Source organism: Elaeis guineensis, chromosome 15 (assembly GCF_000442705.2).
Source record: "Elaeis guineensis isolate ETL-2024a chromosome 15, EG11, whole genome shotgun sequence".
In the NCBI taxonomy this organism is placed as follows: Eukaryota; Viridiplantae; Streptophyta; class Magnoliopsida; order Arecales; family Arecaceae; genus Elaeis; species Elaeis guineensis.
In genome coordinates this window covers 40,907,255-40,979,343 of record NC_026007.2, presented here as the reverse complement: position 1 = coordinate 40,979,343, position 72,089 = coordinate 40,907,255, and positions in this window count along the sequence as shown.

The following is a 72,089-nucleotide window of genomic DNA, read 5'->3' as shown; positions in this document are numbered from 1 at the left end:
CGGGAGCCGAGCTCCGCCTCCGACATCAACTGCAGTACGGCTCCGCCCGGACTCCTACGGGAGTCGGGCTCCGCCTCCGACATCAACTGCAGCACGGCTCCGCCCGGACTCCTACGGGAGCCGGGCTCCGCCTCCGACATCAACTGCAGCACAGCTCCGCCCGGACTCCTACGGGAGCCGAGCTCCGCCTCCGACATCAGCTGCGGCACAGCTCCGCCCGGACTCCTACGGTAGCCAGGCTCCGCTCTCAGTATCAACTGCTGGTAAGCTCCGTCCGGACTCTTACGAGAGCCGGACTTCACCTTTAACTTTGATTGCAGAGGACTCCGCCCAGACTCCTACGGGAGCCGGGCTCCGCCTCCGACATCAACTGCAGCACGGCTCCGCCCGGACTCCTACGGGAGCCGGGCTCCGTCTCCGACATCAACTGCAGCACAGCTCCGCCCGGACTCCTACGGGAGCCGGGCTCCGCCTCCGACATCAGCTGCGGCACAGCTCTGCCCGGACTCCTACGGGAGCCAGGCTCCGCTCTCAGTATCAACTGCTGGTAAGCTCCGTCCGGACTCTTACGAGAGTCAGACTTCACCTTTAACTTTGATTGCAGAGGACTCCGCCCGGACTCCTACGGGAGCCGGGCTCCGCCTCCGACATCAACTGCAGCACGGCTCCGCCCGGACTCCTACGGGAGTCGGGCTCCGTCTCCGACATCAACTGCAGCACGGCTCCGCCCGTACTCCTACGAGAGCCAGACTCTGCCTCCGACATCTACTGCAGCACAGCTCCGCCCGGACTCCTACGAGAGCCGGGTTCCGCCCGCAACTTCAGCTCCGAGAGGGTTCCGCCCGGACTCCCACGGAAGTCAGACTCCACCCACGACCCCAGCCGCCAGGAGGACCTCTCCCGGACCTCTATAGTGGTCAGGCTCCGACCACTGCCGAGCTTCAATCAACAGATCCGCGCCCCCTGGCAGGCCACCAAAACGGCCACGACCCTGCTCCACTTCCTGTGGCAGATTCCGCGCAGCTCCATCATTCCCTGACAGGCCGCAGTAACCATCGCCGCCCTGCTCCACTTCCTGTGGCGGATTTCGCACAGCTCCACTACCCCCTGGCAGGCCACGGTAACGGCCACGAACCTGCTCCACCTCCTGCGACGGATACCGGGCGATTCTCCCATCTGCTGGCAAGTCACGACAACGGGCGCTGCTCCACTCCCTGCAACAGATTCCACGTGGCGAGCTGCGATGATGGCCACGATTCCGCTCCACTACCTCTCACAATAAATTTCCCTGACCACGGGCGGCCCACTACCAGACGGTTACAGGTGTCGCCATCAATCCGTTACCTCCCCCGCCTATAAAATGAGGGATCCAGATACGTTATTCTCTAAGCTCATTTCTTATCTCCAAACTCTGCTAAATTCTCCGTTCGAGCACTCCATTCTTGTTGAGGCAGAGAACTGACTTGAGCGTCGGAGGGTCTTGCCGGAGCAACCCCACCTCCGATTTAGACTTCCCTTGCAGGTCCCGACGGCGACCGCGGCTTCCCCGACTCCAGCTTCTCCGGTGCAAGCAGATTTTTGCACCAACAGGATTGGCGCTAGAGGAAGGGGGTGTGTCTTCGCAGCACCCTTGTTCTTAAAGGAGTGTTCAGCGGAGCCGTCCCTGACCGTCTCTCCGTCACCCGCTCCTAACCTCCCTTCACGAGATCGACACTCGATGCCTCCGTGCAAGGCATCCACCCGGCGGTCTACGGCCTCCGCGGCCAGATCTCAGGCTCCGGCCTCCCCTCCAGTTTCTCAGCCTCCTCCTCCTCCCCCTCCGGCGGCGGCGGTCGGCGCGAAACAATTTGACTTGCTGGCACAGCAGGTCAGAGGCCTCGTCGAAGCCGTACAAGCAATGCAGCAGCAGCAACCGCAAGCGTCGGCGCATCCGAAAAGGGCATCTCCAGAATGCCAGAACCCGACGGCAAGGCGGGCCACCTGGGCCAGCCGCCCCGTTCTTCTCGGGAAAACAAATCCGAGGGTAGAGAGCCCTCAATCGGATCACGACTCCACCCCTGAAAGATCCCTGCCCCCGTTCTGCCAAAGGACCCTCGAGACTCGAAGTCGAGAGGATTTTTTGGACCGAAAGCTCCAGGAGATGAACCGACGGATTGAAGAACTCCGCCACGCGCCCCCCGCTTACGGTGAGGATATTTGCACTGACCCTCCCTTCTCCCAAATGATTATGCAGGAACCGATCCCGCCGAACTTCAAGCTTCCCCAGTTCGAAAGCTACGACGGGACGTCGGACCCGGTTGATCATCTGGAGGCCTTCCGAACGATGATGCTGCTTCACGGCGCTCCTGACGCCATCTTGTGCCGGGCTTTCCCGTCTTCTTTGAAGGGAGCAGCGAGGAACTGGTACTCGGCTCTGAAGTCGGGTACCATATTTTCCTTCGATCAAATGAGCCATCAATTTATGGCCCATTTTGTCAGCAGCCGGCATCCCCGAAAGGGTTCGGAGTTTCTCATCAACATCAAGCAGAGGGAAGGGGAGTCCATACGGGCCTACGTCAACCGCTTCAACATAGCGGCGTTGGAGGTCCGGAACTTGGACCAGTCAGTTGCCATGGCCGCCCTGAAAGGTGGCCTTCAGAAGAATGATCTCTTGTACTCCCTGAAGAAGAAGTATCCTAGGGATTTCGCTGATTTACTGGCTCGGGCTGAAGGATACGCCCGAGCGGAAGAGGCCTTCAAAATGAAGGACGAAGAGACAGCAAGGGAGCGTCAAGAGGGAGATTCGAGTAAACCCGCAGTTGAGAAAAGGCCCAAGGAAGCCCGGTCGTGTTCCCGATCCCCTCCTGGACATAAGCGCGCCCATACTCCACCCCGGGCACGCAGGCAGAGAAGCCCGGACCGCAGGGTTCGGCGGGGCTCCCCACCAGGGAGATTTCGCAACTACGCCCCCCTCAACGCCTCGAAGGCCCAGGTACTGATGGAGGTCAGGGAGCAGCTCCCTAGGCCGGAGAGGATGCGCACACATCTCAGGAAGCGCAACCCCAACAAGTTCTGCCTCTACCACCGCGACCACGGCCACGACACCGAAGAATGCATCCAGCTCCAGGACGAGATCGAGGAGCTCATTCGGCGAGGTCGACTCGACAGATTCATCCACCGTCGGCCTGAGGGTAGAGGAGACCGGCCAAGAGCCCTCCCACTGCCTGAACCGCAGAAAAGGGAGGAGCAACCCAGGGACCGACCTCCCATCGGGACCATCGACTCCATCACCGGAGGGCCTCAAGGAGGAGCGAGAAAACTGTAAATGTATCACTTACTATTTTGCCTTGAATCTACTTTTCTTTCTGCCTAACGTGCCCCTCCCACCTAGCGTGGATGTATTATGACTGGATATGATCCCTCCAAAAACACAGCCATGTCAGGAACAGGAGGAAAACCTCATCCTGACATGAGCAAAGTCAAAGGCCCGATTCTTTTAGACCAGATGGGGGGAGAGGCCTTACAACGCCCTAATGTGCCCCCACAGCCTTGTTAGGGACAGGAGGAAAACCTCGCCCTAACTTGAGCAAAGTCAAAGGCCCGGTTCTTTTAGACCGGATGGGGGGTGAGGCCTTACAATGCCCTAATGTACCCCCACAGTCCTGTTAGGGACCGGAGGAAAACCTCGCCCTAACTTGAGCAAAGTCAAAGGCCCGGTTCTTTTAGACCGGATGGGGGGAGAGGCCTTGCAACACCCTAATGTGCCCCCACGGCCATGTCAGGAACAGGAGGAGAACCTCATCCTGACATGAGCAAAGTTGAAGGCCCGGTTCTTTTAGATCGGAGGGGGGAGAGGCCTTACAGCGCCCTAACGCACCCCCACAAGCCAGGCTGGTAACGAGAGGAGAACCTCACACCGGCTCGAGCAAAATGGAAGGCTCGGACTCCTACGGGAGCCGGGTTCCTACGCCAAGGAAGACTTCGCCCGGACTCCTACGGGAGTCAGGTTCCTACGCCAAGGATGACTTCGCCCGGACTCCTACGGGAGTCGGGTTCCTACGCCAAGGAAGACTCCACCCGGACTCCTACGGAAGCCGGGTTCCGCCGCCAAGGAAGACTTCACCCGGACCCCTACGGGAGCCGGGTTCCTACGTCAAGGAAGACTCCACCCGGACTCCTACGGGAGCCGGGTTCCGCCGCCAAGGAAGACTTCACCCGGACTCCTACGGGAGTCGGGTTCCTACGCCAAGGAATACTCCACCCAGACTCCTACGGGAGCCGGGTTCCGCCGCCAAGGAAGACTTCACCCGGACTCCTACGGGAGCCGGGTTCCTACACCAAGGAAGACTTCGCCCGGACTCCTACGGGAGCCGGGTTCCTACGCCAAGAAAGACTCCACCCGGACTCCTACGGGAGCCGGGTTCCATCGCCAAGGAAGACTTCACCCGAACTCCTACGGGAGTCGGGTTCCGCCGCCAAGGAAGACTTCACTCGGACTCCTACGGGAGCCGGGTTCCTACGCCAAGGAAGACTTCACCCGGACTCCTACGGAAGCCGGGCTCCATCCGCCACTTCTGCAGTGAGGGTTAATAATGGTGGCGAAACTCGGCCTCGTAACAAGGTCGGATGAAAGGAAAAAGCCCCCCCCCCCACGACGACATCTACGTCAAGCAAGCCAAACGACAAGAAAGGTTCAACAGACGACAATATCAGTGCTACGCGTGGATAAGGTAACGCAAAATGCTCTTTTTTCCATTTCCGATATACATACTGCAAGGCCAGGACAGCCAAGGAAAGAAGGACAAAACGACAAAAAGAAAGTAACTACATGATGAGACACAAAGACAAAAGAGCTCTAAGGAGGCCCTGCTCCCTCCGACCTAGGGTTATCTACTCCATCCCTCAACCAGGACTGCTTCAGGTTCTCCATTGCTTCTTCTAGTTCTTCCCTCTTCCGCAGCGTGTCCTGGAGCACCCGACGAAGTTGCTGGCTCTCAGCCTTCGCTTCTCGATGCCACTTCCGCAAAACTTCGGACTCCGCCTCCGCGTCTACAACGGCCTTCCGCTCAAGTGCCAGCTGAATCTTCACTTGTTGCAGCTCGGCTGTCTTCTCCCCAAGGGAGACAGAAATCCCTTCGACAGTGCCTCTCAGGGCTTGGAGCTCTTCGGTATCTTGGGCGGAAGTAAGCTGCGCCCTATTAACCAGCTGCCTCTGGAGATGAATGACCTTGTCAGCTGCCTTCCAGAATCTCCCTTTGTACTCTTCCACTTGCCGGTGCCAGCTGGCCCGCTGCATGTCATGACTCATCTCAGCATCTTGAAGCTGCTTCTGGAGGTCGGAGACCTTCTGCGACCACTTCTGTTCATCATCAACCCGGGCCAAGAGCCGGGATGAGCTTCCTTCCAGATGGTCGATCTTCCTCTTCGCAGTTGATAGTTCCACCTTAAGGGTGCTGATCCTGGCTTCTTGAGCCCAAATTCGGTCGCTGGTGCTCTTCTTGCATTCCTCGAGCTCCTTTGTGAAGTTCGCCTTCCTCCGGCTGTAATCCATGATTGCCTTCACTTGGAGACTCCTAAAGTGGGCGACCTCAGTGGCGTTTTTGGAATGGCATTCTCTCGACTTGCAGAGCTCGCCTTCCGACTTCTTCAACTTCTTCGTCAGGTGGAGGACCTCCTTTTTCAACCGTTGGATTGTCGATTTCAGCGGGACCCCCAGGGGCAAGGGGAGTGCTTCGGTAGGGCACTGCCATCGGAAGGTGCAAGCATTAAAGATCGACTCATTGCAAGAAAAAAAGCAGAAAGAGGGAGGAGGGGGAAGAAGAAGCCATCCACAACAAGAAATTCGACTTTATTGGTTGAATAATTTTGAAGACAAGCAAAAAGGAAATATGGCGACAAAACAAGGGCGCAAGATCAGAGGTCTCAGACCTCAGGGGCAGGAGGTGGAGAACTCGGCGCGGGGGGTGCGACTGCGGTGGCGGCGGACGAGGGGCCGGCCTCGTCTTCAGACTCCTTAAGAAAGCCGAGATCGAGGTTGGGGTATCTGCTGGCCACTTTTTCTTGGCAGAGCTCGAACCCCTTAGTGAACGCCTCCTGGCCGAACTGGACGTTCAGTTTCCTCATCTCCGCAGAAGCCTTGAACTCCTCCACCGCAAGGGCCCTGGCCTCCGAAACCAGAACCAGAGTTTGCTCGACCAAATGGGCGACCTCGGCTTCCGCCTTCCTCGCCGACTCCTCCAAGATCCGTCTCTCCTCTTCCCGGGCTTGTCTCTCCTCTTCCCGGGCTTGCCTCTCTCTTTCCAGGGCCTCCTGGAGGGCGGCTACTTCGGCCGTCTTCGCTTGGAGGCGAGCCACCTCGGCCTGGCAGCGTTCCTCCGCCTGAAGGAGGTCCCTTCTCATGCGGCTCGTCGCCTCGACATAGGCGAAGAGCTGGTGCCCAATCTGCAAGGATGGTTAGAGAATTACAACAAAAGCCGAGTGACCGTGTAAATAAATATCCGCTTACCTTAAGGAAGGACCCCAAAGAGTCCCAAGCCCGCTGCTCAGGATCGGCACAGTCGATCCTCTCCACAACGTCGGACAGGATGCAGCCATCGAGCAGCCGCCTGATCAGGTCCTTGTCGTTGAAGGGGTTCTCCGATCTCCCCTCGGAGCAGACAGACTCGTCTGCAGCAGATCGGTGGCTACTCGCCCTGCGAGCCACCGATTTCCTCCTCCTCCCTGCGACAGGCACCTCCATGGGGCGAACCCCCGGAGCGGGGGCCCCAGTCGGCGGGCTCCTCGAGGAAGCCCGGGGGGCCACTGGCTCGGCATCTGAAGGAATGTCGATGGCCGGAGCCGTCTGGATAGGCGCGGCCAAGATCGTCTCCTCCGCCCTGGCCCTCTTCGCCGATCCGGAGGCCACCGCGCCCTTTCTCTTCTGAGCTCTCATGCCCCTGGCGAGCATCCGCGTTGCTTCGGCGTCCATTGCTAAAAAAAAAAAAATGATGAGAAAAGAAAAAGAGAAAAAGAAGCAACACTGGTCAATCAAAAAAAAAAAAAAAAAAAAAAAGAAGAAAAGAAAGAAAGAAAAAGAAGAGAGTGGGAAGGAAAAAGAAATAAAGAGAAGGAGAAGAGGAAGGCAAGAAAGGATAAGAAAAGATGAATACTCGCTGGATCCTGAGGGCTCAGGCCGATGTTGAAAAGAAGCTGCTCCCTCAGAAGATTAGGAAGGGAAGGAGCGGGATAGCTTAGAAGCTTCTGGGCGGTCTGGAGGTCGTCCTCTCCCAGGCTGGGAGCCCGACGGACAGAATCCCTCAGAGACCCCCAAGGGGGCAGGCCCAGTTCCAGGGTCGGGCAGTGGACGAAGAGAAATTTCCCCTTCCAATTGTGAATCGAAGAAGGGGCGCCCTTCAGCAACCCCTTCTTACCAAACTGGGGGAAGAAGTACCACCAGTCCTTCGCCGAAGGATGGCATTTGAAGGTATAAAAATGTCTGAACAAGGAGAGGGACGGCTGGACTTCGGCTATGTGGCAGAGGGAGAGAAATCCTATCAAAAACCTAAAGGAATTCGGGGCCACGGAGGTGAGAGAAATGTCCAAGAAGCGGAAGAAGGCAGCAACAAAGACAGGAAGCGGAAGTCGAAGTCCGGCACGGAACGCTTCCTGATACAAACAGAAGCGACCGGGAGGAGGAGCGCTGGCCCGGTCAGAGGGGCCAGGTAGCTCCAGGTCATATTCCGGAGGAACCCCATACCGAACCCTTATCAGAAGGAGTTCATCCGAAGTCGACAATCAGGGAATAGCGCCCGGTGCAAAAACCGGGCGAGGCCCTGCCCCTGACGCAGGTTCGTCCGCAGAGACAGCGACCTGGGGGTTTGAAGCGGAAGAACTCTCAGAACTGCCGGGAGCAGAAGAGTCGGAAGACATTTTGAGTAGTTTCGAAGGGAGGATCTGAAGGACCCTAAAAAGACAGACCGAAAGGGGAACGAGACGCCGAAGGCTAACTCGAAGGGAGGCACAAAAGTAATGAAGAGAGGAGAAGCCCCTAGGCGGTGAGAGGAAGGTTGGCACTAACCTATGTTGCTCTGAGGGACCTGGGGGATGAGAAACGGGAGGTGCCTACGGCTCGAGAAGACGTTCACTAGAGCAAGGCTCTCGAAGAGAAGACGGACACCAGCAAAAACTCAGGAATGGAGTAGGATGCCTGAAGGGGGGAGGACGGGTTTAAATAGACCCTGGGATCCGGCGCCATAATGATCGCGAATCTCCCAGGCCAGTCCGCATCCGACACGTGTCCCACTCCCCCTGGCAGACGGCTAAAAGTGGCTGGCGGTTGGCAGGATCATAATTGCGCCGTACCTAGGCCAGTGTACCTGCAGGATTTTCGAAGCATCCTCTCGTACCGCCCCAATTCGAAAAGACTCCGACACGCGCTCATTTAATGCCAAAATATCTGGAGGCGGCAGAGCACAGGATTCGAAGGGACGGTTCCGGCTGTATCCATCTCTCTCTCTGTGTACTTCCTTCGCTTGAAATTCAAACTCGAAAGTAGGGGGACTGGTGTTGGGTATAAAATACCCATAGCCGAAACCTTCGACGGAATTGACAACGGCACAGCTCCGCCCGGACTCCTACGGGAGCCGGGCTCCGCCGCCGACTTCAGAACAGCTCCACCCGGACTCCTACGAGAAGCCGGGCTCCGCCTCCGACATCAACTGCAGCACGGCTCCGCCCGGACTCCTACGGGAGCCGGGCTCCGCCTCCGACATCAACTGCAGCACGGCTCCGCCCGGACTCCTACGGGAGCCAGGCTCCGCTCTCAGTATCAACTGCTGGTAAGCTCCGTCCGGACTCCTACGAGAGCCGGACTTCACCTTTAACTTTGATTGCAGAGGACTCCGCCCGGACTCCTACGGGAGCCGGGCTTCGCCTCCGACATCAACTGCAGCACGGCTCCGCCCGAACTCCTACGGGATCCGGGCTCCGCCTCCGACATCAACTGCAGCATGGCTCCGCCCGTACTCCTACGGGAGCCGGGCTCCGCCTCCGACATCAACTGCAGCACGGCTCCGCCCGGACTCCTATGGGAGCCGGGCTCCGCCTCCGACATCAACTGCAGCACAGCTCCGCCCGAACTCCTACGGGAGTCGGGCTCCACCTCCGACATCAGCTGCGGCACAGCTCCGCCCGGACTCCTACGGGAGCCAGGCTCCGCTCTCAGTATCAACTGCTGGTAAGCTCCATCCGGACTCTTACGAGAGCCGGACTTCACCTTTAACTTTGATTGCAGAGGACTCCGCCCGGACTCCTACGGGAGCCGGGCTCTGCCTCTGACATCAACTGCAGCACGGCTCCGCCCGGACTCCTACGGGAGCCGGGCTCCATCTCCGACATCAACTACAGCACAGCTCCGCCCGGACTCCTACGGGAGCCGGGCTCCGCCTCTGACATCAGCTGCGGCACAGCTCCGCCCAGACTCCTACGGGAGCCAGGCTTCGCTCTCAGTATCAACTGCTGGTAAGCTCCGTCTGGACTCTTACGAGAGCCGGACTTCACCTTTAACTTTGATTGCAGAGGACTCCGCCCGGACTCCTACGGGAGCCGGGCTCCGCCTCCGACATCAACTGCAGCACGGCTCCACCCGGACTCCTACAGGAGCCGGGCTCTGTCTCCGACATCAACTGCAGCACGGCTCCGCTCGTACTCCTACGGGAGCCAGACTCTGCCTCTGACATCTACTGCAGCACAGCTCCGCCCGGACTCCTACGAGAGCCGGGTTCCACCCGCAACTTCAGCTCCGAGAGGGTTCCGCCCGGACTCCCACGGAAGTCAGACTCCACCCACGACCCCAGCCACCAGGAGGACCTCTCCCGGACCTTTACAGAGGCCAGGCTCCGACCACTGCCGAGCTTCAATCAACAGATCCGCACCCCCTGGCAGGCCACCAAAACGGCCACGACCCTGCTCCACTTCCTGTGGCGGATTCCGCGCAGCTCCATCATTCCCTGACAGGCCGCAGTAACCATCGCCGCCCTGCTCCACTTCCTGTGGTGGATTCCGCACAGTTCCACTACCCCCTGGCAGGCCACGGTAACGGCCACGAACCTGCTCCACCTCCTGCGACGGATACCGGGCGATTCTCCCATCCGCTGGCAAGTCACGACAACGGGCGCTGCTCCACTCCCTGCAACAGATTCCACGTGGCGAGCTGCGGTGATGGCCACGATTCCGCTCCACTACCTCTCGCAATAAATTCCCTTGACCACGGGCGGCCCACTACCAGACGGTTACAGGTGTCGCCATCAATCCGTTACCTCCCCCGCCTATAAAAAGGGGGATCCAGATATGTTATTCTCTAAGCTCATTTCTTATCTCCAAACTCTGCTAAATTCTCCGTTCGAGCACTCCATTCTTGTTGAGACAGAGATCTGACTTGAGCGTCGAAGGGTCTTGCCGGAGCAACCCCACCTCCGGTTTAGACTTCCCTTGCAGGTCCCGGCGGCGACCGCGGCTTCCCCGACTCCAGCTTCTCCGGCGCAAGCAGATTTTTGCACCAACATTTTTCATGATTAAAATAATTTTAATCACAAAGATTAGATGTTTTATTTTTCATACAATTTGTATCACATACAATAAAATCTAAGATTTTGAGATCTAGGGTTTGTAGAAAAATAAGTTTTTTCTTTCGCATTCTTCATCATGGATGTAATAACATGGCACCCCTACATACCATAAAAGCACCCCATCGATTGGGAAGAGAGGGCCTTTAAACTCTTCTTGCTCCTATGATCGGACAGCCTGGTGATAAACCGAATCGGAGTACTTGCTACTAGGATCATCTAATCTAATCATATCACATATGAGACAGATCAAAATCAGATCTGATCATAAAAATTATTTAGATCTAATATAAATAATAAAAATTAGATCTATACATGCACATGTATCATGTCATAATGAACTTAGGCTCTGATACTACTGTAGGAAACCGACAGGCATTTCAAGCATGCTTTTCAAAAATTTTAAAGCGAAAGACAGATCAGATTAAATTATTTAATCTAATAAATATACTTTAGATCTAATCTTAAATGCCTATCCTAGGATCTATAACATGTCATATTGCATATATGAGATTTAAAAATAAAAATCTGTATGCATGATCATATCAAACATGTAATAATAGTATATCACATCTACACCATAGATCATATCTATAATAAATATGAGTTCAAAACTTATCACCTGAGTATGGGTAGTAGATCATCGCATCTGAATATCATAGTCTTGCTGGTTGCTCGCGCTACATAGGGTGTCCGATCTCTATGGATCATCCACTCGAAGTCCTATGTTGATCAATCTCCCCGGGAGTGCTAGCTTGCGTGAAGTTCCTGTTGATGGCTGATTTGTATCTCTCTTCAGATCTTTTAGACTCTTTTGAAACTAAAGATAGATAAGGAGGAGGATGTGGTGGTGGAAAAGAAGAAGGAGAACTATTTTCTCTCTTAATTTTTTTCTCACCCAAAACCCTAGATTTGATCTAGGTATCTCACCCTAGAGGAGTCGGCTCTTCTCTATGCACACATGCCAAAACAAAGCAGCACCCACCCCAAACCTCATGCCCAAGAGAAACCCAAACTCACAGTGAATGATCATCCAAATTTTGTCACACAAAACTCAAGGGTTTTTAAAGTTGGCATGGAGATGAGGATAAGACCTAGTTCAAATCAAATTTGAACTAAGATAAAGATCAAGTTTCAAGTTGAATTCAAATCCAATTTGAATTCAAATTGAACCAAATTTTATCCTCATCCATTAGGGCATGGAGAAGGAATGAAAGCTTTGAATTAGCTTAGAGAAACTTCACACAAATTCTGAATTTGTGTGGAGTGGACATGGGTGGTCGGTGCTAGGAAGAGTCCAATGAAATTTGGACTCTAGGGTTTTATCCATTTAACTTTCCATCCTAATCAAACTAGATTAGATCTAATTAGATAACAGAACCTAATCTAATTAGGTACTATATGAACTAGATTAAATCTTAATCAAATCAAAATTTAATCGAGTCTAAGTTATGATCAAATCAGGAATCAATCACCCTTAGTGATTAGGTTATCTCATAATCTAATCGGGTCAAACCTAATTGAATCTAATTCAATTAGACTTGAACCAAACTATATTGCTCAATCAAATTGAGCTAATTAGTAATTTAATTACTAATCAATCCTTCTATAATTCACTAATCCTTAACGAATTATAATTAGTAATTTAATTACTAATCAATCCTTCTATAATTCACTAATCCTTAACGAATTAATTTATCACAACTTTTGCGTAAGGCTAACTGTCAATCATATTGACGAATATATCCTTGAATGATTCTCAATCATTGATCAACCACTTGATCAGACAATAACTTCTTTTGAGTATGATCCCATAGGTTCGAACTTAAGTTGATAGCATAAAAATAAATTTTTATACTAATGGATGTAACCATCTAGCAATGGTACCCAACATCCAGCTAGGCCAAATATTTGTAAAGCAGCATTCAAGAACCCTAGACTATAGTTACCGTATAATTTATCCCCTTGACCCTCAGCACTTAGGATGACTCTCAACCTTATAAATTTTATGACTCTCACAAGGACTACCCTGGCCAAGATTTTGTTGAATTAAAATATAATGTAGCACTAACTCCTAAAATCAGGAGCAGTTAATCCCATCTTGACTCACACACCGACTTAACAAGTACTTGATTGTGCTCAGAAATCTTTCATCACTAAATTAAAAATTTAGATAGTTCGTCACCAAAGCACAGTGAGTTGCTTGCAAGTCACCATGGTGATCTCAAATCGGGGGGACACTTATACTCATATCTTTTGTGAGCTACTCTTGACAACAGAGTGCTCTGTAGTTAGATCACATTTAGTGAGATATACTCCTACATCTCACCTACATGCCATATCAGTATCTTCACACACCTTGGTTAAGAGGACAATCAATCCTCATGGCACACAATGACCTACATTGGATATAGCTATCACCTTAGTAATAACATATCATTTTGTCGTGAACACGTTTAAGGACTAAATAATTTTTTTTTTTATCAATCAAAATAGTCCAAAAAACTTCATCACAACACAAGAGTTCAAAAAGAAGATGTACATTTTGTGATAAAAAAGTTAAATAATTTTTATTAATGAACAATTCATATATAATTACATACAATGAGCATAACCATCAATAGGCTAACGATTGGCTTTCGGACATAATTTTTAATAGAAACTACATCACATCTATTCATTACCTGCTCATATATTTCAATTATTTGGTAGAGGATCACTTCCAAGCTTCAGATATTGGCTATACCCTCATCGATAGAAGACCTCTGGGATAACTGGCATGAACAACTGCCTCCAAGAATTTCTAAGAAAGCATGGGATGTCATCGATGCTACTACCTGCTAGCTGATTTGGAAAGAAAGAAATAGATGGCTCTTCCAATTTGAAGCTCTAATGGCAACTACCCATTATCAGAGAATCTACCAAATGTTACAAAGCTGGATCATAGTTATTGAGGATAAGTCTAAGCCAAGCATCCAAAAAACTATCCAATAACTTATGTAAGTTCAAACTCAAAGGATCTTCATATCCTGTAAACACTCTTCAGCTCTTTGCTAGGAACACCTTCTCTTTCTCCTATTGTTGGTTGACTTAGGTCAACCAATCTCCTCAATCATGCCTTGTAACCTCTATTTTCTGAATAAATACCTTGGGTGGTTACTGTTAGATAAATATCTTAGAGGCCAATATGGCTGACATATTGTAATAATTCTAGAGCATAATTTTATACTTAAAATATTGATTTGATCAATAAAAAGGCAAGTTTAATTTTCATTCAAGAGTGATGCATTCTTGAATCATCCATAGAATTAATACTTCGATACATATTCTTAAAGTATTGAGAATTAGAGGTATGTATATAATTTTTAAATACTTTCGATCATAGTATCATCATGAGGATGGTGATTGATCCGGATAAAATGATTCACATATCGCTTCCTTCAAGATAGATGAATCTCTAGTCTACAGTATAGAGATACTGAGCGATGAGTGTAGATAGTTATTAGAGAATAATAATACTGAGCGTGACCATATGAGAAATCACTTGGATTTCTGCTCGATCATCAGTGATCGTCTCGATGTTGTAGTTGTATAAATGATCCTTTGATCAATGATGGCACGATTGCTCGTAGTAAGACTGCTAGAGTTTAACTGATACATAAACATGGCTTTGTTGAGACCTTGTAGTGGATGTTGGCAACAATTATCCATTATAGGAGTAGGGTGCGAATCTAGATGAAATCTATCGACCTTGATAGAGAGTAGTCCTATAGGATTTAAGAGGTTAAGTCTGAGAGTCTGTGGCCACAGCAGTATGATTGATAGAAAAAAGTTTTCATGAGGATCACAAATTAGACTTGAGATAATCGAATCTATCATATGACTGATGATGAGATTTGATGATTTATCCATGACCTACCATCTAATCGAAACTCACGATAAAGGGACTGAATCACATGTGAACTACACTTTAAGGTTCTTTTTTGATTCTACTAGATTGCCACTACATACTATTGGATATCACTGATAGATTGTGAGATCTCATTAGGGTTGCTCGGGATCGACAATCATTGATGAGTTATAGTGGAATTATTTTGATCCATTAAAAAAAATTTCAATGATACTATGATAGAGATCATGGTATATCTCACTATCAGATAGAATTGAATCTATGAGGTTACACAATAAAAAAATTAGATCTGAAATAAGCAATTGGACTTATGATATCTCAATTAGGTTTAGAGAAATCTTATTGGATTCAGGATAACCTTACTAGCAGATGGTTGAACCTAATTTTCTCTTTGCACTTGAATTATTTATTTTAATAAGATTAATTTGAGTTAATTAACTACTAATAATCTTAATGAATTAGATTCATTGAGCTCTAATCGTTGGATGCCTAGGGTTTTGGATCATATGTATTAAGGGTTCAAATTCTTAAATATTTTTTTAATTATTTAAATTAGGATGCCACTTGATTTGATTAAATTGGGCATGCCCACACAAAAGAGGACATGAAGGACCAACATGGGACATCCCCTAAGCCCCATGTGGTATGTAAAAAAGTGGGTGAAAAGTCTCCATTAGTTGGTGCCTTATAGATCTTCTAAAGGGGGTCAAATATCTAAGGCTACAAGGATTCCTAATGTAAGTAGGACTTGTATTAAGAGGCTATTTGATTTTGAGTAGGATTTAAACCTTTTGCATATTTAAAAAGACCTTCTCTAAGACTCTAAGCATTAGATTTTTAGCAACTCCCGTGCCTCCTAAGGTCTCCCCATGCCTCCCTCTCTTCTCCCTTTGGTTTCAATGCCCAAAGGAGCTTGGGCATCCTACATCTCTATGCCCAAAAGGTGTTTGGGCATCCCTTCTTACTTGCTGATTTTCAGACCTTGGTTACTTCATAATCAAGGGAATAAGAATAAGAGAAGAAGAGAAGAAAAAGATTAAAGAGTTTATCACGATCCAAACTTTGTTCAGATTTACAGGGTGATCGTTCTTAGAGAAGAAAGATCAATACCAAAGAGGACTGTTTCAGGCTGATCCTAAATAGATACTCATAGAGGTCGGATACTTGTGTAGTTAAAAAAGAACCTATTCTCTTTTAATCTAAATTTGAAGAAAAAAATTATGAAACAGATATGTGATTTGATCAGATATTTAATTTTAGCATAAAATTCAGTATGTGTTCAATTTCAGCATATAAAGTAGATCTTTGTATTCCATATTTTATGCATGCATAATTTAGATTAAAAAATATTTTAATCTTCTATTTCACTATATTATTTAGAAAAAAAAATTTGAAACACACATGCATGCCCCGACATGAAATTCTAACAGTAGTATTAGAGCCACAGATTTTATAAGCATGAAATTGACGTACATATTTTGAAAAGAGTTTCAAAATCTAATTTTTCTTGATATATGAGATGTATAGATGATTGCTTTGAATCTAAAATTTATTTTAAATTTATTTTTTAGTTCATATATTTGATATATGAAAGCATGTATAGATCTGAAATTTACTCTAGATAGAATTCTAATTCATGTATATATGATATATAGATGCTTGCATAAGTCTAAAAATTATTTTGATCTAATTTATAATTCATATATGAGATATATGATTATATATTTAGATCTAAAAATTAGTTTCAATATGATTTATTTTTTATATATGAGATATATGATATCATGTTATGATCTGAATTTTTATTTAGATCTGAATTTTACATACATATATGAGATATATACTTGCATGTTAAATCTAAAAATTAGTTTTATAATTTAAAATCTATATTTCATGCAAAGCATTTAGATCTAAAATTTAGTTTTAGAAGCTAAAATTTATGTTAGTGCATGAGGATTTTGGTCATAAAAAAATAAAAAAAATTAGGTCATATAATTAGATTACATCTAGGGTTTTCGATTTGAATATAATGGATCTAATTTGATTAAGTAATTGATCAAATCAAGTCAAGTATTGATTAGAATTAGGTCAATTAAGTTTGAAATCATACAATTATTATTGATCAAATCAATTAAATCCCATACATAGAAATGATTAACCTAAAGACCTAATTTGACTCAATGGCTTGAGCCTAATTCGCTTAAGCTAATCTATTTAGATCGATTAATCTATTGGTGTCTAAGGCATGTAATTGAGAGATAGTTATTTAATTGGTTTCGTTCACTGATCTGATCAATTTATTGATGTCTAAGAAAAGCAATGGGGGGATCCCCCCGATCTCCACTTTTCTGACTAATTTGGAAGATTGAGTCTTGAATAAGGTTACTTGACAGTTTGGTTTAGCTCATACCAATTAGATCGATCATATAATAATCAATTAGATGAGACCTAAACATAAACCTCTCCGTAAATATTAAGTCCATAGATCTTCCACCATTATAGATGACGGGCGTGGTATTGATGTTGATTATTCTTAACTAGTTGCAGTGGTTCAGTTGTACCAAGAATATGCAACCACTCTATTAGCAAAGAATTACTCTAGGGTGAGGATGGGGTTGAGCCCAATTATTGTTAGGTGAGGGATCCAATGACGGCATTACACCTGTTTGGGAATAGTGGATCGAACTTAACTAAGGAGTGTGGTCAATAACTATTAGGTGAGCTTATATAACTTATAGACCAAGTTGCTGCAATATGCTTAGAGAAGCATCTGGACAAAAAGTTATCCACGCATCAGTGTGCACGTTACCAATAACTGTTAAGTGAGGTACATGACATCGGTGGGATCGCAGCACCCACTAAAAATTCAGTTATCACATTATGATTTTTATTTTCTACCCGGAGAGTGGAGGGATCCAAAAATATAGTGAAAGTCATTATTTGCTTCTTAAAGTTCCTAGAAGAAATATAAATTTAGAGTATAAAAGTCTAACTTAAATCTCTACTCTCGTAGTAAAACTATGTCAGTTTCAAACCCTCTAGCCCACATCCTTAAGCCCAATCGTTTGACCAGAATCAATTTTAAAGACTAGCTTAGAAACCTCAGGATTATCCTGACTTCTAAAAAATTAGGCCACATACTTGATCAAGAATTTCTAGTGTTACCAAACCATCCTACTACTAAGCAAAGAATAGTATATGAAAAGTGGATGGAAGAAGACAATCGGGTTAAGTACTATGTGCTGGATTTCATGTCAAACGAGTTGTAGAGCCAGCATAAGCATATGCCCACTATCAGGACTACGATCACTCACCTACAAGAGTTATATGGTGAGCAGAGCTACACAACATGCTTTGAAGTATCCAAAAGACTCTTTAATTTGAAGATGCATGAAGCAGTCAGTCCATGAGCACTGTATGATAGTGATCAAGGATATTGAGGAGCTTGGAAAGCTCGAGCTTGATATGTAGAAGGAATTGCAGATGAATTTAATCCTTCAATCTCTTATGAGTTCATATAGTCAATTTATTATAAATTTTCATATGAACAAACTGGATTGCACTATATCCGAACTGGTCAATATGTTGGTCGCTGTTGAGAGAATCTTGAAGATTTCAAAGGGTACTATTCTCACTGTGGAGCGGACTTTTTTATTCAAGTGAAAGTCTAGTTAGAAGAAAAAGAATAAATCCATGAAGAAGTAGAAGAAAGAGAGCAAGCTAAAGAAAGATATTTCAAAGAATGCTGAAGCAAAGAGAAAGTGTTTCCACTATGATGCTGAAAGTCATTGAAGGAGGAATTATCCACTCTACCTAAAGAGTTTGAAAATGAAAAAAGATGATAAACCTTCAGAAGATATACTTGTAATTGAATCTAACTTTACGATTTCTTCTACTTCTAGTTGAATATTGGACTCTGATTCGAGTGCTCATATATGTATTTCAATACAGGGTCTAATAGAAAGTAGGAGGTTGAGAAAAGATGACATGATCCTTCGGATCAGCAATGGAGCAAAAGTTATTGTAGAAGTCATTGACACTTATCCTCTTTGATTATCGTTAGGATTTAGATTAGATTTGAAAGACTGTTATTATATTTCTATAGCTAGTCGAAATTTAATTTTCGTGTTTATGCTAGCATAGGATGGTTTATTTTTTAATTTTAATAAAAAAATTTTTCTATTTATTTATGAAATAAATTGATTGCACGTGGTCTTTTAATTGACAGTCATTATCACTTGTATATTGATGTGAATGTGAATTTAAACAAGCAAATAGTGAGTGTCATAGGTTAAAAGAGATCTCGATATGAAATTAAGTAAAAGTACTTGTGGCATCATAGACTGGGCCATATTGGAGAGGTTAGGATAAACAAATTGAAAAAGAATGAGATCCTTAGCTCTTTTGATTTAGAGTTGTACCTAGCTTGTGAATCTTGCCTTCGAGAAAAAATGATCAAGTTATTCTTTTTAAGACTTGAGAAAAGGGCCACCGAGTTACTTATCCTAGTACACACCGATGTATGTGGGCTATTTGATGTACTGGTCAGAAATGGTTATAGCTACTTCATCATCTTTATCGATGATCTGTCATGGTATGGATATATATATCTGATGAAACACAAGACTGAAATCTTTGAAAAGTTCAAAAAATTTAGAAAAATAAACAGACAAATAAGGTTCTTCGATCTAATCAAGGAGGTGAATATTTTAGTTAAAAATTTTTGAGATATCACAAAGATAGCAATATAATCTTTTAATGGACTCCTCCTGAAATATCTTAGCTCAACGGGATATCCAAAAGAAGGAATGTGACCCTATTAGATATGGTCAGGTCCATGATGAGCTTCACTGATTTACCCTTATATCTTTGGAGACATGTCTTATTAACTACAATTCATTTATTGAATGGGATTCCATTAAAATCTATTCTTGCCATACCATATGAGATATGGCATGGTAAGAAGTCGAGTCTAAGTTATCTTAAGATTTGGAGATGTTTGACCTATATCAAGAGATAGATGGTTGCTAAATTAGAGAATAGATCTGTAATAGCTCATTTTATTGAGTATCCAAAAGAATCAATGGGATACTACTTCTACTTTTCATAAGATTATAATGTGATTGTGAGTCAAAACACCATATTTCTAAAAAAATAGTTTATCCAGAATGGTGGTAGTGGAAGGTTAGTTGAGCTTGAAGAGAAGGTTTCTGAAGAGCAAAGGCTACAGATCCTTAAGAACCCATTATTCATAAGCCAGTAGTTGATATTTTTTCATCACTTTATAGATCTAGCAGGATCTCCCGACCTCTTGAAAGGTACATGGGTATACTTATGGAGGAAGTAAAGAAAATATTTCTTATGAAAAATAAGGGTCATAGTGATGATCCAAATACCTTTGATGAGATGATGTCTGACATCAATTTTGAAAAATAGTTAGATGCAATGAAGTCAGAAATTGACTCAATGCACTTCAACCAAATATAGACCTTAGTGGATCCACCAAAGGGTATAATATCTATTAGGTGTAAATGGATCTACAAAAGAAAAATAGGTGCAGATGGTAAGGTAGAGACCTATAAAACTAGGCTTATGGTAAAAAGTTATAGTCAGCACGAAGGCATTGACTATCAGAAAATTTTTTTGTCCGTAGCCATGCTGGAATCCATCCACACTCTGCTTACTGTTGTAGCTTATTATGACTATGATATCTGACAGATGGATATGAAAACTATCTTCCTGAATGGATATCTTGAGAAAGATATCTATATGGAGCAACATTTGGATTTCACATCTGATGATGGTGATCACCAAGTTTGCAAACTGCAAAGGCCCATATACAGATTAAAGCAAGCTTTTCAAAGTTGGAACCTTCATTTTGATGAAGCGATCAAATTATTTGATTTCATCAAAAATGAAGAGGAACCTTGTGTATACAAGAGGGTCAGTGGGAGCATAATAATATTTCTCATATTGTACATGAATGATATTCTCCTCATTGAAAATGATATTCTCATGCTGGCCTTGGTCAAAAGATGGTTGTCTAAGAAATTCTCCGTTAGTAGGATTTCTTATGCCTCGACTATAAGGAGCCTCATGTATACTGTTGAGATTTGATACCTTAAGATTCAATCTATATTGAGCCCACAACGAGGTCCAAGATGACGAACGGAGTCCAACGAGCCCAAGAACAGCCTAAACAGAGTCCAGACGGTGAAGATACGTGCGAAAGAAGATCGAAAAAGGTGGCACGGTGCATGAGGTGATGGTGGGCCAATGGTGGCCGGCGATGGCATGGTCGAGCCCGATAGAGATGCATGCATGCAGGCGCATGCAGCCCAGTGCATGGGTGGGTCCAGCGAGGGTGTGCGCATGGGCCGACCCAGTGCACATGGGTGCCTAGGCCCAATGCCTGCGTGGTCCACTATGGACCGCAGGGCATTGCACGGTCCATGGAGACCGCATGAACTGATCATGTGATCCATGCACAGTCTACGATGTTTTTTGCATGATCTAATGGCTCTAGAAAGAGCCGTTCATGATCGGATGACTGAGGATGATTTCAAATTTGATCAGATGATCGATGGCCCTGATGTGTGCGATCAGATAGCTCTGGTAGGAGCCGATCATGATCGGACAACCACAGATAGTTTTAGGGTTGATTGGGACTTTGTATTCCTATTGGAATAGTATTTTTGAGATTTTGGAGCCTATATAACTCAGATTGACAAGCCATTTATTGTATTGGAGAGCTGGTGATATCTTGGAGGTGCAGAAAGGCTTCAAGAGAAGTTTCAGAGTACTTTTGTAAGGGTTTTGGAGTTTCTTATTGAGAGACTCTTGTACAAGGGTGGAGTAGTGAGTTTCTCTTGTATGAATTTTATTTTATTCTCTCATAGTGAAGCTTGCACATCCCGTGGAGGTAGGCTTGAGGTCGATCCATGTATTTGTATTATATTTTTTATTTTATTTCTTCTTTCTTTCTACTGCACCGTATGGTACTGGATCCTGCATAACAATTGGTATCAAAGCAAGGTGGTGCCAGAAGGTAGGTTGCAGTAGTGGTGGTCGAGATAGAACTGGAGAAGACAAGCACAATCAAGGTGGAGATCAACATATTTGATGGAAAGAATAATTTTTTCTTATGGCAGACAAGGGTGAAGGACGTGCTCATCCAACAAGGATTGATAGATGTTCTTTTATGCAAGGAGAAGCCGACTACCATGGAGGTATAAGATTGGAGGCGGCTCCAGATGCAAGTGATGAGTACGATCTGCTTGTACCTAGCAGATGAGGTGGTGATCCATATGCTTGGCGAGACTTCTCCGATGATGCTATAGTCGAAGCTCGAGAAGTTGTACATCGTGAAGTCTCTCACCAACATCCTCTTCCTCTGGAGGCAGTTTTACCAACTACGGATGACCGAGGGATAAAATGTGCAGGAGCATCTCAGTTACTTTCAAAAGATCCTCACCGACCTCCTCAGTATTGGCGAGAAAGTTGAGGAGAAGACCAGGGCGCTGGTCTTGCTAGCGTTGCTTCTCTCTTCATATGAGTCCTTGGTGACTACTGTTCTAATGGAAAAGAACACCATCAAGATGGATGAGGTCACCTCGATGATTCTTCAAAATAAGATTCTCAGGAGGGAGAACCCAGCTTCGAGCTTAGGTGGCAGCAGCTCTACTTTAGTGGATTTTGGAGGAGCAAGAGGTGGTAGACGGAGTGATAGGAGATCATGATGAGGGCAGTCCAAGTCTAGGATGAGAAACATGAGCAAGATCAGATATTATCAATATGATGAGTTGGGGCATCTAGCCAGAGATTGCCCTCAACTCTGGGATAGAACAAGGGCTAGTACAACGACGGCCAGTAGCGACTCAGAGGATGATGTCCTAGAGATATCTGAAAGGTATCTACTTCTCTCAATAGTGGATTTTGGATTCTACATGCACCTATCATGTATGTTGCAGAGGGAAGTAATTTGACTCTCTGAAGAGCAGTGAGGGTACTATTTTCTATCGAATGGATCGAGCTATGCAATCAGAGGCATCGGGATGGTCAGCTGGAGGACACATGATGGTGTAGTGAGGAGATTGGGAGAGGTCTGATACATACCCGATTTCAGATGAAATCTTATCTCACTGAGCAAACTGGATTCGAGAGATTATAAGACTGTAGTTTGTAGAGAAATTTTGAAGGTGTTGCATGATAATAAGATTATTCTGGAGGAAAAAAAGAGGATGAGAGGATATTACTATCTGATGGGGAGTCCAATGTGAGGTGGAGCTTCAGGAGCTAGAAGGAGCTCAGAGTGAGGTGGAGCTCTAGATGGAGGTGGATCGGGCACTAGACGGGAGACTCGGGAGGATGAGAGGCGACGTCGCAGAGTGAGATTTCTATTGCCATAGGATGATATCCCGAGCAGGTCTTTGGTCAGAGTTGACACAGCCCATGATGGAGGTGGGATCGAGTGGCCTGGCTCAACCCCCACATTTGCCCATCCATGAGATAGCTGGCATGCCCCAGGGTGAGGGTGAGACGGATCAAAGACTCTTAGAGATAGATGGAGACCAAATATCAAGTCAAAATAGCAACTGTTGAGATTTGATGTCTCAAGATTCAATCTACATTGAGCCCACAGGGAGGTCTAAGATGACGAACGGAGTCCAACGAGCCCAAGAACAATCCAAACGGAGTCCAGATGGTGAAGATATGTATGAAAAAAGATTAGAGAACGTGGCATGGTGCACGAGGTGGCAGTGGGCCGACGACAATCGATGGTGGTGCGGTCAGGCCCGAAGGAGTCGCACGCATGCACAGGCCGCATGGCCTAGTGCGCAGGCGGGCCCAGTGTGGGCTTGCACGTGGGCCGGCCCAGTGTGCATGGGCGCCCAGGCCCAGCACCTGAGCGGTCCACCGTGGACCGTAGGATGCTGCATGGTCCATGGAGACCACATGGACTGATCACATGGTCCACGCATGGTCTACGATATTTTTTGCATGATTTGATGGCTCTAGAGCGAGCCGTTCGTGATCGGATGGCTGAGGATGATTTCGAATTTGAGCAGATGATCGATGGCCCTGATGTGCGCGATCGGACGGTTTTGGTTCGAGCCGATCATGATCGGATGGCCACAGATAGTTCTAGGGTTGATTGAGATTCTGTATTCCTATTAAAATAATATTTTTGAGATTTTAGAGACTATATAGCTTCGATTGATGAGTTGTTCATTGCGTTGGAGAGCTGATGATGTTTTAGAAGTGCAGAAAAATTTCAAGAGAGATTTCATAGAGCTTTTGTGAGAGTTTTGAGACTTCTTGTTGAGAGACTCTTGTACAAGGGTTGAGTGGTGAGTTTCTCTTGTATTGATTTTATTTTATTTTCTCATAGTGAAGCTCACTCGCCCCGTGGGGGTAGGCTTGAGGCTGATCCATGTATTTGTGTTGTATTTCTTATTTTGTTTCTTCTTTCTTCCTGCTACACTGTATGGTATTGATTCTACACAACATATGCCATGCTGTGTACTCGATTTGATATTATTCTTACTGTGACTATAACGATCAGGATCAATCGAATCCAAATGAGGAGCATTAGATAGCTGTGAAGAACATCCTTAAGTACTTGAAAAGAACTAAGGATTTGTTCTTGATCTTTAGAGGAGGTTCTGAGTTGCAAGTCGAGGGGTATAGTGTTTTAGACTTTATGTCTAATCCTGATGATAGAAAATCTACATTAGGATATGTATTCATATGTAATGATGGCACAGTCAGCTGAAAGAGTTCCAAGCAATCCATCATAGCGGATTCGACCATAGAAGCTGAATATAACACTGCTTTAGATGCTACAAAAGAAGGTTTCTGGTTTAAGAAGTTCATCGCAGAGCTTAGGATTATGACATCGAATGTCATACTACTTTATTGTGATAACAATGGGGCCATAGCAATTGCTAAGGAGCCAAGATCAAGGAGCCAAGATCTCATTAAAAATCAAAGCACATCAAGTGATAGTTCCATATCATATGTGACTACTTTAAAAAAAAATATGTCAAGATATGAAGAATAAACTTCACGAATAATGTGGCAGACTATTGATAAAGTAATTAAGCCAGCCAAAGATGGAAGTCTACCTTGAAAAGATGGGACTTAGATTAGTGGCTAATTAGCTTTAGTCTATGTCAGAGATTGTTAGATATATGTCCTAGAAATCAATATGGCTAACATGTTGTAATAATTTTAGGATATAATTTTATATTTAAAATATTGATTTGATCAATAAAAAGATAAATTTAATTTTTATTCAAGAGTAATGTGTCCTTGAATCATCCATAGAATTAATACTTCGATATATATTCTTAAAGTATTGAGAATTAGAGGCATGTATATAATTCCTAAATGCTCCCGATCATAGTATCATTATGAGGACGGTGATCGATCCAGATCGATCGACACATAAATCATTTTCTTCGAGATAGATGAGTCTCTGATCTACAGTATAGAGACACTGAGCGATGAGTGTGGATAGTTGTTAGAGAATAACTAGTACTGAGCATGACCATGTGAGAGATCACTTAGACTTCTACTCGATCGTCAGTGATCGTCTCGATGCTGTAGTTATGTGAATGATCTTTTGATCTATGATAGTACGATTGTTCGTAGTGAGACTGCTAAAGTTTGACCGACACATAAATACAGTCTCATTGAGATCTTATAGTGGATGTTGGAGATAGTTGGTCCACTATAGGAGTAGAATGCACATCTAGATAAAATTTATCAATTTTGATAAAAAAGAGTAGTCCTATGAGATTTAAGAGGCTAAGTCTGAGGGTTTATGGCCACAACAATGTGATTGATAGAAAATAATTTTCATGAGGATCACAAATTAGATTTGAGCTAATTGAATCTGTCATATGACTGATGATGAGATTTGACAATTTATCTTTGACCTGCCATCTAGTTGGGACTCACGATAGAGAGACTGAATCATATGTGAACTACACTTTGAGGTTTCTTTTTAGTTCTACCGGATTGCCACTACATACTGCTAGGTGTCACTGATGGATTGTGAGAGCTCACTTGGATTGCTCAGGATCGATAATCCTCGATGAGTTTTAGTGGAATCGTTCCAACCTATTGAAAAGAGTTTCAATGATACTATGATAGAGATCATGGTATATCTCACTACCAGATAGAATTGAATCCATAGGGTCATACAACAAAAAAATTAGATCTGAAATAAGTAATTGGGCTTATAAAATCTTAATTGGGTTTAGAGAAATCTTATTGGGTTCAGGACAACATTGCTAGCACATGGTTGAACCTAATTTTTTCTTTGCACTTGAATTACTTATTTTGATAAGATTAATTTAACTTAATTATCTACTAATAATCTTAATGAATTAGATTCATTGGGTTCCAATCATTGGATGCCTAGGGTTTTGGATCATATGTATTAAGGATTCAAACCATTAAACATTTCCTTGATTGTTTAAATTGGGGAGCCACTTGATTTGATCAAATTGGGCGTGCCCACACAAAAGAGGGCATGAAGAACCAGCATGGTGTTGGATTCTGGCCATGTAGTAAAAAGTAATTTTTAAAAATTTTAAAATCAAATAAGTTAATAGCCTTAACGATTAAAACTATCAAGCCAAAATCCAAACCCTAGAATCACCTTATCGATGTTGATCAAAACAAAACAAGCATGCAAAAGGGATAGAATTTTTACTTTCATTAAAAAGATAATATGGCATGTTGATGATCTCTATGAGACTCCAAAGTAGAAGCCCTCCAACAGTGATCCATATGAAAGTTGGCCAAGGTCCTTCCTAACCGGTGCACTGCCGCAGCCTTGTCTTCTCAAGAATACTGTCGGTTTTGAACTCAAAGAACGATCATGTCAAAGCCCAGTTGCCTCCAAACTTGCCACTAAATCATACCAAGAGGACACTCTTCATATGTCTCACAACTTGGGATTTGATTTTTAGTTCTAACACACAGAAAAACCAAATTCTAAGGCACTCTAGCAGCACTTGCTAATTTTCTTACCACCCTTACAATTTTTGCCACTCAATTTCTCCTTGCCTTTTTCTTAGATTTTTTTCAAAATTTTTCTTCTAATTTACATGCTACTTATCTCTGGTTGAAACCCAGCACCTGGGCCATATGGGACATCCCATATATATAAGGGACCAGAGACGTGAGAAGGGACCAAGGGGCGCCAACCTTTGGTGCTCCACTTTCTCACATGGTGAATAAATTCACTGTATAGAATTTTTGGTACAAGAGAGCCTTCACATAGAAGGGCTCTTCCTCTTCTATGTTTCATAAAAACTTCATTAAAAATTGATGACAAATCAAAAGAATTCTAGTTGAGTAATTAAGGCAATGCGTTAAGATAAGAGTCTTCTTTAAGAAGGACTTTCCATCTTGACATGCTAAAAAAAGTGGGGCGGCATTTATTTTTTGTCATGGAATCTATTGGGCATAGAGGAGTTCTTCTCCACTTGAAACTATTTTAAGTTGGATAAGAATCCAATCAAAATAGACCCAATCCTATTAGGTCAAAGATAACTGGTCTAGGTTAGCTCAAACACTTTGATCTAAACTAATTTAGGAACTTGAGTTAATACAATATGCTAGCATATCAAATTAACCCTTAAAATTGATATTAAATCTTAATTAAGTCAGACCAGTCAAATTTTAAAGTGTATGACCCATTGGGTTCCAAATCTAACCAGTAGTGGATCAAGACTTTCAACATAACCCTAATCCGATCAGATTAGGTCACCTGAAGAGTCCCAATCAACTAGGACTCTTCCTAATTGATTTCTGAATTAAACTCTTTTAATTTTGATAGATCCACAAATCAAGATTGATGTCTAGCAATATGTCATGATGATCCAAAAAATTTAAAATTTTACTAAAAAATTATCAAAATATCCTTCAGTGTCAAGTTACCGTGTAATTCAGTCCTTCAATCAAACAACATTTCAGATGAGCTGTGGGTATGAAAAAATATCAAACTCAATCACTTATCTCTATGCATCTCGATCAAAAGGTAATGATTCAGTTGATGATATATTAATTTTTTTTTTCTAATTATCATCTTGCTTTGGCCAAAACTTTCAGAATCATCGACCTATAAGATCACATAGGATGTTCGCTCCCCTTATTAGGAGTGACTGATCTGTTATTGATCACTCACAACCTCCATGCACACTTCATCATATCTAGAACACCCCATACAAAGATCAAAAAACTAAGTTAGAAAGTGAACCAAAATATGGATTCATATACATAAGGTACCATGGCGATCTTAAGTCAAAGGATCACTTACACAACTTTCATTAGAGAACCATCAGCTGACATGTAAATAAGACTCCATCTGGTATTCTCTCGTAGGTCTATTCAGTGAACTCATTCTCTAATGAGCACCCATATCCTTGTATTGGTGTCACCACATAAATGGTTGTGAGATCAACCATCCTCATTTCTGTGCATACATAGGACATGCCAGTCTTATCGGTATCATTGATCTGCGACTCAATGAACCAACAGTTGAAAATATTCTAGGTTATGGCTATCAAAGATTTAGGTCTCACTGATATGATCTCATCACGGCCCTAAAATCATTATCCAAACCTATGAATTTCATTATAATCTTAAGAATAAAAAGATGTAGCATATAATGAATCAAAAATATCTATTTTATTAATAAATTAATATCAATTATATGAGTCTGAAAGATAAATTATAAAAAGTATCCTATCACATCTCATATGTGATTGACTTATAGGGTATTATTCTTTCCATCTCCCATTTGCACTAATGCCATTCGCCCCTATACTTGATGCCCATGCTATCAAGATGGCAGTCAAACTACTGCATTGACAAGGCCTTAGTGAACGGGTCAGTTATATTGTTCTTGGTGTCAACTCTTTCTATGATCACATCGCATCTTTTGACTATCTTTCGAGCGAGATGGAACCATCTTAAGATGTGCTTGGATTTTGATGAGATCTTGGTTCTTTGGTTTGAGCAACTGTCCCAGTATTATCACAATAAAGGGGCACTAGTTATTCAATCTCTGGAACCACATCCAACTTTGAGATGAATTTCTTCATCCAGATGGCCTCTTTAGTAGCCTTATTAGCAGCAATATACTTAGCCTCAGTGATCGAGTCAGCAACAGTTTGCTATTTGAAACTTTTCTAACTTACTGCACCACCATACAGAGTGAACATATATCTAGATTTAGATTTGCTATCATCCAAATCAGATTGAAAACTAGAATCAGTATAACCTTTCAGTTTTAAATCAGATCCTCTATATATTAGAAAAACATCTCTATTCCTTCTCAAGTACTTGAATATGTTTTTCACAGCTTTCCAATGATCCTCCCCGGAATTAGCCTGAATTCTGCTTATAATGCCCAAGGCATAAGCCACATCAAGCCTAGTACATAACATAGCATATATAATTATCCTACAATCGAAGCATAAGGAATAGAACTCATTCTATTTCTTTATTTAGGTGTCTTAGGAGGCATCTTTTTAGAGAGTTGTATCCCATGACCTATGGGCAAGTAACCTCTTTTACTTTCTTCCATATTGAACCTCTTCAACATAAGGTCAATGTACCTAGATTGGGACAAGCCTAGCATCCTTTTTGATTTATCCCTATAGATCTTTATACCAAGTATAAAGGACACTTCAACCATGTCTTTCTTGAAAAACTTTTGTGATAGCCATATCTTGACCGATTGCAATATTGGGACATCATTTCTAATGAGCTGTATGTCATCCACATACAAGATCAAGAAGATAACAGCATTTTCATTTGTCTTCTTGTACACACAAGGTTCATCCATATTTTTGATAAAGTCAAATGATTTGATTGTCTCATCAAAATGGATGTTCTAGCTCCTTGATGCTTATTTTAATCTATAAATGAATCTATTCAGCTTGCATACCTGATTTGCTCTCCCACTAGAGACAAATCCCTTTGGCTAAGTCATATAGACTTCTTCCTCAAGATTGTTATTGAGAAAGACAGTCTTGACATCCATCTGCTAGATCTCATAGTCATAGTATGCTGCAATAGCAAGCATTATCTGAATAGACTTGATCATGGCTACCAGTAAAAAGATTTCTTCATAATCAACATCTTGTTTTTATCTGAAATCTTTTACCACCAGCCTGGCCTTATAGGTCTCCACCTAGCCATCTGCTCCAATCTTCTTTTTGAAGATCCATTTGTAGCCTATTAGGGTCACACCCTCAGATGCATCAACCAAAGTCCAAACTTGATTGATATACATAGAGTCTATTTCGAATTTTATGGCATTGAGCCATTTGTAAGAGTCACTACTCATGATAGCTTCCGAATAGGTCGTTGGATCATCATTCTCAATGATGTGGGATATATTATCATTCTCAATGATAAATCCATATCTGAGTGGTATATTATGCACTCTACTTGATCTTTGGAGAGGAGGTGTAGGTAGTGGCTATTGTTAGATGCATATCCTAGATGTCAGATTGGCTGACACATTTCTGTACAAATCTAAGGGTAAATTTATAATTTTGACTATAAATCAATAAATGGGTTATTCTTCTATCACATTGTGTACATTATGTCTGTGATACATCCTTTGAGTTAGTAGGAATGTCAATTCATATTTTTAAGAATTGAAAATTTAAGGCATGAATTTACATAACTAACTCATAAACAGCTCCTGACCATAGGATCATTACGAGGATGGTGATCGATCCGGAAGGTTGGTGTATGATCGCTTTCTTAGGATAGATGTATCTTGAGTCTACAGTGTGGAGATACTAAAATGAGAGTACAAGTATTCATTGAGAACGAGAGTACTGAGCGTGACCATCTCGAGCGGTCATAAGGAAGTCTACCTTCTTGTCGATGACTAGCTCGATGCTGCAGTTGTGTGTCTAGTTCTTTGACCTGAGGTGCATCGACAGTTCACCTTGAGTGTGTTATAGTTTGACTACACCATAACTCGGTGTCCTAGCTATTCAGAATCCTGAGGTGTATATTGGCTGTAGCATATTCATTGTAGAAATCAGATCGCACCAAGATGGGATCTATCAACCTTGGTAGATAAGAGGAGTAGTCCTATGATGATCGAAAGATCAAGTCCTTAAGCCCATGGCCATGGCAGAGTGAAATAATGGAAAAAAGTTTTCCATTGAGGTTTCATATCAGACTCAGATCGATCGATTGATTCATATGATTGATGTTGGGTTTGACGAGTTCACCTTAACCCTAATTCAGTCGGGACTCATGATAGAAAAACTCAATCACACAGGTAGCTACACCGAGAGGTTCATCTTCAGTTCTGATGGGTTGCCACCATATACTGCTAGGTATTACTGATGGATTTTGAGAGCAATTAGAATGATCTTGATGATCGATCATTCTAATTGTATGAATCAGAAGAGTTCTGATCCATCGAAAGGAGTTTCGATGATGTCGATGATGAGATCATGACATGTCTCATTACCATACAGAATTGAACCTAACTGGATCACACTAACAAGGGTTAGGATCTGGATGTCATCAATTGGGCTAGCCCAATTGATTTGGATTAGATCCAGTTAGGTTCAAGAAAATCGTGCTAGCACACAATTTAGCCTAACTTTCTCCTCGTATAATCTCTTCTATCTCGATTGAGAAAAATATGATTTGACTTACCCAGAGAACCTTGAGAAGGTTTTTCTCAATCTAATGAAGCTTGTCCAGCTCAGAAAAGTCTTGTCTTAGTTTATGAGATGAATTTAAGACAACACCTGCTAATTCCTATCACCTACCATTTTCATTTTAGGACATCTGTCAAATGTTGACATATGGATCTTAAACTGAAGGCCACTTGGCAAGAGCTCATTGGAGGATTTTTGTGGAGTGTCCACAAGCCAAATCCATATTAAATTAGGTGCCATAATCTGATTATGGTATGACATGAGCCCAATTGGATTAAGTGGGCGCCCCAAGTGGATAAGGATGGAGAGTCTTGATCAACATGGACTAGTTGGCGCCAACCTTCCTTTGTACTTATCCAAAGATGGTGCCAACATAGGAGAGAGAGTGGAGGTTCTTATCTGATGTGATCAGATGACATCACTCCACCAATCAAAATTTTTTTAGATTTATTAAAATTTTTTGATTGGTCAAATGATGTGGCACTGCGCAGCGCAGCAGGGTCTATATAAACCCTGTCTGCGCCTAGGGTTTCATGTGATTGCACCAAACCCATCAAAGCTGCCAACCCTTTTTCTCTTCTTCACATCCCATCTATAGCTCTCCCTCTCCTCTTCACATCCAAGGAGTTGGACATCCATCTGGCAAAGGTCTAAGGCGTGGTGATGCCTTGAACAGGAAGGCTGCAGGACTTCTTCGATAGGCTGCTGCTCCAACTTCAGGAAGACTTTTGAAGATCTTTCTAATCAGATTTAGTTCTAATTTTTGGAATAGAGATTTGTGAGGAGAAGATGATCTAGATCCTATCTGAGTGGATACTGATAGAGGCCAGACGATTACGTGGCTAAATCAGAACCTCAGGCTTGCTGCGATCATCTACAGGGTAATCAGATTACTCTTGAGGTATTTCATATTTTTTTATATTTTTATATTTATTTTGAATTAATATTAGATAATAAAATTAGATCTAAATATTTAGATCTAATATAAATATAGAATAAATTTTTTTAAAATTATTCCACCCCAGATTTGATGAAATCTGGAAGATCCTACAGGAAAAAGGCGATTTTTTCTTCAACTGGTATCAGAGCCAGGTTGATGGCTCAGTTTCAGATCTAATTTAGATCTAATTTTAATTTTAATTTATTTGATATTAAATAATTTTAGATGTCACATCAGACATAATAGGATCTAAAATTAAAATATTTAAAATTAAATCTGAGAAGATCTAACATGCATGAGATGCATGACTAGACTAGGAATAGTTTGATCTATGAATAGTCTTGTAAGTTTATATTTTAATGAGATTAAAATATAATTTAGATCTAATTTATTTTTTATTTTTTATGATATAAATTTTATATTTAGATCAAAAAAATAAAAAATAAAAATTTGGATAATACATAAGATTGATCTGTTGCATGCCTAGACTAGTTGTAGAATTATTCTAGTAACTGTCTAGAATAAATTTTATGTTGAATAGTTCAATTTAAATTTTATTTTTCAGATGTTACATATGATGTATTAAATCTAAAAGCATATTAATTAGATCAATTTTTGATACATGAGATGTATGCAAAGCATGTATTAGTTAGATCTTAAATTGTATATGTGATATGTAAATTTAGATCTAACTAGTTTTGTAGTTAAATTTATATTTTTGATTAAGGTGCTTCTCATGGCCATCCAACCATAAGAACAAAGTAGGATTTAAAGACCCTCTCCTCCCATATAATGGGGTGTTCTTATGACGTGTAGGGGTGCTGTGTGTTCATCCTTAATCAGAAATTAAAACTTACTTTTCTGCAAAACCCTAGATTCTGAAATCCTAGGATTTATTTTATATATTTTATTTTATGAACCCAAGACTTAATTAATAAATTAAGATTATAAAATTAAATTAGGTCTAAAATTGAGAATTTTAGATCTAAATCATTTTCATAAAATTGGGTTCAGGCTTGGGTAGCTCAACTAGGTCTAGCGGTTGATCAAACTGAATCAACAGTTGGTTAGGTGGGATCATGAAAGCTAATAATTGACCAGCCTAATAGGATTAAGTCTGGGTCAAGATCGAATCATATTTAGATGTGACTCGATCAAGTTAAGACCTAATTTAGCTCAGAGGTTAGAGTCTGGACTGTAGGCTAACCCAATTAGTTCTGGTTCGATAATTTGGTGTCTAAGGTAAGTTGGACAGATGTGACTGACTGATTTTTAATTAAGAGCTACTCGACTTGAATGCATTCTTATCGAGTTAATGGCATATCCCTTCCACCGATCTCACTTACTTGGCCATATGTGTCGACCTAGTTGTGATTTGAGGGGGCTAACAATTCGAGTTAACCCATGCCACTAGGTTAGTCATAATTGTTATGACCATGTCAAGTCAAGTTTAATGAGACCTAAATCAAATCTTCCTAAGAAAATATTAAGTCTAGGTCTTCCACCATTGTGGATGTGCGGGCCCTTCTCGGGGTTGATTGTTCTCGACTGGATACAGTGGCTCAGATGCATCGAGAAGATGCAACCATGTCCATTAGGCATTGGATGCTACGAATTAGAGGATGGGATGGGCTCAATATTCCAGATACGGTGAGAGACTCAATCAGGAATCTAGTTTGTGCAAATGGTGGGTTTGACTTAACTAAAGATTGGAGCAATATTCCAAGCACGATGAGCTTCATGAATTAGAGATCAAGTTTTGGGTGCACCATATTTAGAGAATCATTGGATAAGAGTTGTCCACTCATCGGTTGACCCATCACCAATAACTGTTAGGTGAGGCATGAGCCAGTCGGTGAGACCGCACCACCCACTAGAAATCACTAATCATGGAGATTTTCACATCTCTACTAAGGGAGTGTAGGAATCTGAGGAAATAGTGGGAGCCTAATTTGTTTAAAAATGAAACTCCTAAATAAATTGGTTAAGTCTGATTACAAAATCTAACTAGAAACTTTTGACTCTCTACAGGAAACATATCTGCGTCCAACCCCCTGACCAAAATACTAGACACCCACAGATTGACTGGACCCAATTTCAAAGACTGGTTAAGCAACTACAGAATTATTCAGGATTTCAAAAAATTGACCCATGTCTTGGACCAAGACCCACCTGCCATGCCAGCACGTCCGACTGCTGAACAGAGAGCATCTCTAAAAAAGTGAACAGATGATGATAACAAAGCAAGGTACTACATGTTGGGTGCAATGTCTGATGACTTGCAGTGCCAACATGAGAATATTATGACTACCCACTAAATATTGGCTCACCTACAAGAGTTGTTTGGTGAACAAAGTCGCGCAGCCAAGTAACAAGCCTGTCAAAAATTTTTTAAAGCTAAAATGCATGATGGGCAGTCAGTCCAAGATCATTGTTTGACAATGATTAAGGATCTTGAAGAGCTTGAGAAGCTCAGTGTCATCTTAGACAAAGATTTTCAGACTGATGTGATCCTTCAGTCTTTGTCTGATGCATATGATCAGTTCATCATGAACTTCCATATGCATAAGATGCAATGTACCTTGGCCGAGTTAATGAATATGCTGGTTACGGCTGAGCTTTCTATGAAGGGTTCAAAAGGCTCAGTTCTTACTGTGGAGCGGACTTCTTTCAAAAAAAAATCTTTTGGAAAGAAAAAGAAGTCTGCGAAGAAGCAAAAGGTGGATGAGAAGAAGAAGACAGAACCGAAGAAGAAGGCTGCTGAAAAGGAAAAATATTTTCACTGCTAATCAGATGGCCATTGGAAGCGAAACTGTCCTCAGTACCTGGCCACCCTGAAGAACAAGAAGGATGGTCCTTCTGGAGGTATGCTCATTTTAGAATCTAATCTTACGGTTTCTTCTGCATTCAGTTGGGTGCTTGACTCTAGTTCTAGTGCTCATTTGTGCACTTCTATGTAGGATCTTGAGGAGAGCAGGAGGCTGAGGGATGAGGAGATGATCCTACGTATCGAAAATGAAGCAAGAGTTGCTGCTGTGATCGTGGGAACCCACCCTCTACGATCACCGTTAGGATTAGATTTATTTCTTAGAGATTGTTATTATGTGCCTACAGCAAGCAGGAATTTGATTTCTATTTCATATTTAGCACAAGAAGGCTATGTGATTAGCTTTCATAAGGATCATTGTAATATATTTTATGAAAATAATAAAGTTGCAAATGATTTTCTTATTAACGGTCTTTATTAGCTACATATTGATGTATCTGTATTTAATATCGAGTAAAATGTAAATGCCATAAAAATTAAAAGGCCTAGAGATAGTCTAAATAATAGGTATCTGTGGCACCTAAGGCTAGGTCATATAGCGGAAGATAGGGTTAACAAATTGAAAAAATTCAGGCTGTTGAGTCCGTTGACTTCTGAGTCATATCCAGTTTGTGAATCATGCCTTCAAGGCAAAATGATCAAACTCCTTTTTGTAGGACATGGGGAAAGGGCCACAGACCTACTAGCCCTAGTACATACGGATGTATGCGGCCCATTTGATGTGTTGGCTAGAGGCAACTAAGTCTACTTCATCACCTTTACCGATGATATATCTAGGTACGGGTATGTGTTTCTAATGAAACACAAGTCTGAAGCCTTTGAAAGGTTCAAAGAATTCAGACATGAAGCAGAAAAACAAACAGAAAAGCCCATTAAGGTTCTTTGATCAGATCGAGGAGGTGAATACCTTAGTCAGGAGTTCCTAGACTATCTTAAGGACAATGGCATAGTCTCTCAATGGACTCCACCTAGAACGCCACAACTCAACGGGATTTCAGAATGAAAAAATCGGATCCTATTAGATATGGTCCATTCCATGATGAGCTTCACAGACCTCCCTGAGTTTCGTAGGGAACATTGTCTCATGACAGCAATATACGTATTGAATAGGGTTCCCTCTAAAACTATTCCTACCACACCGTATGAGATATGGCATAGTAAGAAGCCAAGTCTGAATCATCTCAGAATTTGGGGTTGTCCGGCTCATGTCAAGAGACAGCAGGCAGACAAGTTAGAGTTCAGGTCTTTTAGAGATCAATTCATAGGATATCCTAAAGAGTCATTAAAATACTATTTCTATATTTCGAAAGATCACAATGTGATTGTGAGTCGAAATGCTTTTTTTTTTAAAAAATAGTTTATTCAAGATGGTGGCATCGGAAGAATAATTAAGCTCAACGAGAATGTCTCTTAAGAGAAACAAGCTAAAGAACCTGAGGAACCCAATCAATTAGAACCAGTCCTAACACAACCTCTTCTACCTCCTAAATCGATTAGGATTTTTCATCCTCCTGAAAGGTACTTAGGTACTATACAAGAGGATATAGAAAAAATATTCCTCATGAAAAATGAGGCTCATGGTGATGATCCCAAGACCTATGACGAGGCGATATCAGATATCGACTCTGAGAAATGGTTAGAGGCAATGATATCAGAAATTGACTCGATGTACTCAAACCAAGTCTGGACCTTGGTAGATCCACCTGAAGGTATTATACCTATTAGGTGTAAATGGAACTTCAAGAGAAAGATAGGTGCAGATGAGAATGTAGAGACATTCAAGGCTAGGCTCGTGGCGAAAGGTTATAGTCAGCGCGAAGGCATTGACTATCAGGATACCTTCTCACCTGTAGCCATGCTAAAATCTATCCGCACATTGCTTGCTGTTGCAGCCTATTTTGATTATGAAATATGATAGATGGATGTGAAAATGACATTCTTAAATGGACATCCTGAGGAAGATATCTATATGGAATAGCCACTTGGTTTCACATCTAGTGATGATGATCACAAGGTCTGCAAGCTGCAAAGATCTATTTATGAATTTAAGCAAGCATCTTGGAGCTGGAATACTCATTTCAATGATGTGATCAAAATATTTGGTTTCATCAAGAATGAGGAGGAACCATGTATACTCAAAAAGGTCAGTGGGAGCACAGTTGTCTTCCTCGTATTGTACGTAGATGACATCCTCCTAATTGAGAATGACATTCCCATGTTAACCTCAGTCAAAGTATAGTTGTCTAAGGAGTTCTCTATGAAAGATCTAGGAGAGGCATCCTTTATACTGGGTATTAAGTCTATAGAGATAGACCAAATAGGATGCTGGGACTTTCACAGAAGATGTACATAGAGGAGGTGCTAAAAAGGTTTAGCATGGAAAACTCCAAAAGAGGTTTAGTACCTTTTAGACATGGCATTCATCTCTCAAAGAAGATGTGTCCTAGCACACCTGAGGAGATTGAACACATGAGAAAAATCTCTTATGCTTCGCCAATAGGGAGCCTCATGTATGCCATGTTATGTACACGACCTGATATAGTCCATGCTGTGAGTGTCACAAGCAGATATCAGTCGAATCCAGGCGAAGAGCACTGGACTTCTGTGAAATATATCCTTAAGTACTTGAGAAGGACTAAGGATATGTTTCTAGTCTTTGAAAATGGAGAACTCCAGATTCAGGGATATACAGACTCTGACTTTATGTCTGATATAGATGATCGAAAGTCAACATCTAGGAGTCAGTTCATTTACAATGGTGGTGCAGTTAGCTGGAAGAGTTTCAAGCAGACGGTGATTGCAGATTCCACCTGTTGTGATCCAAGTGGTGTGCCCAAGGCCCAGGGGACCAAGGCTAAGGCCAAGGTCTATCATTCATGAGGGCTTCATGGAGGCTCTAGGGCTAGTTGGGCCCTAGGTTGAAAGACTGTGGGCCTTTCGGGTTCTTGAGGTCTAGGTTATGTGGGCCTCAAGGGACCAACTCTTCATGAGTCAGGTCTGGGCCTAGGATAGGTGAGATTAGGTTAAGTCATGGGTGTACATGGGCTTGGGTTAACCTAATCTCCCATAGAGTTGGTCAAGGGAGTTTTGGGTTTGGGTCACTTGACCCTGTGTTTATATATACATGCACTGTATAGGTTTGATTAAGCCAAAGAATACGAAAACTCTTTCTCCCAAGTCTCTCTCTCTCTTTTCTCTCTCTCTCTAGCTATTCTCCATGCCCCAGGAGCAAGAAATCCTAAGGTTTCTTGCCGCCAGGTCCATAGAAGGCAGGAAAAGCAGGGGAGGCACTAGGGTTTTGAGACCCTCCCCCTTGTGCCGCCAACTATTTTTGCCTCTCCCTCTCTTGCAGCCATCCAAACATCAGATCCAGGACTTGAAATCTCTTACTATGAGGTTGGTACAAGTTTCTCTCAGATCTGGAGTTGATCTGAGGTTGTTTGAGGCGTGGGTGAGATCTCCATCAACAGATCTACAGGAAAGGCTGCAACAGGATAGATCTGCAAGGTCTGGTTCTATCTACTTTCTTCTCTATCTAGAATACCCTGATTTAAGATCTATAAATTGGAAGACCTCGATCAAGGCCTGATCTGGTTGGGTACCAGATCTTGAATTTTTTAGAGGTGATCTTAGAGGCGTTCTTCATCTGGAACAAAAGGCTGATGAAGAAGACAGCAATCAGGCTGATTTCGTAAAGGGGCTTCGATCGAGTCCAGAAGTCTCCAGATTTGTTCGTTGCTAGTTCTGCTGTACCCAAGGTCCATGGGAGGAGCTGGGATCATGCTTCAATAGTTGGTATTAGAGCCACGATGGTGAGGAAGCGGTTCCAAGCATGAGAAGTTGAAGATTCCAAGTGTTGAAAATTTTCAGTAAGGTACCATCAAGGTATATTCTACACTTCTTGATTTTATATTGCTTGTTTAGCTTGGATCCAGTCATGGGCAGCAATATGAAGGTTGATTTTGAGAAGTTTGATGGCAAGAAAAATTTTTTCATGTGAAGAATCTGGGTGGAGGATCTTCTGGTGCAAGCAGATCTGGATTAGGCTTTAGATGAGAAGCCTGAGGGAATGACAGATAGACAGTGGGCATCGTTGGAGAAGAAAGTATGCTCGGTGATCAGAGAATATTTGGCGGATGCGGCGTTGTATTCGGTGCTGGCAGAAAAGACCCCGAAGGGCCTTTGGTCAAAGTTGCACACCATATATATGGGGAAGAATATGTGCAACAAGCTAATACTGAAGAAGAGGTTGTATAGTCTTCGGATGCAGGAGGGATTTGATGTGATTGGCCACATTCAGAGGTTCGACCAGTTGTGCATGGAGTTGATGAATATCGGGGTGAAGCTGGATGAGGAGGATAAGTCCCTGTTGCTTTTGTGTTCGCTGTCAGGATCATATGACTCTTTGGTGACTACACTGCTCTACGGCAAGGAGACTTTGGAATATGAGGATATGATCTCGGTGCTGAGGTCTAATGAGCAAAGGAAAAAGTTGACCAAAGATCGGGCTCCTTAGAAGGGTTTGACAGTAGGGGAGAGGATAGGTAGAGGCAGAGGCAGAAGCAAGTCCAGGGGGCGGTCCAAGTCCAGGAAGGGAAAGAAAGAGATGAAATGCTTCAAGTGCAACGAGTTCAGGCACTTCAAGCGAGAATGTCCACTATGGAAGAGCAAGAAGGGAGAAAGAAGTGGCTTAGAATTAGTGAGTGCAGTTGCTGGGCAGCAGGTGGAGGATGATCTACTTGTGGTATCAGATGGTCACAGGCATTACACAGAGGAGTGGACACTAGACTCTGCGTGCTCACATCACTACACACCACACAGGTCTTGGTTTGCGACATACACCAAGACAGATGAGGGATCAGTGACTCTAGGTGACAATCATCCTTGCAAGGTGGCTGGGATAGGGACAGTCAGGGTGAGGATGTTTGATGGGATTGTGAGGATATTGACAAATGTAAAGCACGTCCCAGAGCTGGAAAAGAATCTGGTGTCACTAGGCTACTTGGAGTGCAGTGGATACAGCTTCAGCAGTAGGGCTAGAAGTGGAGTATTAAACATCTCCAATGGAGCTATGGTGGTGATGAGAGGTAGGAGGTTGGACAATAACCTCTATCGCATGGAGGGATCTGTGGTGACCGAAGAGTCTGATACAGCAGCTGTAGCACAGGACCAGCAGGGGGCTTACAGGATGTGGCACTACCGCCTAGGCCACATGGGTGACAAGGGGCTGAGGGAGTTGAGCAGGAGAGGACTCATCATTGATCTGGAGGATGGTGCTATAGAGGAGATCTGTGAGCCTTGCCAGATGGGAAAGCAGAGGAGAGTTCAGTTCAACATCAGTATGACTCGCAATGCAGCCCCTCTGGAGTTAGTACACACGGATGTGTGGGGACCAGCCTCAGTTTCAGCTAGGAATGGGGCCAGACACTTCATGACCCTGATTGATGATTTCTTAAGAAAACTCTGGATTTACTTCATGAGAGAGAAGTCAGAGGTCTTCACCAAGTTCAAGATCTGGAGAGCTGAGGTGGAGAAGGAGTAGGGGAAGAGCGTGAAGTATCTGAGGTCAGACAATGGCGGGGAGTACACCAGCAGAGAGTTCCAGGACTACTGTGAGGAGTGTGGGATCAGGAGACACTTCTCAGTTAAGGAAACTCCACAGTAGAATGGGGTGGCCGAGAGGATAAACAGAACACTTCTGGAAAAGGCACGATGCATGAGGCTGCAGGCAGGGCTTCCAAAGGCATTTTGGGTTGACACAGTTGACGTAGCGGGTTACTTGGTCAATCGATCACCTCACACCAGGTTGGATGGCAGGCTTCCAGAGGAGGTGTGGTCTGGGAGGACAGTTGGGCTGAGCCATCTATGGGTATTTGGGTGCATGGCCTATGTGCACATTGGAGCTGGTGAGCGGAGCAAGCTAGACGCCAGATCACGCAAGACGGTGTTTCTAGGCTATCCGCGAGGAGTTAAGGGATACAGGCTATGGGATCCCTTGGAAAAGAAGGTCATCATTAGTCGGGATGTGACTTTTGATGAGGAGTCAGTCCTACGGAGGTGAGCAGGCATGGAGGAGCAACAAGAGCAGGAGGAGGTCCAGTAGGGCGCTGCTGGACAGCTTACCTCTTTGATTTTGCCTCTTGCAGGTACTACGGGAGGACATGACATTCAGGTGGAGAACCTACCTAAGGTGTCTCCATAGGTGGAGAGGACTTGGATGGATGATCGAGGCGGAGAGGTCCAGCAGGAGCGAGCTGGACCGAGGACTGATATCGGTGTTGCCCTACACAAGCCCAAGAGGACCATCAGGCAACCGGATCGATATGGCTTCGAGGAGATGCTGTCATATGCCCTGGTGATAGCGAATGGAGATCCATATACGTATCAGGAGGCTATTGAGAGCCAGGACAGAGAGCGGTGGGTCCAGACGATGCATGCAGTCTCTCCACCAGAACCAGACATGACGATTGGTGCAGTTGCCACAGGGGAAGAGGCCCATTGGCTGCAAATGGGTCTACAGTCACAAGGAAGGGCCTTCAGAGTAGGGAGGTATCAGATTCAAGGAGAGGTTAGTGGCCAAGGGATACTCCCAAAAGGAAGGCATCGACTTCAGTGAGGTCTTCTCTCCCGTCATCAGACATACTTCCATCAGAGTGTTGCTGAGCATTGTAGCAGCTCAGGATTTAGAGCTGGAGCAGATGGATGTCAAGATGGTATTCCTCCATGGGCATTTGGAGGAGAGGATTTACATGGAGCAGCCACCCGATTTCAGGGATCCAGGATCAGAGGAAAAGGTTTGTTTGTTGCAGAAGTCGCTGTATGGGCTGAAGCAGTCGCCGAGGCAATGGTACAAGCGGTTCGACTCCTATGTGCGCAGCATTGGACTTTTCAAGTGCGAGTTTGATCCCTATGTTTATGTTCAGTCTCTTGAGGATGGTTCTAGGGTGTTCCTACTCTTGTATGTGGATGACATGCTTATAGCATGCAAGAGTAGGAAGGTTGTGCAGAATCTGAAGGCATCCTTATCTCAAGAGTTTGAGATGAAGGATTTGGGCCCTGCAAGGAAGATCCTAGGCATGGAGATTTTCAGAGACCGAGCCTGAAGGGTGCTGCATCTATCTCAGGGGGGCTACATATAGAAGGTCTTAGAGAGGTTCGGGATGAAGGGAGCAAAGCCGGCGGAGCTGCCACTTGCCGGTCACTTCAGACTCTCGAAGACCATGGCGCCACAGACTGAGGTGGAGGCTCAAGAGATGGAGACAGTTTCTTATGCTTCAGGAGTTGGAAGCTTGATGTATGCGATGGTCTGTTGTAGGCCAGACATCGCTCATGCAGTGAGTCAGGTTAGCAGGTTCATGGCACAGCCTGACAGGGAGCACTAGAGAGCTCTGAAGTGGATATTCAGATACCTGACGGGTTCAGTTGGAGTTGGCATCTGCTACAGATAGCGAGGAGGTGCAGTGGGATACTCTGACATGTCCAGGGAGGCTCAGGGGCTGATTGGTCGTTATATAGATGCAGACTTCGGTGGAGATGTGGATACCCGAAGGTCTACGACAGGCTTCATCTTTAGCCTGTATGGAGGTCTTATTTCTTAGAGATCGAGTCTGCAGCCTATCATGGCCCTATCCATTACAAAGGCGGAGTACATCGGGCTGACAGAAGCAGCTAAGGAGGTAATTTGGCTGAAGGGTTTGTTGACGGAGATGGGCCTTACTCAGGAGGCCATTAGAGTGCACTGTGACAGCCAGAGTGCATTTCTATTAGCACAGAACTCAGTCTATCATGCAAGGATAAAGCACATCGACATTTGGTATCATCGGATCAGGGAACTTGTGGAGGATGGCAAGGTAGAGCTGGTAAAGGTACACACCAAAGAAAATCCAGCTGATGCACTTACGAAGGTACTTCCACAGGACAGCTTTCAGAGATGTGTTGAGCTGATTCGGCTGATGGACAGAGTGAAACTGGTTGAGGCCTTGGGACACCAAGGTAGAGATTGTTGTGATCTAGGTGGTGTGTCCAAGGCCCAGGGGACTAAGGCTAAGGCCAAGGTCCATCATTCATGAGGGCTTCATGGAGGCTCTAGGGCTAGCTGGGCCCTAGGTTGAAAGGCTGTGGGCCTTTCAGGTTCTTGAGGTCTAGGTTATGTGGGCCTCAAGGGACCAACTCTTTATGGGCCAGGTTTGGGCCCAGAATAGGTGAGATTAGGTCGAGTCATGGGTGTACATGGGCTTGGGTTAATCTAATATCCCATAGAGTTGGTCAAGGGAGTTTTGGGTTTGGGTCACTTGACCCTGTGTTTATATATACATGCACTGTATAGGTTTGATTAAGCCAAGGAATACGAAAACTCTTTCTCCCAAGTCTCTCTCTCTCTTCTCCCTCTCTCTCCAACTATTCTCTATGCCCCAGGAGCAAGAAACCCTAGGGTTTCTTGCCGCCAGGTCCATAGAAGGAAGGAAAAGCAGGGGAGGCGCTAGGGTTTTGAGCCCCTCCCCTCTTGTGCCGCCAACCATTTTTGCCTCTCCCTCTCTTGCAGCCATCCAAACATTAGGTTCAGGACTTGAAATCTCTTGCTATGAGGTTGGTACAAGTTCCTTTCAGATCTGGAGTTGATCTGAGGTCATTTGAGGTATGGGTGAGATCTCCATCAACAGATCTACAGGAAAGGCTGCAGCAGGACAAATCTGCAAGGTCTGGTTCTATCTACCTTCTTTCCTATCTAGAATATCTCGATTTGAGATCTACAAATTGAAAGACCTCAGTCCAGGCCTGATCTGGTTGGGTACTAGATCTTGGATTTTTTAGAGGTGATCTTAGAGACGTTCTTCATCTGGAACGAAAGGCTGACGAAGAAGACAGCAACCAGACTGATTTCGTAAAGGGGCTTCGATCGAGTCCAGAAGTCTCCAGATTTATTCGTTGCTGGTTCTGCTGCACCCAAGGTTCATGGGATGAGCCAGGATCATGCTCCAACACCACCATGGAGGCAGAGTATATTGCTGCATCGAAAGCTACGAAGGAGGCATTCTGGTACAAGAAGTTTGCCGCAGAGCTTGGAGTGATGTCATCGGATGCCATCCCTCTTTACTATGATAATAATGGCACCATAGCCCTAGCTAAGGAGCCAAGGTCTCACTAGAAGTCCAAGCATATCGAGCGACGATTTCATCTGATCTGTGATTACCTCGAAAAAGGTTATGTCAAGATTAAGAGAGTCAACTCCACAAACAATGTGGCAGACTCACTGACAAAGCCATTAGGCCAGCAAAAGATCGAAGTCCACTTTGAGAAGATGGGACTTAGATATGTATCCAATTGGTATTAGGTCAAGTGGGAGTTTGTTAGATGCGTGCCCTAGATGCCAGATTGGCTGACACATTCCTATACAAATCTAAGGACAAATTTATAATTTTGACTATAAATCAATAAATGGGTTATTCTTCTATCACATTGTGTACATTGTGTCTGTGATACATCCTTTGAGTTAGTAGGAATGTCAATTCATATTTTCAAGAGTTGAAAATTTAAGGCATGAATTTACATAACTAACTCATAAACAGCTCCTGACCATAGGATCATCACGAGGATGGTGATCGATCCGGAAGGTTGGTGTATGATCGCTTCCTTAAGATAGATGTGTCTTGAGTCTACGGTGTGGAGACACCGAAGTGAGAGTACAGGTATTCATTAAGAACGAGAGTACTGAGCATGACCACCTCGAGAAGTCATAAGGAAGTCTACCTTCTCATCGATAACTAGCTCGATGCTGCAGTTGTGTGTCTAGTCTTTGACCTGAGATGCATCGACAGTTCACCTTGAGTATGTTATAGTTTGACTACACCATAACTTGATCTCCTAGCCATTCGAAATTCTGAGGTATATGTTGGCTATAGCATATTCATTATAGGAACCAGATCGCACCAAGATGGGATCTATCAATCTTGGTAGATAAGAGGAGTAGTTCTATGATGATCGAAAGATCGAGTCCTTAAGCCCATGGCCATGGCAGAGTGAAATAATAAAAAAGAATTTTCTATTGAGATTTCACATCAGACTCAGATCGATCGATTGAATCATATGACTGATGTTGGGTTTGACGAGTTCACCTTAACCCTAATTCAGTCGGGACTCAGTCTTATGGATAGCACAACAAACTATAGTGTTCTAGTTAAGTTGACCCTTCAATCTCATATGGTCATACTTAAACAATGCTGTCCTTGTAGATAGCACAACAAAGCAACACTATTCAAGTATGCCATAAGTATCAATATGCACTTGGTCAACATCATATCAATTTTTATAGTAAGTCTTATGGATAGAACAACAAGCTCACTAAGATCTTGACATACTCTATTGATCAAGTTTGAAGGAAGGCCCTTGTAACGTCTACATCACTAATCAATCTAAGCTTGAAATTTAAATGAACCAAATTAGCTAGGTTAGTAGGTGGGAGGCTCTTCGTAGCTTTTCTTAGACACCAACAAAGTTGGTTAGGCTAACATACGGATCTAATAGAAAACTATCTTTCACACTTTTCTCGATACCAATTGATCAAATGAATTTGACATTTGAGATGAAAGTAAATCCTGACATTACAATTTAATATAATATTTAAGAGGATCTTTGAACTGGTCTGGACACATCCTAACTATGACTACATAAAATATACTTTACATATTATGCAATTCATCATATAATCATGCCAAAAATAATATAAGAGTGCATTAGAAGTTATAACATTTGACAAGCATATTCAAGTAATAAAGCAAATCCTAATCATATTAGGCATGCATAACTCCCTTAACCAAAAATCGATTTAAACATCAAGCTACCATGATAATATAAATTTTAAATTATCATAAATTTATAATTTAATAACTAAAATTTAAATCTATAATTTTTTTAAAGTCAAAAATAATTTTTTAAATTTAAAGATCGATGCTAAAAATTGAAACAATATTCTTGGCAATATATGAATAAGAATAATTCTACACTACTACTTTGCACTTGTTTGATTGAATTAGACAAAGGTGGCTCTGATACCACTATTGGGTCCTGCCCACACAGTAGAAAGTAATTTTTAAAAATTTTAAAATCAAACAAGTCAATAGCTTTAATGATTAAAACTATCGAACCGAAATCCAAACCATAGAATCATCTTGCCGATGTCGATCCAAACAAAATAAGCATGCAAAAGGGATAGAATTTTTACTTTTACCAGAAAGATAATGTGGCATGTTGGTGATCTCCACAAGACTCTAAAGTAGAAGCCCTCCAACGGTGATCCACACGAAAGTTGGCCAAGGTCCTTCCTAACTAGTGCACTGTCGTAGCCTTGTCTTCTCAAAACACTGCCAGCTTCGAACTCAAGGAATGATCATGCCAAAGTCCAGTTACCTCCAAACCTACCATCAGAATCACGCTAAGAGAACACTTTTTAGATGTCTCACAATCTAGGATTTAATTTTTGATTTCAACATATGAAAAAATCAAACCCTAGGGCACACTAGCAACACTTGCTAATTCTCTCACCACCCTTCTTACAACTTTTGCCACTCAATTTCTCCTTGCCTTTCTCTCAGATTTTTTCTAGAATTTTCTCTCAAATTTACATGCCACTTATCTCTAGTTTCAACCCAAAAACCCAGCACCTGGTCCATATGGGATGTCCCATATATATAAGGGACCAAGAGACGTGAGAAGGGACCAAGGTGCACCAACCTTTGGCGCTCCACTTTCTCACATGGTGAATAAATTCACCATGTGGAATTTTTGATGCAAAAAAGTCTTCACATAGAAGAACTCTTCCTCTTCTACGTGCCATTAAATCTCATCTAAAATTGACATCAAATCAAAAGAATTCTGATTAAGTAATTAAGGCAATGTATTAAGATAAGAGTCTTCTTTAAGAAGGACTCTCCATCTTCACATGCTAAAAAGAGTGGGGCGGTATTTATTTTTTGGTGTGGCATCTAGTGGATGTAGAGGAGTCCTTCTCCACTTGAAACTTTCAAGTTGGATAAGAATCCAATCAAAATAGACCCAATCCCATTAGGTCAAAGATAACTGGTCTAGGTTAGCTCAAACACTTTGATCTAAACCAATTTAGGAACTTGGGTTAATACAATATGCTAGCATATCAAATTAACCCTTAAAATTTATATTAAATATTAATTAAATCTGATCAAGATCAAATCTTAAAGTGTGTGACTTATTAGATTTCAAATCTAGCCAGTAGTGGATCAAGACTTTCGACGTAACTCTAATCCGATTAGATTAGGTCACCTGAAGAGTTCCAATCAACTAGAACTCTTCCTAATTGATTTCTGAATTAAATTTTTTTAATTTTGATGAGTCCATAAGTCCAGATTGATATCTAGCAATGTGTCATGACTATCTGAAAGATTTAAAATTTTGATAAAAAATTATCAAAATATCTTTCAGTGGCAAGTTACCATGTAATTCAATTATTCAATCAAACAACATCCCAAATGAGCTATGGGTATAAAAAAATATCAAAATCAATCACTTATCTCTATGTATCTTGATCAGAAGATGATGATTCAGTTGATGATATATTAAAAAAAATTTTCTAATTGTCATCCTGCTTTGGTCAAAGACTTCCAAAATCATCGACCTATAAGATCACATAAGATATTCGCTTTCCTTATTAGGAGTGACTGATCCCTTATTGATCACTCACAATCTCTATGCATACTTCACCACATCCAGAATTCTCCATACAAGGATCAAAGAACCAAGTTAGGAAGTGAACCAAAACATAGATTCATGTACATAAGGTACTATGATGATCTCAGGTCAAAGGATCACTTACACAACTCTCACTAGAGAACCATCAGCTGACTTGTAAATAAGACTCCATCTGATATTCTCTCACAGGTCTATTCAGTAAACTTATTCTCTAATGAGTACCCATATCCTTGTATTAGTGTCACCACACAAATGATTGTGAGATTAACCACCCTTATTTCTAAGCATACATAGGGCATGCCAGTCTTACCAGTATCATTGATTTCTAACTCAATGAACTAATGATTGGAATTATTCTAGACAATGGCTATCAAAGATTTAGGTCTCACTGGTGTGATCTCATCACATTCCTAAAACCATTGCCCGAACCTATGGGGTTCATTATAATCTTAAGAACAAAAAGATGCAGCATATAATGAATCAAAAATATCTATTTTATTAATAAATTAATGTCAATTACGTGAATCTGAAAGATAAATTATAGAAAATATCCTATCGCATCCCATATGTGATTGGCTTGTAGAGCATTATTCTTTCACATAGGGCATCCCCTAATTCCCATGTGACATGTGAAAAAGTGGGTGGAAAGCCTCCATTAGTTGGCACTTTATAGATCTCCTAAAGGGGATCAAATATCTAAGACTACAAGGATTCTTAATACAAGTAGGACTGGTATTAAGAGGTTATTTGATTTTGAATAGGATTCAAACCTTTTGCTTATTTAAAGAGACCTTCTTTAATGCTCTAAATATCAGATTTTTAGCAGCTCCCATGCCTCCTAAGGTCTCCCCATGCCTCCCTCTCTTCTCCCTTTGATTTCAATGCCCAAAGGAGCTTGGACATTCTCCATCTCTACGCCTAAAAGGTGTTTGGGCATCCTTCCTTGCTTGCTGGTTTTCAGATCTTGGTTACTTCATAATCAAGGGAAGAAAAGAAAGAGAAGAAGAGAAGGAAAAGATCAAGAAAATTATCAAAGAGTTGATCGCAATCCAGGCTTTGTTCGATTTGCTGGGTGATCGTTTTTGAAAAAGAAAGATCAACACCAAAGAGGACTATTTCAAACTGATCCTGAGTAGATACCAATGAGGTCGGGCACTTGTATGGCTAAGTAAGAACCTATTCTCTTGTAGATCCAGATTCGAAGAAAGAAATTATGAAATAAGTATGTGATTTGATCACATATTTAGTTTCAGCATAAAATTCAGCATGTGTTTAATTTCAGCATATGAAGTAGATCCTTATGTACTATATTTTATACATATATGATTTAGATTAAAACATACTTTAATCTTCTATTCCACTATGTTATTTAGAAAAAAAATATTTTGAACATACATACATGTCCTGACACAAAATCCTAACTGTTACACCTCCCATTCGATAAAAAAAATCCAATATATTAAGTACTATATAGATTCAGATCTACTTATGTCTACATTTCAAAATTATTTTGCTTTAAAAGTCTCCCAAAATTATGTACAATGAAAACTTCATTGTTTAGACAATTGCAAAACTGCACTTGTTATAAATAGCTAGATATCACAACATCATATGATTCAAAAAAAAATTGTATTTCTGACTAATTTATAAGACTTCTACAATAAGTCTAGGGAATACCTAAGGCAAAGCACTCAAATAGACACATATGGTGCATTATCAAGTTTGTTTAAATGACATTGTCTATCTTGCATGATATATCATAAAGTATGCACTTATTTTGGTTCATCTAGTTGGGATGTTTTTGAATGGAAAACTAGAAAAAATTGTTGCATTTGCTTGATATATAAGAAATTAATTGATTTCTTTATTTTTAGAAATTTTGACTTACAAATTACTATACTAAGTATGATAAATAACTAATGGTTGGCACCCAAAACTCCATCAACAGATTCCAAGTTCAATATATATCCAGTGATGGAAAATAACTACTAAATTGCTCAATATAAACACTACAAACTAATGCCCTGGATTTTTGTAATTAATCGCACCCTTTACTCCTCCTTAAGTAGAATTTCACTTCATATACCAAAAGATAAGGCGCTTCACATACACTATCTCCCTTTCAATTAATAAAATTTCAATCCAAATCCCATCCGCTTCCAAAAGATATATTTTCATTAGTACTTTAGAGACCCTATGAAAGAATAGGAAACCATCTTTAGTTTTTATATATTTTGTACTTGTTTGGGTGGATTATATTTTGCACTTTCTGCCAGCATTGTTCATTTAGCAAAAATTATTACTCTTTCTTTCTTTTTAATGACCATAATTCAATACAAGTTATGCTTTAGCATCCTCACTTCCTATCACCAAAGATTATTGTAGAAAAAAATTGATCTCATTGAAACCCACTTCATCTCAACCAATTCCAAAATTATTTGTGTCGTATCTAATTTGAATTTGTTTACCCTCTCTTAAGATTTGCCTTAATATTTATGGAACTGGTCTCAAAGGACTAGAAGACCTCTTTACCAACCATATCTCGTATTAAGAAAGTCTTTGTGCACCATTTGTGGTGCAATAAAATTGACGTGAAGCACACCATCAAATCACATTGGAGCATGTAGCATACTTAATAATGGGACAGATATTTAATACCACTCAGCTTTTTTTTTCTCTAATTTTTAGTGATGAAAATATCCTCCCCTTCGTAGAATAAAGAAAGAATAATAATATTATTTTTTGATATCTTTATGATTTTTTATGAATATATATGATATTTTAAATAATATATATAATTTTTTGTATCTTTATAATATCCTAAATAATATATATGACTTTCTGATGTCTTATATGATTTTTTATGAATATATATGACATCTTGAATAATATATATAATTTTTTATGAATATATATATCATCTTGAATAATATATATGGCTTTTTAATTCCTTATATGACTTTCTATGAATGTATATGACATTCTAAACAATATATATGACCTTCTGTAAATATGTCTGATATCCTGAATAATATATATAGCTTTCTGATGCCTTATATGACTTCTTATTAATATATATGATATCAGAAAGTCATATAAGACATCAAAAAGTCATATATATTAATTAAAAAATTATATATATTATTCAAGATGTCATATATATTGATAAAAAATTATATAAAATATTAAAAAATCATATATATTATTTAAAATATCATATATATTTACATAAAGTCAATATATTATTCAAAATATTATATATATTCACAAAAAATCATATAAGATATTAGAAAGTCATATATATTGCTCAGAATGTCATATATATTCATAGAAAGTCATATAAGATATCAAAAAATTATATATATTATTTAGGACATCATAAAGATATAAAAAATTATATATATTATTCAAGATGTCATATATATTCACAAAAAATCATATAAAGCATCAAGAAATAATAATACTATTCATATTTTGTTCTATTGAGAGAAAGGATATTTTTGTCACGATAAATCTGATGGAAAAAAATTGAGTGGCATTTAATGTCAATCCCATTATTAATTGTGCTATGTGGTTCTATGTGGTTGGACCGTGCACTCCACATCAATTTTGCTATACCACACATGGTGCACAAAGGATTATTCATCTGGTATATTTAAGTTTTTGGCTACGTGGCCAATGGCCTGGTTAACATGCTTAGGGCCTGGTTGTTGTTGGTACAAATGCACCACGCAATCTACACCCTTTCCCATTCACATGCAACAGGAATGCATGGCATCACTAAGATGTCTCCCTTCTATAGATAAAAATGGAATAGCAAGTTGTTTTTTTTTTTTAATTTTCATTAACAGAGGACCAAAGCTTAATATATTAAAGGACGATCATAAAGACAAGTCCATAGAACAAACAATTCCAATCACATAAGTACACCAATCAACTCAAAAATAGGTGTTATGGAACAATGACATAGGATATGGAAGTAGAGTCCAATCACACCAATCGATAGCTACCTAAGATACACGAAAAATCATTGGTTAGAATGATTCTACTATGTATATCTTAGACCATCCAATAATAAGCTAGCACACTATCCAAAAAATGTGAACCTTTTTTTATGAAAAATAGTAAAAGTTGTCAACTGGCCAATCATAGTTAACATTAAAATTTTTTTGCATTTAAATTTTCAATCAACCTTGAACAATAGTGTAACTTTTTTCACTAATAGATGATGTGCTGACTTATTATTGGATGATCCAAGATATACATGATAGAACCGTTCTAACCAATAATTTCTCTAGATACACCCACAAGAGTAGTTACTGACTCAGAGGGTTTTAATGAAGAGCCTCCTCAGCTGATTGGCCCATACAATACAAAAGTAAACCAACCCAGTTCTGGTAACCTGCCATGCTCACAAAAGGCCTACCGATGTAATATAATGCTAGGAGGAGGAATGATAAGAGTGAAGGGAAGAAAAATTGTTTCTCTTCGGATAGTTCAGGTTGCATCTAAAAATTTTTTATTAATCTACATGAATAAGGATTAAATTTTTTATCTGATTAGTAGTAGAATAAAAGATCAAATCCTCAAAAATCTGGAACAATCCTTCGTGGAGGTTGGGAAGTGTAGATTCTCTAGTTTGCATACATGCCAAACACCGCAAGAAAGCGAGATGAACTCCGATCAAATTACCTTTACAATCCAATCAAATGAGGAAGGAGATGTGCTAGTGTGACACCTCACACCAACAAGAAGAATGCCCACAAGAGGGCCTATGGCAAGGGAGGAGGGGCGGCACTAAAGTGGAGAGGCCAAGGAGAAGAAGGAAGGACTTCTCTCTTCTCACATCTCTCTCTCTCTTTTTCTCTTCTCTCAATCTGATTTGTTTGTTATGCATCTATAGGTAGAGATCCTCTCTATTTATAGATAAATCTCATAATCCAATAAGTATAGGACTTCTAATTCAAATATACTTTGAATCAGTTTAATACTCATGAAAGAAGGACTCCTACATGAGATAGTATTGCCATCACATATGACAACTACATTGCATCCAATCCCTTACCCACATGGGATGCCCACAATGAGGAAACTTTTAGGTGTTGGTCGGCCCATAATTGAGGAAAATCCTAGTGCAAGTAGGATTTCTTATATCTTATCCAAAACATATCCGATTCGAATCCAATTCAAAGCTGGTTCGAAATAATTTTGAAAGACTATTAATTCCAAACTCTTTAAGACTTTTGTATCAAGTCTAACTTAAAATTTTGGACCCAATTAAGTCTAATTAATTTAAATCTAATTTAAAATTAATTATTACTTAAGTTTAATCTCTGATATGCTCCATGGATCATAGATCAGAAACTATTCATCTCCAGGATCGAACCTGAACCTCATGTGTAGTGCTAGCTAGACATAGTTAACTCTTCAATCTCATTTGACCCATAATTTGATTCTGAATCAAGTTAGCTTATATGTTCAATCAAATCAAGTACTTTGAAATTAGACATATCAATATAGGCTAATACTTTTATACGATGTCTGACTTGTCTGTGTGACTCCATAGGTTCAAACACTAAGCCAGTAACACAGGAACCTATTCCTGCACTAATCGAGATACCATCTAGTAATGATTCCTGACGTCCAAATAGATCGAATTATCATAAAAAAATATTTCAGAATCCATACACATGGTTACTATATAATTCATCCTTTTGACCTTGAATGCTCTAGGATGGCCTCAGATTAACTATCAATCAAAATTGCTTCATCCATATTGTATTTTAACCTTTCAAATCTATCTCATGGATTACTCTGACTAAGACTTTACTAAATTGAAATACAGTGATACATCAACTTCAATAATCCAGAGAGATCAATTCCATCTTGATCCAGACACAGACTTCACAAGTACTTGACTATACCCAATAGCCTTCTGTCACTACATTAGAAATTCAGATAGTCTGGCATTAAAGCACAGTGAGTTCCTTGTAAGTCACTATAGTGATCTCGATATGAAGGACACTTTTACCCATGTGCTTCGTAAGTAGTTCTTGACAGCAGAATGCTCAGCAGGTGAGTTACTTATTTTATGACGATGTACTCCTACATCTCACCTGTATGCCATACCAATGTCACCACACTTTTTGGTTAAGAGGACAACCAACCCATATAGCACACAATGACCTCCACTTGATAAACATCATCGTCCTATAATGATATATCATTTGATCACGAACATGTTTAAGAACTATATGATAAATCTTCTCTTTATCATACACTAACATAGTTCTAAAGACTTCATCCAGGATAAGAGTTCAAGGAAGATGTAACTTTATGATGAAAAATATCAGAATAACTATTATTCATTAATCAATAATTCATATACAAAGTGAACTCAATCATCATATGATTGGTTTTAGGACATAATTTTCAACAACTCTCAGTTAGACTAAAGTCAATTGAGGCAGTATCTTATACCTATCTTTCATTTGAAGTCATCAAACTCTTTGATCTCGAGAGCTTTAGTGAAGGGGTTGGCTAGGTTCTCCTTTCTGTCGATCTTCTAAAGCTCGATATCACCTTAGTTCACGATCTCTCATATTATGTGATAATGGTGAAAAATATGTTGCAGCATCTGATGTAGCAATGTATTTCACTTCGCATATAGAATCGGCCATAGTATATTGCTTGGAGCTCTTCCAGTGAATAGCTCCTCCATTCAAGATAAATACATAGTTCGACACACTTCTGCTATCATCACAATCTGATTGAAAACTGAAATCAATATATCCCACAAGTTTTGGATCAGTGTCTCCATAGATAAGTCATTGGTCTTTAGTATTTCTCAAATACTTAAGAATTGCTTTCGCAATCTTCCAATGCTTCTCATCCAGATCAGACTGGTACCTACTCACTACCCTTAATGAATAGGCCACATCTAGCCTCGTACATGTCATAGCATACATGATAGATCTCACTACTGAAGCATATGGTATTCTACTCATACGCTCTCTCTCCTCAGGAGTTGTCGGATAATCCTTCTTGGAAAGAGTAATTTCATGGCCTATCGAAAGATAGCCTTTCTTGAAATTATCCACGTTGAATAACTTCAACAAGATATCGATGTACATGGATTGAGACAATCCAAGCAATATTTTAGATCTATCTCTATAGATCTTCATCTCTAGGATGTAGGATGCTTTTTTCAAATCCTTCATGGAGAACTATGATGATAACCACAGCTTTACATTTTGCAAAGCTGGGATGTTATTTTCTAGTAACGGTATGTCATCCACATACAGCAGAAAGAAGATGACTACAAAATTGAAAGCTCACTTATAGATGCAAGGCTCTTCTCCATTCCTAAAGAAACCATACATTTTGATCACCTTATCAAAATGCATGTTCTAACTCCTAGATACTTGCTTAAGTTCATAAATATACCTATTCAGCTTGCACACTTTAGACTCATCTATGGATGTGAACCCTTCAGGTTGTATCATATACACCTCTTCTTCTAGCTCTCCATTAAGAAAAGCAGTTTTAACATCCATCTATTAGATCTCATAATCTAAGTATGTAGTGATAGCAAGCATAATTTCGATGGACTTGAGCATTGCCATAGGAGAGAATGTCTTGTCATAGTCAATACCATAACGTTGATGGTAACCCTTGACAACTAGATGGGCTTTATAGGTCTCTACCTTCCTATCTGCTTCTCTTTTTCTCTTGAAAATTTATTTATACCCTATGAGTTTTATCCCTTCGGACAGATCAACTAGTGTTCATAAAGCATTGATCTTTATGGACTCCATCTCGAACTTCATGATCTCAAGCCATTTCTGAGAGTCGGTCCTTTACATAGCCTCCATATAGGTGATCGGATCCTTATCATTCTCATCAAGTTCAATGAGATCACCGTCTTGGATCAAGAAATCACAGTATCTATTCGGCTGATGCGATACTCTATCGGATCTCTTTAATGGTGCCTCTATTAGCTCCAGATTTGATTCTTCAATCAAATCCAATTCTGTGTGTGTTGGTCCTTCAATCTCATAAATCTCATCAAGTTTAATTTTATAAGCATTAGTTCTTTCACTAAGGAACCTCTTTTCCAAAAGGACTATCTCGCTGCTGACAAACACCTTTTATTCTGCAGCAAGATAGAAGTAGTACTCTTTAATTTTCTTTGAGTATCCTATAAACAAGCATCTATCGAACTTCATGTTGAAAAATATATCTCAAAAGTCAATTGTCAACCTGTTGACGGTTGAGCAACCTTTTATTCTAATTGATTTGTTAATAAATAAAATATATTTTTGGCATTTTCATCATAAGTTTTCATCTTCTAATGAATTTTATTACTGTGATGAAGTCCTTAGAACTATTTAGGCTTGATAAAGAGAGGATTTATCGACTAGTCCTTAAAACTATTCACGATCAAATGATAGGCTGTTAATAAGGACGACAGTTTCTATCAAGCATAGGTTGCTGTAGGCCATATGCGTTGGTTGTCCTCTTAACCAAAGAGTGTAGAGATACTGGTATGGCATACAAGTGAGATGTAAGAATACATCATCATTGAACTGACCAACGACAGAGCATTCTACTGTCGAGAATGTCTCTGATGGGATATAGGTATAAGTGTCCCTTAGACCTGAGATCGCCTCAGTGACTTGCAAGCAACTCACTATGCTTTGGTACTGGACTAACTAAATTTCTAATTCAGTGATGGAAGGCTTCTGGGCACAGTCAAGTACTTGCAAAGTCAGAGTGTGATCAAGATGGGATTGACCACTCCAAGAGTTAGAGAAGAATAAATCACTGTATTTCAATTTAGCAAAATCTTGGCCAGGATAATCCATCAGATGGATTTGATATTTTAAAATACAATGTGGACAACCTGATCAGAGTTGACAGTGGAACTCTGAGGTGTCTTATGAGCATTTTGGTTAAGGGGATGAATTATATAGAAACTATATCCGCATGGATTCTAAGGATGTTGTTCTACACATTCGACCAATCCGACCGTCAGGTACCATTGCTAGATGGTCACTTCGATTGGTACAAAAATTTATTTCTATGCTACCAACTTAGGTTCGGACCTATGAGGTCATACACATTAGAGTTGATGATCCAATCTGATGGTTGATCAAAGATTAAGAATCGTTCTAGGGTTAAACGATCAATATGATTGACATTTAACCTAGTGCAAGTGTTGTAAGAGGATCGATTAGCAATTCGATTGCTAATTAGCTTAATTTGATTAAGCCAACATATTGAGATTAAGTCTAATTAAAAATAATTTAATTAGATTTGGTTTATACTTGATTGGATTAAGTTCAATTGGTTTATTGGATAAGCAAAGTGCAAGGAAAAACTAGTCCTAGTTCAATTAGGACTTGAGTCAACCTAATTTCTAATTCCATTAAAAAATTAAATTAGATTTAAATCTAATTTAATTTAATTTAATTAAGTTTTAATTAGGTTAAGATCTATTTTAATTGGGTTGATTTGATTTTGATTTGATTTGGTTTGAGAAATCAAATTTGAACAAGTCATAGATTGAATCCTAGTAAGACTTAGATTCCACCTTGTGCCACCTTAGCCCCCCACGCCCACTCTCTCTTATTTTGTGTGACAAAACCCTCTCTCTCAGGCCTTCATGCATGCCCAAATCTTTCCACTCTTTCTCTTTACATGGAATATGGTTGTGGACCAAGTCAAAGTAGGAATTAGTTTAGATTTCAAATTCTATGAGATAGAATTTTAGGAAACCAAAACTCTTTCCTTATGGTACTAATTTTACTCAAATTTTTTTTGAGATTTTTATAGCTTTTATGGCACATATAGTGTGCCCTTTGCTGATGGTTCAATGGCAGAAAAAGGAGGGGGCACCCAAGAGTTGGGCACCACTTGTCTTGCCCTGTTTGGATTTTTCTTGACTAGGTATTTGACCTACACAAGGATTCTTCATATCTCATTATTTAAGATGAATTTCTTCTTAAAATTTTTGTGAATGATAGATCATTGAGAGACCTTTGGGGTATATAAAAATTAGAGAGAAATAGTATTAGAGTGTGGAGATATAATAGACACAAAACTAAGTGTCTGGGTTAGAGCAAAAAAAAGAAGAAGAGAGTCTTCTTCTAGGGTTGCTGAGTTCACCTCTTCTCTTCCTCCATCTGTGAGTTTTCTGAGAGTATCTCATTTTTAAAACTCCTTCTTCTACTTCTCATCTTTGAAAGAGTTCAAATCAAGAAGAAGGAGGTATCTGATCGACCATCGAAGAAGGATCAGCAAGTACTAGCATATTGTGCTGATTTCCTGGATCAGGACTTCTGATCATGATTCGTGGGCTCATGTGGATGACTCCTAGAGGCTGGATGTATGTGCAGCTCACAATATCATCCTCAAATTCGGATCAGTAAAGTTAGAACATCTAACTTGCAAGGTAATAGATCTGATCTATTATATTTTACATACATTAGATGTAGTATAGAAACATGTTGATATGATCAACATGTAGTTCTTGCTCTTCATATTTTAATTTTTGATTTAATTTTATATAATAATCATGTAATAGGATCTTAGATCTAAAAATTTTCTGATTTTATAAGATAAATTTTGATTTATTTTAGTCTTCCACTGCCTGAATTTGAAAAAGTTTCAAGATCTAACCCTGAAACCCTAGATCTGGTTCCTTCAATTGGTATCAGAGCCTAGGTTATTTATTACATGATTATTTTTACATGCTTAGATTATTTCTTAGATTAGATCTAATTTATAATCTGATTGTTAAATCTAAAATTAAAAATTTTAGGTCAATCACGAACTGTAGGTTATCCTGCTATAAAGTTTACCTTTTACAGTGCAAAGGTTGTCCTAGTTCGTGTAGATCTATCTTTAATCATAAATTTGTTAGATATGATCTAGATTAAATTTATAATTTATTATATTTAAAAAATATTTAAATCTAAAATAAAATCTCTTTGTTAATAATTTTCATGCAAAGAACCATCATATATTTATCTAGAAAATTTACGTAGTTTAAAGTTGACATTGTTTCAATTACATGAACCAGTTTAGATTAGATCTAAAGTAGTTTCATGCTTATTTCACTTGCATTTTGATTATGAATTAAACATGCAACTTGGTTGGTAAGAACCATGTTATAAAAATATTTTACAAACATGAAAATTATTTTCAAAAAGTCGAACCCCAACCCTCAGCCTAAAACTTAATTGAGAATTAAGAAGTTGTTTGATTAGGTTCTAGGATTATGAATTGAAGAACCTAAGATCCAAACCATAACACATTGGGTTAATGAGTTAGTGGGAATTGGATCCATTAATTGGGTTAGATCTAAGGTTAGATTAAAGATGGACTTAATTAGAGAATTGACTAAATCTAATCAATTGTTATCTTAAATTAGGTCAAGGATTCTCTAGATCAATTATAATAGTTGTAGTTGGTCAAGTCCATATCTTTAATGAGAACCAAATGGACTTGATTCTTAGCTAAGCGGTCTAGCACGAACTGTTAGGTTGATCTAATTAAAACTAATTAAACCAGTTGGTATCTAAGGTAAATCAGATCGGTGGTTTTTAATTGACAGCCCACTTATTTGGCCATTTCTGATGGTGTCTAAGGTAAGCTTTGGCAGACCCTCCCATCGATCGAACTTACCTGACCTCTTGGTGAAATTATATTTTGATCGGATCACTTGACTATTCGAGCTGACCCATGTCTGCTAGGTAAATTAGTGTGACTGATTTAGGTGCTCCTAGACCAGCCCTTTTAATGGTCTCCCTTAAGCTGACTTGGTGAAGCCAGTGGGAGGATCATGATAAGCTGGTTCATCTGACCTCCTCAAAATCAATTAAATCCTCTAAAATTATTCGATCTTGAAAATAAAATAGTTATGGTGATAATTAGATCATAGTCTCCCATTAAGTGGATAATAATGGGTCCATCAGTTGGATAATCATTGGAGGCCCAAAGGCCTGGTGCTTATCGGCTGATGAAATTATCATTCATAATATGATTTCTTGACTACATCTTTCTAAATGGTGGTTAGGTTAGCCAACCAAAGTTGGGCCTAATCATTCATTGGCTAGAAGGGTCAAGTATGGTCATGTTAATGGTTGAACCTAACTAGACCTTTTCAGTGGAGGCCAAAGCCCACTGATTAGAGACTGGGTTAAATTAAAATTACTAGAAATTATTTAGAGAAATAATTGGTTATGAACCTATCCTTAGATGTACATGGGTTGGCCAACCAAAGTTGGGCTTGTGTGCAGTCTAAATGGATTCTAGTGCCCACTAAGGAATTAGAATAATTCTTCGAATTGGAGGTAGAGGCTACCAATTCGAATAAAATAGTGAGAGAAACCTTTTGATTAAAATCCAAATCTTTATATTTAATGAATCAATTACTAATTAGGTTATGGTTTTTTTTTATGCAGATATGAACACTTCTCTATTGCTCCGATCATTGTTGGACAATGATAAGTTGGAGGGATCCAACTTCGATAAATGGTATCGAAAGTTGAAGATTGTCTTGGAGCATGAACGGATCCTATATGTGATAACATATCCTGCACCTGAGGAGCCAGCTGCCAATGCACATAGAACAGTCAGAGACACTTACCAAAAGGGGCTCAGTGACCGAATCATGGTGTGCTGCATCATGCTGGCTGCCATGAGCAATGAGTTCAGTCGTAGATTTGAGACAGCTCAACCAAAGGACATGCTTCAAGTGTTGGAGGATGCCTTTGGCACACCCGATGATGTGGAGAGGCACAAGACTAGTTGTACCATCTTCAACACCAAAATACAGGATGGTGTCTCTGTCACTGATCATGTAGTGTACATGATCGAGCTGATGGAGCGTTTGAGTAAGCTCAGCTTTCTCTTGCATGAGCAGCTTGGGAAAGATGCAATACTGAACTCACTGCTCAAGTTTTATCTCCCATTCCTCACTCATCATAGAATGATAAAGCCTTAAGTAAACTACCATGGGTTACTGGGGTTGCTTCAAAATTTTGAGAAGGATCACCTACTCCACAAGGAGTCGGTGAACTTAGTGGGAGGTTCATCTTCTGGTTCTCAACCCTTTGAGAAAGGAAAGAAGAACAAGAAGAAGAAAGTGAAGAAGGTGCAAGTTTAGGCTGGGACATCTATGCAGGGCCAGACTAGAAAGATCAAGCCCGATAAGAGTCAAGCTGAATGCTTCTTTTGTAAGAAGCGGGGGCACTGGAAGAGAAACTATCTTCAGTACATTGCCTCCCTGGACCCGAATAGGTAGAGAAAGAAGCAAGCTGTTACTAAGCAAGATATTTATATAATAACTCCTTGTAATTTCTCTATTTGTGATATAACTGACTGGATATTGGATACCGATAGCCCTTACCATATTTGTAATTCATTGTAGGGGTTGCAAGTCAGTAGGAGATTCGAGCAAAGCAAGAGGTTCCTGAATGTTGGAGATGGAAGATCAGTTCTAGTTCTAGCATTAGAAATCTTGAAACTTGTATTTGAGTCCCATATCGTTGTTCTTAATGATTGTCATTTTTGTTTCAGTTTTTTTTTAAATATTATTTCTGTAGGCCTTCTGGCCAAAAATGATTATGAAATTTCTATAAAGAAATAAATTTGTAATATCATTATGAATGGTGTTACTATTTTTTGTGGATATTTGAACAATAGTGTGTATATGTTATCACAACTTATTAACGTAGTCTATTTTACTGGTAAGCACCCTAGATTAGATAGTGTATCAGATATCTACTTATGGCATTGTAGGCTAGGTCATACAAACAAGAACAGGATAAACAGTTTGACTCAAGAGGAAATCCTCGAAGTCAGTGATTGTGAATCACTTCCAACCTGTGAGTCCTATCTTCTTGATAAAATGACCAAGTCACCTTTTACTGAAAAAGGTGAGAGAGCTACTGAGCTCTTGGGCCTAGTACATACTGATGTATGTGGGCCCATGAGCACAAGTGCTAGAAGTAGATATTTCTATTTCATCACTTTCATGGATGATCTATCCAGATATGGATATGTCTATCTGATAAAACATAAGTCGGATTCATTTGAAATGTTCAAACGATTTCGAAGTGAAGTAGAAAAACAAACTGAGAAGAGTATTAAAACTCTTCGATCTGACCGAGGAGGGGAATACCTTTCTGGTGAGTTTCTCATATATCTAGGAGAGAATGGGATTCTCTCCCAATGTACTCCTCTAGAAACACCACAGCATAATGGTATGTCTGAAAGGAGAAATCGGACTCTGTTAGACATGGTCCGATCCATGATGAGTTTTGCCAGCTTGACAATATCTTTCTGGAGATATGCACTCAAATCGGCCTATTATATGTTAAATAGGGTTCCAAGTAAGTCTGTAATTAGGACTCCATATGAGATATGGATACAGCGTAAGCCAGCACTTTCATACTTTAGGGTCTGGGGGTGCTTGACCTATGTCAAACAGTTAGTTACAGATAAACTTGGACCTAGATCTGACAAATATACATTTATAGGGTACCCCAAAGAGACCAAAGGATATTTTTTCTACCATGCTAATGAACAAAAGGTGTTCGTCAGCCTTAAGGCAAACTTTTTAAAAAAAGAGTTTCTTGGTGAAGGAACAGTTGCCTCTAAGGTTGAACTTGATGAAGTTCAACAGGTAGAAGGACCGACACCAATAGTTAAATCTGCATTGGATTTGATTAGATCAGATTCAGAGCCCAATGTACTTGCACCATTAAGGCGATCTAGTAGAGTACCTGTCAGCCAGATAGATACTACGATTTTTTGGTCCGGGATGGTGATCCCATCGAACTTGATGAGAACGATGAGGACCCGATTACCTATATGGATGTAATGCAGAGATCTGATTTTCAAAAATGGTTTGAAGTAATGAAATCCAAAATGGAGTCCATGAAGGTCAACGATGTACAGACATTGATTGACCCACCTGAAGGAGTTAAACCCATAGGGTGTCAATGGGTCTTCAAAAGAAAGAGGGACGCAAACAGAAAGGTGGAGACCTATAAAGCCCATCTGGTTGCCAAGGGATATCGTCAACATTATAGTATTGACTATAACAAGACGTTCTCCCCTATGGCAATGCTCAAATCTATTCGGATAATGCTTGCAATAGCTGTCCATCTAGATTATGAAATCTGGCAGATGGATATAAAGACAGCTTTTTTGAATGGAGAGCTGATCGAAGAGGTGTATATGATACAACCTGAGGAATTTACATCCACAGATGAGTCCAAGGTGTGCAAGCTTTAGAGATCCATTTATGAATTGAAGCAAGCTTCTCAGAGTTGAAACATGCATTTTGATAAGGTGATCAAAATATATGGCTTCATTAAGAATGAAGAAGAGCCCTGCATTTATAAATGAGCAAATGGTCCAGTTATGGTATTTCTTATCTTGTACGTGGATGACATTCTCTTAATCGAGAATGACATCCCCGTACTACAGAGAATAAAAATTTGGTTGTCATCGTAGTTCTCCATGAAGGACTTGGGTGTAGCTTCCTACATCCTAGGGATGGAGATCTATAGGGATAGATCTAAAAGGATGCTTGGCTTATCCAAGTCTACATACATAGACACTGTGCTGAAGAGGTTCAGCATGAAGAATTTCAGAAAGGGCTATCTATCGATAGGCCATGGAATTTCTCTCTCTAAGAAGGATTGTCTGACAACTTCTGAAGAGAGAGAGCGTATGAGTAGAGTCCCATATGCTTCGACCGTAGGATCTATCATGTATGCTATGACATGTACAAGGCCAGATGTGGTATACTCACCAAGAGTAGTGAGTAGATACCAATCTGATTTTAAAGAAAACCACTGGAAAATGGTTAAAGCCATCCTTAAGTATTTGAGAAATGCTAAGGACCAATAGTTGGTTTATGGCGAGTCAAATCTGAAACTTATGGGGTTCACAGACTCCTTCTTTCAATCTGACCATGATAACAGCAGAAGTGTGTCGGGTTATATCTTTACTCTGAATGATAGAGCCATCTGCTAGAAGAGTTCCAAGCAGCATACTGTGGCAGACTCTGTTTGTGAGGCAGAGTACATCGCAACATCGGATGCCACGAAGAAAGCTGTGTGGCTAAGAAAATTCATCACCGAGATCAGAGTAGCACCCTCCCTCGATGGTCCGGTCTTGCTCTATTGCGACAGCACTGGTGCCATAGCTCAGGCGAAGGAACCCAAAGTACACTAGCAGATGAAGCATATTTTACATCGCTTTCACTTGGTTTGGGAGATCATGGATCGAAGTGACATCGACCTTCAGAAGATCGATGGAAAGGAGAACCTGGCCGATCCCTTGACTAAAGCCCTGGCGATAAAGGAGTTTGACAACCACAAGTCAAAGATGGGTATTAGATACTATGCCGAGTGCTTTAGGACAAGTGGGAGTTGTTGAGAAATATGTCCCAAAAGTCAATCGTCAATCTATTGACAGTTAAGCAACTTTGTATTGTAATTAATTTGTTAATAAATAAAATATATTTTTGGTATTTTCATCATCAATTTTCATCTTCTAATCAACTCTGTTGTTGTGATGAAGTCCTTAGGACTATTTAGGTTTGATAAAGAAAGAATTTATCGATTAGTCCTTAAAACTATTCACGACCAAATGATAGGCTGTTAATAAGGACGACAGCTTCTATCGAGCATAGGTCACTGTAGGCCATATGGATTGGTTGTCCTCTTAACCAATGAGTGTGGAGACATTGGTATGGCATACAGGTGAGATATAAGGGTACATCATCATTGAACGTGACCAACTCCAGAGCATTCTGCTGTCGAGAATGTCTCTGATGGGATATAGATATAAGTATCCTTTAGACCTGAAATCACCTCAGTGACTTGGAAGCAACACACTATGCTTTGGTACTAGACTAACTGAATTTCTAATTCAGTGATGGAAGGCTTCTGGATACAGTCAAGTACTTGTGAAGTCGGAGTGTGATCAAGATGGGATTGACCACTCCAAGAGTTGGAGAAGAATGAGTCGCCGTATTTCAATTTAGCAAAATCTTAGCCAGGGTAATCCATCAAATAGATTTGATATTTTGAAATACAATATAGACAACCTGATCAGAGTTGATAGTTGAACTCTGAGGTATCCTATGAGCATTTTGGTCAAGGGGATGAATTATATGGAAACTATATCCGCATGGGTTCTAAGAATGTTGTTCTACACATTCGACCTATCCGACCATCGGGTACCATTGCTAGATGATCACTTTGATTGGTATAAAAATTTATTTTTATACTACTGGCTTAGGTTTGGACCTATGAGGTCACACATATTAGAGTTCACAATCCGATCGGATGGTTGATCAATGATTAAGAATCGTTCTAGGGTTAAACGATCAATACGATTGACATTTAACCTAGTGCAAGTGTTGCAGGAGGATCGATTAGCAATTTGATTACTAATTGACTTAATCTGACTAAGCCAATGGGTTGAGATTAAGTCTAATTAAATATAATTTAATTAAATTTAGTTTGGACTTGATTGGATCAAGTCCAATTGGTTTATTGGATAAGCCAAGTGCAAGGAAAAACTAGTCCTAGTTCAATTAGGAATTGAAACAACCTAATATCTAATTCAATTAGAAAATTAAATTAGATTTAAATCTAATTTAATTTGATTAAATTAGATTCTTAATTAGATTAATACCTTTTTTAATTCGATTGATTTAGTTTTGGTTTGATTTGGTTTGAGAAATCAAATTTGAACAAGTCATAGATTGAATCCTAGTAAGACTAGGATTCCACCTTACGCCACCTTAGCCTTCCATGCCACTCTCTCTTATTTTGTGCGACAAAACCTTCTCTCCCAGGCCTTCACGTATGCCCAAAGCTTTCCACTCTTTCTCTCTTACATGGAATGTGGTTGTGGACCAAGTCAAAGTAGGAATTAGTTTGGATTTCAAATTCTATGAGATAGAATTTTAGGAAACTAAAATTCTTTCTTTTTGACACTGATTTTATCCAGATTTTTTCTAAAATTTTTATGACTTTTATGGCATATATTGTACACTCTTTTCTAGTAGTCCATGGTAGAAAATGAAGGAGGGGGCATGCAAGAGTTGAGCACCACTTGTCTTGCCCTGTTTGAATTTTTCTTGACTAGGTATTTGACCTAGACAAGGATTCTTCATATCTCATTATTTAAGATAAATTTTTTCTTGAAATTTTTGTAGTTTATATAGAATTGAGAGATCTTTGGGGCATGTAAAAATCAGGGAGAAAGAGTGTTGGGGCATGGAGATATAATAGACACAAAACTAAGTGTCTGGGTTAGAGCAAAAAAAAAAAAGAAGAAGAGGGTCTTCTTCTAGGGTTGCTGAGTTCACCTCTTTTCTTCCTCCATCTGTGAGTTTTCTGAGAGTGTCTCATATCTAAAACTCTTCCTACTTTTTATCTTTGAAAAAGTCCAAATTAAGAAGAAAGAGGCATCTGATCGACCATCGAAGAAGGATCAGCATAGTACTAGCATACTGTGCTGATTTTCTGGATCAGAACTTTTGATCGTGATTTATGGGATCGTGTAGATTACTCCTAGAGATCAGATACATGTGCGACTTACAACATCATCCTCAAGCCTAGATCAGTAAAGTTAGAACATCTAACTTGCAAGGTAATAGATCTGATCTATTATATTTTACATACATTAGATGTAGTATAGAAACATGTTGATATGATCAACATGTAGTTCTTGCTCTTTATATTTTAATTTTTGATTTAATGCTATATAATAATCATGTAATAGGATCTTAAATTTTAAGATTCTCTAATTTTATAAGATAAATTTTAATTTATTTTATTCTTTCACTGTCTGATTTTGAAAAAATTTCAAGATCTAACCCTGAAGCCCTAGATCTGGTTCCTTCACTTCAATCCAAGCTTATCTATCTTTAAATGCTTGACATAAGTTGGACACCCCAGATTCTAAGGTGTAAGAGCATTGGCTTATGCCCAATCTATATCTCATATGAATCTTTATCGACAGACTTGCTTGGCATCTTCTTCAAAATGTAGCAGGCAATTTCTAGGGCATATCTTCAAAAGGAGATTGGTAGACTCGCAAAGCTTATCATGGATCGGACCATATCTAACAAGGTTCGATTCCTCCTCTCAGATACCTCATTATGTTGTGGTGTTCCAGGAGAGATCCATTATGAGAGAATGCCATTCTCTTCTAGATATGTCAGAAATTCACTGGTGAGGTATTCACCACCTCGATCTGACCGAAGGGTCTACTCTTTTCAGTCTGTTTCTCTACTTCAGCATGGAATCATTTGAATATTTCAAATGATTCTGACTTATGCTTTATAAGATAGACATACCCATATCTCGATAGGTTATTTATAAATATAATGAAGTAGTGGTATCCTCTTCTGGCACTTATATTCATAGGTCCGCATACATTAGTATGTATTAGACCTACGATATCACTGGCTCTTTTATCTTTTTCTTTAAAAGGTGATTTAGTCATCTTACCAAGCAGACAGGATTCACAGGTTGACAATGATTTATAATCATCTATCTCAAGGATACGTTTCTTGATTAACCTGTCAATCCTATTCTTGTTCACATGACCAAGCCTACAATGCCAAAAGTAGGATTCACTGACATTATCTAATCTATGGCATTTGTTGGCTATGTACATTACACTAACAGGCTGTGATATTATGTATATGCTATGTTTTAATTGTCCATGCATAATTATAGTATCATTCATAATGATATCACAAAAATCATCCTTGATTATAAACTTGAAATCAAATTTAGCCAAAATACGTACAGAGATGACATTCATCAAAAAGGAGAAACAATAATGACAATCATCTAACATGATACTACTGGACTCAAAAACAAGCTACAAAATTTTCAAGGTCAAAATTGGAACAAGAATTCCATCTTCAACATTTAGGAATCGCTCGCCCTCTCTAAACTTCCTACTTACCTGTAGTCCCTGCAATAAATTGCATATATTAATCAAACTTTTGATATCCAATACTTAGGTAGTAGTATCACAAATAGAGAAATTACAAGGAGTTATCATATAAGTATCTTGTGAAGCAACCGCTTACTTCTTTCTCTTATTTTTAGGCCTGTTTGGATCAAGGGTGGCTATATAAGCAAGATAATTCTTTTTTCAATGACCCAGCTTCTTATAGAAGAAGCACTCTGTCTGATTCTTGTCAACTTTAGATGTTTTGCTCTGCTTAGGATTAGTAGCACGAGATTCTTCATCTTTTTCTTCTTTTCTCTCTTAGAGGATCGACGCCCTATAGATGAACCTCCCACTAAATTCACTGGCTCCTTCTGGAGCTGGTGATCCTTCTCAAAAGTCTACAGTAACTTAAGCAAATCATGGTAGTTTATCGCAGGCTGTGTTATTCTATAATGACTGAGAAAGGATAGGTAGAATTTTGGTAGTGAATTGAGGATAGCATCCTTGTCTAACTGTTCATGCAATGAAAAGCCAAGTTTGCTAAAACATTCAATCTGCTCAATCATGTACAGTACATGATCGGTGACTGAAGCTCCCTCTCATATATAAATATTGAACACTGCGTAAGAGATTTTATGTCTCTCTGCATCCTCAGGTACCAAAGCACTCATTTAATATTTGAATGATCTCCTCTGGCTACGCATACTCAAACTTACAGTTAAGTTCATCATTCATAGCTACCCTCATCACAAAATGCATGTCATGCGGTCATTGAGCCACTTCATGTAAGTGTCTCTCGTAGCATGAGGAGCGTTGGCTGCAGGTTCTTCAGGTGCCTCATCCCTAAGGATATAAAATTCTCTCGTACTCCAACACGATCTTCAACTTTTGATACCAGCTATCGAAATTGGGTCTAGTGAGCTTGTCACTATCCAACAGCGAACAGAGTGATAGTGTATTGACCATAACTGAAAGATAAATATAAGCCTATTAGTATATAAATTACTTTTTAATTTCAAAGATATGGACTTTAGTCTAAATATCCTGCCACTATTTTTACGAATTGGTAGCCTCTACCTCTAACTCAAGAAATTACACTAATTTTTTAATGGATACTAGAATCTACACAGACTGCATTCGGGCCTGAGTGTGGCTCGACCAACCTTAGTGCAACCATGGGTAGGTTTATAACCAATTATTTCTCTAAACAACTTCTAGTAATTAGGTTTTTCCCCAAGCATCCCTTTAGCAGGTGTGTGGCACCTCCACTAAAAATCCTGGTTAGGTCCAACTATTAATATGACAACATCAAGTGCATCCAACAAATGGATATCCAGGCTCGAGTATGGCTCGATCAACCTGAGCATTGATTTGAAGGTACATCGTGATGATCATATGATAAATGATAATTCTAATATATAATAGATACTAGGCGTGTGGCGCCTCCAATATCTATTTAGAATATTGGACTCATTATCACACACCTTAATGGGAGACTATGATCAAGTTATCTTATAACTCTATCATTTTATAGACCTAATAATTTAGAGGATTTGATTTTATTGACCTGAGAATAAGAGAAGAAAATGACCTGCAAGCTGCAAATCTTCCCACTGACTTCACCAAGTCATATAGGAGATTAGATACAAGCTGGTCTAAAGACACCTAAATCAGTCACACTGATTCACCTTAATGGTATGGGTCTACACGAATTGACTAGTGACCTAATCGAAATATAATCTACCATGTTAGCTAGGTAAGTGAGATCAGTGGGAGGGATGTGCCCTGAACTCACTGTAGATGCATCTAGGTGAATAGCTCCCAATTAAAAATCACTTGATCAAATCTACCAAATTTATCTTAGATACCAACTGATTAATTAATTTCAATTTGATCCACCAAATGATTTGAACTCGACCACGGAGCCATGATCATGGTCTATTTATTAGGGTCATGATTTAGAAAAATTCTGACTTAATCAAACTCAATACTTGATTAGAATAAATCAATTTCTCTACTTGGTTCGTATGTATTTTTAACTCTAGATCTAACCCATTAGAGGGAGCTGATTCAAGCTAACCCTTTACCTATCAGTTTTCAAATCTAGATCATTCAAAACTTAATTCAAAATTAAGTGTGTGAAATATGTGTTTCAGTCTGTAGAACTATTCTATTAGGATTTCAGGTGAAGCATACCATATATTTTAATTTATGAAAATATTTTTTTATAATATATTTAATAATTCAACATTCATAGGTATGATCTAAATTTTATATATATATCTCATGCATCATAACAACTTTTAGATCAATATTGATTACATCTTATGTAATATACTATTTAGATCTAAAATAATTTTATATTTAAATTTTATCTTATTGTAATGAATCATAAATTACTTTAGATCTAATCTAAATATATTTATCATTAAAATAATTTATAAAAATTTATTTACTTTTCTTCTTCATGAAATCGAATCACAATGACACTCCTATACATCATAAAAGAATCTATCGAATAGGCAAAAGAGAGATTAATCTCTTCAATCTCCTATGATTAGACAGTCTGATGATCTTATCAATTTGAGTATTAGGCTACTAAGATTTAAAATTTAATTTTATATATAATTACATCAACATGTAATTATTGATAAAATAATTTTATATCATGAACATATCCTTAATCTTATCAATTATGTTCTTCATCTAATCTAATTAGATTTGATGCATCATATATATCATTTCAGATCTGAAACATATTTTATCCTAGTTATAAAATATCAATTTTAGATTTGATATTATATAAAAAATTAATTAAATACAAACATGAATGCATAAGGATTGAATTTTTGATAAAATCTATTTTTGTGTAGTGCTAAATTTCGATAGGATTCAGATCTAAATATCCATCGAAATGAATCCAATTCAGATCTGAAATAATTTTTATTTTTTAATAAAAATAATAATATTAAAATTCTATTAGAATAAATTTAAAATAGATTTTAATTAATATTATTATTTTTTCAAAAATTCAGCAACAATAAAATGATGTTATAATAAACTTATAACAACTTTAATCAATAATTGATTAGGCTCATCTAATCCATTCAAAATCAGATCAAAAATTTTTGTATAAATAGATTCAAATCAAATTTAATGTTTAACATAAAATATCAATTACATATAATATGTAAATAGTCTAGAAAAATTCAGATATTCATGCATGAATCAAAAATCTACCTCTGATACAATTGAACGGAAGGAAAACTATTTTTCTTCGGATAGCCCAGGTTGCATCTAAAATTTTTTTGTTAATCTACATGAATAAGGATCAAATTTTTACCTAATTAGTAATATTATAGGAGATCAAATCTTTAAAAATCTGAAATAATCTATTATAGAGGCCTAAAAGTACAGACCATCTATTTTGTATACACGTCAGACGTCGCAAGAAAGCGGGATGAACTTCGATCAAATCGCCTTCGCAATCCAATCAAATGAGAGAGGAGATGTGCTGGTGTGACACCTCACACCAACAAGGAGAACACCCATAAGAGGGCCCACGGCTAGGGAGGAGGAGTGGCACCAAAGGGGAGAGGCCAAGGAGAAGAAGGAAGGGCTTCTCTCTTCTCATGCCTCTCTCTCTCTTTCTCTCTTCTCTCAATCTAATTTATTTGCTATGCATTCATAGGTAAAGACCCTCTCTATTTATAGTTAAATCCCACAACCCAATAAGTATAGGACTCCTACATGAGATAGTATTGCCATCACATATGACAACCACATTGTACCCAATCCCTCACCCATATGGGATGTACACAATGAGGAAACTTCTAGACGTTGGTCAGCCCATAAGAGAGAAAAATCTTACTACAAGTAGGATTTCTCATATCTTATCCAAAATAGATCCGATTCGAATCCAATTCGAAGCTGGTTTGAAATAATTTTGAAAGCTGTCAATTCCAAACTCTTTAAAATTTTTGTACTAAGTCTAACTTAAAATTTTGGACCCAATTAATCCTAATTAATTTAAATCTAATTTAAAATTAATTATCACTTAAATTTAATCTCTCATATGCTCCATGGGTCACAGATCAGAAACTGTTCATCTCTAGGATTGAACATGAACCTCACGTGTAGTGTTAACTAGACATAGTCAACTCTTCAATCTCATTTGATCCATAACTTAATTTTCAATCAAGTTAGCTTATATGTTCAACCAAGTCAACTACTTTCAAATTAGACACATAAATATAGGCTAATACTTTCCTACTGAAGAAAATATACGATAGTGCAGTGCATGGAATTTTAAAATTTTATGCAGTAAAAATAATAGATTAAATAATTTAATTCTAATCATATGTATAAGATGCTATCTTAGACT